This window comes from Myodes glareolus, chromosome 9 (genome assembly GCF_982192425.1).
Source record: "Myodes glareolus chromosome 9, mMyoGla1.1, whole genome shotgun sequence".
NCBI lineage: Eukaryota > Metazoa > Chordata > Mammalia > Rodentia > Cricetidae > Myodes > Myodes glareolus.
In genome coordinates, this window is record NC_142034.1 from 65,802,812 (window position 1) to 65,873,535 (window position 70,724).

General features: G+C 43.7%; 4 protein-coding genes across 6 annotated transcripts; 2 read left to right on the top strand and 2 right to left on the bottom strand.

Annotated features, from left to right (window-relative positions):
- Positions 1 to 10,892: 10,892 nt before the first annotated feature.
- Or2w3 (olfactory receptor family 2 subfamily W member 3) lies at positions 10,893 to 11,852 on the bottom strand. Its single transcript, XM_048437592.3, has one exon. The coding sequence runs from the start codon at positions 11,850 to 11,852 to the stop codon at positions 10,893 to 10,895; it is 960 nt and encodes a 319-aa protein (XP_048293549.3).
- Positions 11,853 to 22,822: 10,970 nt separating this feature from the next.
- Trim58 (tripartite motif containing 58) lies at positions 22,823 to 37,813 on the bottom strand. Its single transcript, XM_048437795.3, has 6 exons — positions 37,331 to 37,813; positions 35,343 to 35,438; positions 32,844 to 33,074; positions 32,030 to 32,052; positions 31,833 to 31,933; positions 22,823 to 25,099 (listed from the first exon to the last, which is right to left on the bottom strand). The coding sequence occupies exons 1-6, from the start codon at positions 37,748 to 37,750 to the stop codon at positions 24,510 to 24,512; spliced, it is 1,461 nt and encodes a 486-aa protein (XP_048293752.3). The 5' UTR covers positions 37,751 to 37,813; the 3' UTR covers positions 22,823 to 24,509.
- A 9,316-nt stretch (positions 37,814 to 47,129) lies between these two features.
- On the top strand, positions 47,130 to 53,252 carry Or11l1 (olfactory receptor family 11 subfamily L member 1). Of its 2 annotated transcripts, none has more exons than XM_087910600.1 (2): positions 47,130 to 47,503; positions 49,457 to 53,252. In XM_087910600.1, exon 2 carries the CDS (start codon positions 49,460 to 49,462, stop codon positions 50,429 to 50,431), a length of 972 nt encoding a protein of 323 aa, XP_087766726.1. In that variant the 5' UTR covers positions 47,130 to 47,503; positions 49,457 to 49,459; the 3' UTR covers positions 50,432 to 53,252. The 2 variants fall into 2 exon arrangements, with proteins under 2 accessions (XP_087766726.1, XP_048293751.1); XM_048437794.3 differs by lacking the exon at positions 47,130 to 47,503 and adding an exon at positions 47,598 to 48,079.
- A 9,112-nt stretch (positions 53,253 to 62,364) lies between these two features.
- LOC125402815 (protein RoBo-1-like) lies at positions 62,365 to 68,276 on the top strand. 2 transcript variants are annotated; one of them, XM_048437792.3, is made up of 7 exons: positions 62,371 to 62,522; positions 63,558 to 63,692; positions 64,224 to 64,313; positions 64,505 to 64,618; positions 65,013 to 65,171; positions 65,995 to 66,129; positions 67,722 to 68,276. In XM_048437792.3, the coding sequence occupies exons 3-7, from the start codon at positions 64,241 to 64,243 to the stop codon at positions 67,916 to 67,918; spliced, it is 678 nt and encodes a 225-aa protein (XP_048293749.2). In that variant the 5' UTR covers positions 62,371 to 62,522; positions 63,558 to 63,692; positions 64,224 to 64,240; the 3' UTR covers positions 67,919 to 68,276. The 2 variants fall into 2 exon arrangements, with proteins under 2 accessions (XP_048293750.2, XP_048293749.2); XM_048437793.3 differs by lacking the exon at positions 63,558 to 63,692 and having other exon boundaries at positions 62,365 to 62,522.
- Positions 68,277 to 70,724: the final 2,448 nt, after the last annotated feature.

Sequence of the window (70,724 nt, forward strand, 5' to 3'; positions counted from 1 at the left end):
GTGGGACCAAAGAACTTCCTTATTTTTAATATTACAGGAAGATATTTAAAAAATCTTAATTTTTAAGGCTGTGAGACATCTGTGCTATAAAATGTTTTATATTGCTAATATTTAAGCTTAAAATAAAGGCTCTTTGCTTTTACAAACAGTACACGGTCTCCTTGTTGGCTTTTGTGGGAACTTCGCAGATTTGGGCATAACATTTTGATTTGGCTTGATTGGAATTTTTGCATCGGCAGAGAGCTAGTGTTAGAAAATATTCTTAACAGTGGTGGAGATGTACATTATGTCGATGATGGAGAGCTGGCTGAGGAGGAAGTACATGGGGGTGTGGAGTCTTCGGTCCAGCCTGATGAGGAGGACCAGTGTGATGTTGCCTATCAGAGCTACTGCAAAGAGGATGGTGATGACTGTGAAGAGGAGAGCGTCCATCTGGCTGTACTGGAAAAGACCCACCAAGATGAAGTCTGTCTCCCAGCTGTGGTTTCCCATTTCCATGGCTCAGACTGAACCAGCAGAGCAGACACAATCTGGAAGGGACATGGTCTGATGAGGACTGCCCTTGGGGAGAAAGGAAATGACAGTTAACGTATGAGATAGATTGCTCTGGAATAGCTCTAGCTTTCATCCTGTGCTTTAGCTACTGAAAAAGTCCTTTTTAGTTCTTTTTAATGTTTTTTATTTTGCTTAATCTGTTGCAATCATATGTGTTGATAAAAGACTTTGGTGTTTCAATGCATGACTGGAGGCATGCTGTTTTTAAAGACTGGATTCCTGATTCTCTGTCCTTATGACTTCTACACAGATGGAGTCTTCAGCCCCACTCTCAATTCAAGGTTTTTATAAGTTGTAACTGAAGTAGTCAGAGAAAACATTTTAAGATCACAGAAGGAAATCAAATGATCTTAAAATAAGCAGTTGCATCATTCTCAGCAAAATTTCCATTCCTCTTTGCAAATTCTTCGTGATAAGAGAGGGGAGCTCAGGTCTCTTTTCGTGAAGGCATTAACTCACTTAGTTCTCTAACTGTGTAAACAAAGATATTGGTAGGAGAGTCTTAGAAAATAGAAACAGAATTTATATAAGAAATGAATGAAATACTCAGACTACTACTGTGCAATGTAAAAATAAAGATGTAGTATGGCTACAAGAGGATTATGTAAGGCCAGAGAACATGCAAAACCACATTAAGAGTTTTGTTATGTTATATTATACATCTATTGCATAAAACAAGGAGACTTCTAAAGTAACAAAGCTAGCAATCTTTTTCAAATTCTCAAAAGATGAATTGTGAAAGAAAATTAAGCAGAAATTAATAGAGCAATTCAGAAAATGGTTGTTACTTTTTATATAAAGACTTCAGCTAACCCACACCTCCTGAGTATTCCCCAAGCAAGTAAAATGCTAGACTGCCCACAGTTTTGTTTTGATCCTAAATTTCCCCCGGGTGACAGACGTTATCCAGACCCTGGCACTGGTCACTACTGAAAATTTGGAGTTCCATGCTGATTTATTTCTTTAATGTGTGTGTGTGTGTGTGTGTGTGTGTGTGTGTGTGTGTGTGTGTGTGTATTTTGTTGGGATCAAACACCTGGCCTAGGCAAGCACTGAACCCCTGAGTTACCTCTTTAGTTATTGGTTTTTGAGGCTAGGTCGCACTATGTAGTCAGGTCTATCACCCAGGTCCCAAATAAAAATTAAAATATGTATACCATGCCATAGACATATATTCAATGAGTGACTGCATTAAGTTCTGGCAAGTCTGATTCTGTAATTACACATTTGTTAGATGTTATGGTCATTACGGGGATGCCTGTGCAAATTAAGACTGACAAAGCTCCAGCATATGTCTCTAGTAAAATGAAATAGTTTTTTTGATATTATAACATAAAGCATTTTAGAGGTATGCAAGCAATCCTACAGGACAAGCACTTATAGAAAGGTCTAACTGAACTTTAAAAGAAATGCTTAAAAAACAGAAGAGTAATGATGATACCCAGAGATAGATTACACGATACATTATTGACTTTATATTTCTCTCCTTCTTTCTTTCTTTCTTTCTTTCTTTCTTTCTTTCTTTCTTTCTTTCTTTCTTTCTTTCTCTCTCTCTCTCTCTCTCTCTCTCTCTCCCTCCTTCCTTCCCTCCCTCCCTCCCTCCCTCCCTCCCTCTCTCTCTCTCTCTCTCTCTCTCTCTTTCTTTCTTTCTTTTTTTCTTTGTTTTATTTTTTTTGAGACAAGGTTTCTTTGTAGCTTTGGTGCCTGTCATGGAACTAGCTCTTGTAGCCTAGGCTGGCCTCGAACTCACAGAGATTCACCTGCCTCCTGAGTGCTGGTATTAAAGGTGTGTGCCACCACTGCCCAGCAACTTTATATTTCTTAAATGCTAATGAAAAAGGAGCAACAGTTGCAGAGGGACACTGGATAATAGAAAAAGCTGATGAATTAAATCAACCTACATATTTTAAAGATGTATTAAACTTAGAATGGAAACCAGGATATGTGTTATTTTGGGGAAGAGATTTTGTCTTTGTTTCCACAGAAGAACAAAAGCAGTGGATACCATCAAGATTGATAAAGAATAGATTTAAACAGGAGAGCCTTCCTGATGAGGTCAAAAGATAGTTGAAGAGTCAGATTGGCCTAGAGGTATAGTACATTTTCAACAGCATAAAATTTCAAAAGTCTCCTAAATTTTTGTTTCTGATGTCCTTTATAAATATAAAAGGCAAATGGTCTTTTTGTAGTTCCAGTACAATTATAATTTAAAGCTGGCTTTGGAGTTGGAGTGTAACTCTCTCATTCTCTAAACCCAAGTACATTTGTTAATGGAAAATCCAAAATCACTGTCTCATGTCAGAAGAGCTCCCTGAAGTGTGACAGAAGAAAACCAAAACTAAGGGACTTTTCTATTCCTTTGATTTTATATCAACTATTTGAAATTTTTCATAGGCATAAATATTAGCACTAAATTTATAAGGCTATTCTGCATATGACATTTAAAATGTTTAAGCTTTCAGCAGTGAACCATAACCATTTATAACAGTGAACTTTGAAGTCTATAGTTGATGGAGCCCCACAGTGACAATTCTATCAGGATTGTGGTAATGTCATTAAGGGAACAAGCACCACCCAAAGATTAGCATTGGACTATAAACTGCTCAGAACAACTTCAAAGCTGCTAACTGAGAGAGCCCAGCCTCATAGACTACTTTAGCCAGGATTTTAGATAAACTCTGCATTTTGCCAGCACACAGAAACAGACAGCAAATGTTACAGCTGGTTTTCTCAAAGACTTAGCCAATATCTCAGTTTTCTCAGGATTCCATAAAGATATCATTACCCCAAAGGGCAGGAAATAATCTTAAGAATATAGTGTCCATAATTACAAGAGCTAGGGTAAATGGTATTTGATCATTTGGTGGGTTATGAACGCTTGTCATAATTTAAGGGGGTTGTTTATTAATTGCTACTGGAATTAGTAAGGGGAAAAACTAAACAAAGGAAATTAGATTCAGGGATCTCATTTAAAAAAAGAGTAGGGATGTAAGAATGATAAGATAAAAGAAGAAATTATTGAATCTATTTTAAACTACAGGATAAATTATCAATCTACCTTAAACTAAAAAACAACTATTAACCCCAAAATATTTTGATTGGACTTTTGTATATTTTATAAATTTAAGGTAATTTTTGTTACAGTGTTCTGTATATATGTTTCTACTCTTGTTTAAAGACTTTTTCCCTCCCATCTCCCCTGACACCTTCCCCCCACACCCCATGCTCCCAATTTACTCACAAGATCTTATCTTTTTCTCCTTTCTAGGTGGATCCATGTATGTCTCTCTTAAGTTCTTCTTTGTTGTCTAAGTTCTCTAGGGTTGTGCACTATTGGCTGGTTATTCTTTGCTTTATGCCTAAAAGTCACATATTATATTTGTCTTTCTGGTTCTAGGTTATCTCACTCACTATATTTTTTTCTAGTTCTGTCCATTTGCCTGCACATTTCAAGATGACACTTTTTTTAATGCTGAGTAGTACTCCGTTGTATAAATGTACTATGTTTTCCTTATCCATTCTTCAGTTGAGGGGCATTTGGGTTGTTTCCAGTTTCTGGCTATTACGAATAATGCTACTACGAACAGAGTTGAGCAAATGCCCTTGTGGTATGATTGAGCATCCTTTGGGTATATGCCCAAGAGTAGTATTGCTGGGTCTTGAGGTATATTGATTCCTAATTTTCTGAGAAATTGCCATACTGATTTCCAAAGTGGCTGTACAAGTTTGCACTCCCACCAGAAATGGGAGACTGTTCCCCTTATTCCGCATCCTCTCCAGCATAAGTTGTCATCAGTGGTTTTTTTTTTCTGTCTTGGCCATTATGACAGGTATCTCAGAGTTGTTTTGATTTGCATTTCTATAATGGCTAAGGATGTTGAGCATTTCCTTAAGTGTCTTTTGGCCATTTGAGATTATTCTATTGAGAGTACTATGTTTAGATCTGTGTCATATTTTTTTATTGGTTTATTTGTTCTTTTGATATCTAGTTTCTTGAGTTATTTGTATATTTTGAAAATCAGTCCTCTGTCAGATGTAGGGTTGGTTAAAATCTTTTCCCATTCTGTAGATGGCTGTTTTTGTCTTGTTGATTGTGTCCTTTGTTTTATAGAAGCTCTTCAGTTTCAGGAGGTCCCATTTATTAATTGTTGCTCTGAGTGTCTCAGTGCTACTGGAATTATATTTAAAAAATGGACACCTGTGCCAATGTGTTCAAGGCTACTTCCCACTTTCTCTTCTGTGAGGTTCATTGTGGTTGGCTTTAGGTTGAGATCTTTGATCCATTTGGACTTGAGTTTTATGCATGGCAATAGATAAGGATCTATTTTCATTCTTCTACACGTCAACATCCAGTTATGCCAGCACCGTTTGTTGAAGATGCTTTCTTTTTTATATTTTATAATTTTAGCTTCTTTGTCAAAAATCAGGTGTTCATAGGTGTGTGGGTTGATATCCAGGTCTTCAATTTGATTTCATTGGTCCTCCTGTCTGTTCTTATGCTACTATCAAGTTGTTCTCATTCCTGTAGCTCAGTAGTACAGTTGGAAGTCTGGGATGGTGACACCTGTAGAAGTTCCTTTATTGTACAGGATTGTTTTGGCTATCCTGGATTTTTTGTTTTTTCTATATGAAGTTGAATATTGTGGGGTTTTTTTCTTTTTCTTTTTTGAGGTCCATGAAGAATTTTGCTGGTGTGGCATTGAATCTATAGACTGCTTTTGGTAAGATCACCATTTTTACTATATAAATCCTACATATCAAAGAGCATCGAAGATCTTTCCTTTTTCTGATATCTTCGTTAATATCTTTCTTCAGAGATTTAAAGTTCTTGTCATACAGGTCTTTCACTTGTTTGGTTAGAGTTACCCCGAGATATTTTATGCTATTTGTGACCAATGTAAATGGTGATGTTTTTCTGATTTCTTTTTTTATCCCATTTATTATCTGTGTATAGGAGGGCTATTTTTTTTAGTTAATCTTGTATCTTGCTACATTACTGAAGGTGTTCATCAGTTGTAGGAGTTTCCTGGTAGAATTTTTGGGGTCACTTATGTATACCATCATATCAGTAGCAACAAATAGTGAAAGCTTGACTTCTTTGTTTCTGATTTTTAACCCCTTGATCTCCTTTTTGTTGTCTTATTGCTGTAGCTAGAATTTATAGTACTATATTGAATAGATATGGAAAGAATGGACCGCCTTGTCTTCTTCCTGATTCCAGGGAGATCACTTTTATTTTCTCTCTATTTAGTTTGATGTTGGCTGTTGGTTTACTGTATATTGCCTTTATTATGTCTAGGTATGTTCCTTGTAGCCCTGAGCTATCCAAGGCTTTTATCATGAAGGGATATTAAATTTTGTCAAAGGTATTTTCAGCATCTAATGAGATAATCATATGTTTTTTTATATGATGGATTACATTGACATATATTAATATGTTGAACCGTCCCCTACTTCTCTGGGATGAAGCCTACTTGATCATGTTAGATGATTTTTCTAATGTGTTCTTGGATTCAGTTTGCCAGTATTTTATTGTATATCTCTATATCAGTATTCATGAGTGAGATTGGTCAGTAATTCTATTTCTTAGTAATGTCTTTGTGTGGTTTGGGTATTGGGATAATTGTAGCCTCATAAAAAGAGTTTGACAATGTTATTTCTATTTCTATTGTGTGGAACAATTTGAAAAGTATTGGTATTAGTTCTCTGAAAATCTGATAGAATTCTGCGCTGAAACCATCTGGTCCTGAACTTTTTTTTTTTTTTTTTGGTTGGAAGGCTTTTGATGACTGTTTCCTTAGTGGTTATAGTTCATTTAATTTGCTTACCTGGTCTTGTCTAGGAAATTACCCATTTCCTTTAAGTTTTACAGTTTTGTGGAGTACTGGTTTTTGAAGTATGACTTGATGATTTTCTGGATTTCCTCCATGTCTGTTGTTATGTCCCCTTTTTCATTTCTGATTTTGTTAATTTGGGTATTCTCTCTCTGCCTTTGGTTAGTTTGGATAAAGGTTTGTCTATTTGATTGATTTTCTCAAAAAACCAATTCTTTGTCTTATTGGTTATTTGTACTGTTTTTTGTTTGTTTGTTTCTATTTTGTTGATTTCAGCTCTCAGTTTGATTATTTCCTATCTTCTAGTCCTTCTGGGGGAGTATTTTTTTTTTGTTCTAGAACTTTCAGTTGTTCTTTAATTTTCTAGTGTAGGATTTTCTAGCTTCTTTATGTAGGCCTTTAGTGCTATGAACTTTCTTTTTAGCACTGCTTTCGTTGTGTCCCATATGCTTGTGCAATAATTTATATTGAATTTTAGGAAGTCTTTAATTTCTTTCTTTAATTTTTCCTTGACCCAGTGGTGATTCAGTTGAGCATTTTTCAGTTTTTATGTGTTTGTAGGCTTTCTGCAATTACAGTTGTTATTGAATTCTAACTTTAATCTATGATGATCTGAGAAGACACAGGGGTTATTCCAATTTTTTTCTATCTGTTCAGATTTGCTTTGTTACCGAGTATATGGTTGATTTTGGAGAAGGATCCATAAGGTGTTGAGAAGAAGGTATATTTTTGTGTTTGGGTGAAATGTTCTATAGATGTTTATTAAGCCCATTTGGGTCATAACATCTGTCAGATCCTTTATTTCTCTGTTAAGTTTCTGTCTGGCAGTCCTGTCTAGTGATGAGAGTGGGGTATTGAAGTCTCTCACTATTAGGGGCTTGGTGTATGATTTAACGTTTAGTAATGTTTCTCTTACAAATGAGAGTGTCCTTGTATTTAGGGCATAGATGTTCAGAATTGATATTTCATCTTGATGGATTTTACCTGTGATGAATATGAAATGACCTTTTTTGTCTCTTTTAACTAATTTTAGTTTGAAGTCTGTTTATTAGATAGTATGATAGCTATTCTAGCTTGTTTCTTAGGTCCATTTTATTGGAAAATCTTTTCCCAATCTTTTAATCTGAGGTAATGTCTATCTTTGTAGTGAGATGTGTTTCTTGCATGCAGCATAAGGATGAATTCTGGTTTTGCATCCAATCTGTTAGCCTGTATCTTTTTATAGGCTAGTTGGGACCATTGATATTAAGGGATATTAAAGACCAGTGATTATTAGTTTCTAAATATTTGTTGTTGTTGGTGGTGTTGTTGGTGGTGGTGTGTTTGTGTGTGTGTGTGTGTTTTTCTTCTTAGGGAATTCCTGGTGTGGGATTATCTATTGCCTGGCTTTTATGGGTGTAACTAACTTCCTTGGGTTGGAGTTTTTCTTCTAGTACTTTCTGCAAAGCTGGATTTGTAGATAGGTATTGATTAAATATGGTTTTGTCACAGAATATTTTGTTTTCTCCATATATTTTAATTGAAAGCTTTGCTAAATATAGTAGTCTGAGCTGGCATCCATGGTCTCTTAGTGTCTGCATAATGCCTGACCAGGACCTTCTGGCTTTCATTGTTTCCATTGAGAAGTCAGGTGTAATTCTGATAGGTCTGCATTTATATGTTACTTGGCTTTTTTTCCTTTGCAGCTCTTAATATTATTTCTTTATTCTGTGTGTTTAGTGTTTTGATTATTATGTGGTGAATGAACTTCCTTTTTTGGTAAAGTCTATTTGGTGTTTTGCAAGTTTTTTGTGTTTTCATAAACACGTCCCTCTTTAGGTTGGAAAAGTTTTCTTCTATGATTTTGTTGAATGTATTTTCTGTTCTTTTGAGTTGGACTTCTTCTTCTATCCCTATTATTCTTAGGTTGACTTGGGGGTTTTCATGACTATGAGGCACATATGTTCCTGGCAGCACCAATTTACTTCATAAAAGGATGGTAGGCATTGAAGAAACTCCATAGGAGTTTGCCTTCATTGTGGCAAAATTAGCTATTTGGGCAAAAAACTGCTTTTGTCTTGACTGCTTGACTCTGTGCTATGCAGAATGAATATGCAGGACCCAAAGGAAAGTGACTGCTGAACTTTGCTGAAACAAGGTGAGACAGTCCTTCAAGATTCCTGCTTTACAGAAGAGTCTGCCAGATATTCTGCAGGACACATAGGAAGTGACTGATGGACTTTGTCAATATAAGGCTGGACAGTTCTTCAAATTTCCTGATTCATTGAAAAGTCTGCCAGATACTCTGGGGCTTTAGGCTGAAGGTGGATGACCCAACATTGCAAAGAAACTTTATATGACTTTCTAGACAGCAATATGTCTCCATTGTTAGGTAATACTATATCCTTCTGGGTCTTTGATGGAGTTGAAGACCTAACAACTAGAGTTTCAGTTTTCCTTAGTTATCATAGAAAGTAAAATAGGTATGAAACTTTAGATTCAGTAAGATAGTATAAATAATGGAAGATTTTCTTTAAATTTACCAGACACAAATAAATTGGACATTGTGAACATAATTCTTACTTTATAATTGTTATTGTAGATAGTCTTACTATGTTTAAGTTAAAACCTTTTCTTTTAATTAAGACAAAAAGGGGGAAATGTTGTGGAATATTAATTTAAGATGTGATACTTTTTTCCCATTTTTCTCTGCTGAATTTTGTTATATTCAGGAGTAGTACAGGTTTGGAGAGTGAAGGGATGGGGAATGAATAGGATCAAGAAACATGATGTGAAAAGCACATGGAATAAATAAAATAATTTTGAAAAAAGATTCTCCTCTGTTTCCCTCCTAGAGTTTTGACAATAGAATCACAGATATCTGCAATAAGGTGAGCCTTGAGACATCTTGGATTGGGAGCAGATTTTGCTGGGGATTGTCTTTAGTTCTGAGTCTATTGTGGGAGTCACAGTAGCTAGGCCAGCCACAAGCAAACACTGAGCTTACACAATAGGAGTGCCAGGCAAGGACTTAACACAAGAGGAATTTTTCTTACAAACAAAATGAAAACAAACCCGAGACATAATAAAGCTTTTCATCTAATGCCCCCTATGTTGTTATCATAGGTCACCTTTTCTGTTATTCCAGAATGACAGATATGGGGAGGGGAATGTCAAATCAGAGCAAAGACTCAACACAACTCCACCACGGGCTTTAGATGAGAACTTGGGAAATATAAAACATCAAACTATGCTGACATCAATGCTGAATGGTGGTCATTGAGAGGCACTTTGTTCCTGTGAACAAAGGAACAATTTTGTGATTAAGGAAAATACAGGTTTGGCAAAATGTCTTAGCAGGTAAAGGTGCTTGCTGCCAAGGCTCTTGACTTGACTTGGATCTCCAGGACCTGTGTTGTTAAAGGAGAGAGCTGATTCCTGCAAGTTATCCTCTGACCTCCACACATACACTGTGAATCATACAGGCTTACACACGCGTGTACACACACACACACAAATAAATAAAGGTGGTTGTGTCTGTCCATCCTATCAAGAAGGCTTAATTGAGCAGTTTCCCTTACCTCCTAACAGCCGGGAAAGGGTAGGGAGTTGTGACATCCTGTTTGTTTCCTCTTTCTTAGTCCTGTTGGTCTGTCTGGGGCTTTGAGCCATCAGACAGTGCTACTTACACTCAGGGTGGGTCATCCCCCATAAGTCAGGCTTCTGCAAACCCCCTCACTGACCCACCCTGAGGTGTCTCGGTCTCCTGGGTGATTCTAAACCTAGCTGTGTCAACAAGGGAGATGTGTGAGCATACTCTGATTTATTGATTAATAGCTCTTCATAGGACAGCGTGGAAGGGCTGGGTGACAGGCAACATTTGGTTCATTCATAAAGCAGAAGATCTGGGAGCTTACACAGGCTTATGGAAGCCCAGAAGAGATGCAAATCAGTGGAGATTTGCAGACAAGAGTTGATCAGACCCAGTACTGCCAATGTTACCCAAGACCTTGCATGGAGTGACATCCAAACCAGGGCTGCCTGACCCTCCCATATCCCTGAAACTGAAGTAGGAACGCAGGTGGGGACAGGTCAGCATAGATGCTTATGCCCTAAGCCTTAAGGTGTGCTACCCACAGTAGCTCTCCCCAGCTGTTGACAGTACCTCGAAGGCACCTGTTGTCTCCCTACCTTACCCTGAGAACACATTTCACCACAGATAACACCAAGACATTATAGTGACAAATGGCCAAAACTGCATCTTACATGGGAAAGTCCTCTTTAACCACAAAAAGAAATGCAAAACACATCCCATCATCATGACTACCAACCAAATCCCAGAACTCTTCAAGAATTCAATAACACGCCTGCTTTCTCTCTGCCACAGGGCAGCCTGAATTTTCCCCAAATCACTGTGGAACGTTTTTCTCAGTCCCTTTCTGTCTCATTAAAATGTTTACCTAAGAGCTTGTCTTCCGTCTCATTTTTTCATTGCCATCCTCACTAGGACAGCTTCCCTCTGTTCTATCTAGAACCAGCTGGTATTTCCTTTGTCTCTCTGCTACCCAGCAGCAACCTCCTGAGCGCCCCCTTCACCTCCTTGTTCCTGAGCGTGTAAATCAGCGGATTGAGGAGAGGGGTGACAATGTTGTAGAAGAGGGTGAGGAACTTGCCCTGGTCCTGGGAGGAGCTGTTCCCCGGTTGCATGTACATGTAGATGATATTTCCATAGAAAAGCGAGACCACGGTGAGGTGAGAGCCACACGTATTGAAGGCCTTTTGCCGGCCTGCAGCGGAACGGATTTGCAGCACGGCCCTCACGATGTAGCCGTAGGAGATCAAGATGAACACCAGGGGGGACAGCACAATGCCTACGGCCAGGACGAAGACCGTGCCTTCCACTGCAGCGGTGTTGACACAGGCCGTCCTGATAAGAGCTGGCATCTCGCAGAGGAAGTGGTCCACCCTGCGGCGCCCACAGCGGGGCAAGCTGAGGGTCACTGGAGACATGGCCAAAGAGTTGGCTACCCCGCAACCCCAGGCCAGTGAGACCAGGCCCACACAGAGCTTGGGGCTCATAATCACCATGTAGTGCAGGGGCTTGCAGACGGCCACAAAGCGGTCATAGGCCATGACGGCCAGCAACAAGCACTCCACACCCCCCAGGCCCAGGAACAGGACCAGCTGCAGAGCGCAGCCCACATAGCTGATGGTCTTGTCCTGCCCACTGAGGTTGTAGAGCAGCTGCGGGATGGAGCTGCTGGTAAAGCTGAGGTCCAGGAAGGACAGGTGGGTGAGGAAGAAGTACATGGGAGTGTGCAGGTGTGGGTCCAGCCTCGACACCAGAATGATGGTGCTGTTGCCCAGCAGGGTCAGGAGATAGGCAGGCAGGATGACCGCAAAGAGGACCTTCTCCAGCTGGGGCCGGTCAGAGAAGCCTACAAGGATGAAATGACTGAAGATGCTGTCATTAGCTGTGCCCATTTCTGTGCACCTGGGGAAGACATCAGTGGTTCTGTCATGTATTGCTCGTTTAGCTACAGCAATGGTATAGATAGTATTGACAGACTAGGAAACTGAGTCGTGCATGTAGCAAGCCAGTTGTCGTGAGGAGAAAGAGGATGGAGTTAGTTTTGAACCCAACAACTGCAGCTTAGTGTGTCAGCCTTAGTCCCTCTAGTCCTGCCTCTAATTCCATGAAGTGAGAGAAGACTTGTGCTGTGGCTCTACTTTTGGTTCTGTAGAGACACGCAATCCCAAGCTCCTGTACAGTCACAGGGAGCACAAAATACAGCCCCAAATAATCAACCAATAGAATTTGAAGATGCCCAGAGCAGCTGACTAGACACTTGGAAATCATTCATCTGAACCCCTGTGGATTCACTGACACAGAGAGGTTTTTTTAAAGGCACATGTTGGATTTTTTCTGGATATTTTCAATAATTTGGCAATTCAAGAACAAAATGGTGTTCCCTAGGAATATCTTTAAATTTTTTAAGTTTGGAATGCTACAAATGTATAACCATATGTAGACATTATGCACTTTATAATTTACTGTAAACATAAAGAAATCTATTACAAACACGTTTGTCAAAATTGATGGGAATAAAGACCCTCTAGAATATTATTCCCTGCAGAGAGGAGCGTAACCAAATGTGGCAGGAAGCACTCTGCCATATCTGGGCCAAATGAGCTGTGGTCTGTGACTCTGCCTCTAGATTTCAGCCTTTCTTGTTGCTATTGCTGTGAACTGAAGGGTTCAGAATCCACCCCAAACACCACCCACCTAGAACTCAGCAGCTAACCTTCGCCGAGCATTGTGTGGCATCACGAAGTGCCTCCGGCCCTCACACAGTTTCCACTCTACAATACAGAAACTCTCGAAATACCCTCTAACCAACTGCCACTGTTATTCGCATGTCTCTGGACAGCCGCAGGCTGCCAGTAGTTATTTTAGAGTGTAGTCAAATGTTTTACCCAGATGTTCAACAGCGAAGGTGGTAGACACCCTTAACAGCTGGGTCCAGTTATTTATTTGGGATGCTTCTGGTTTCAAAGACTCATTCTGTCTTTCTGATTATTACTTTTGGGTAATTTTAGATATCTGAGTAGAAAAAATGGTGGAGGTGACAATAGGCAAGGACAATGGACAACGGCAATAGATGACAATAGAAGACAATAGGTGATCAGCGAAAGCTTGTGCTCAGGAAACCTCTTTCTGGGCCTGCGACATAAGCGGCACGCGGCTTGTTTATCCTCTGAAGTGCACCGGAAATGTTGCTTAAAGAAAAGCCGTATCCAAGTTTAAAATTTTGCTTTTTTTTTTTTTTTAAAAAAAATGCTATTAGTGTGTGTGTGTGTGCATGTGTGCTCACCTTTCGAGGTCCGAGAAAAACTTTCAGCAATCAATTCTTCCCTGCCCCCATGTGAACTTAGGGGATCAGATTTAGGCCATCAGGCTTGGCAACAGGTTCCTTTGCCCACTGAGTCTTCTTGCCGGCCAGAACAAGAAATGGAAAAGGTCCAGCGCCCAGGTTTGCATCCTGCCGGGAGAAGACCGGCTGACCCATCTCACAAATAAACAGCACATGCGTATACTCTGGTCTCTGTTTCATCTTTTCTCTGAAACTCTAACACCTTACAGGACAAAGAGAGAGAAAGGAAGACTCTTTCTCAGGTTTGTAAAAGTGTAAGTAAATCCAATTTCTCTACCAGTTTCCGTTCCCTAATGTCTTTAACACACAGGGAAGCTGAGGTGGCCTGCACACTCTGCACCATGAGGCTCAGAAAGGCATAGGACATGAGGCCAGTCGTGCGTTCTTAATGGGAGTTTAAGCTGAAGTCACAGTCCTTAAGAGACCACTACTTCTGTGTACATATATCTCAATATTGGGCATGCTGCTTTAATAAAAGAAATATGTTTCTCTTACAGAATTGAGAATTTAGTGTTTTCACTTTGTCCAATTAATCTCCCAGGGAGGAATCTGCTCTGCATATACTGACCCTCCACACATCTCCACGGCATCAAAGCAGGCAGGTGATCCGCGGAAACAGGATTTGTGGTTAACAGCATTTTATTTCACAGACCATGCTGTTACAAATGAGAAGCAAGCAACTGCCAAATTCAAATAAGCATAGGCATGTGACATCAGCTGAAACTTTGTCCACCCAGATATATTAAGTTCAAATATGTAGAAAACAAGATACAGGGCTGAGGCTCACTTTTGAAGATGTTTGCCTAGTATCCACGAAGTCCGAGTTTTCTCCCCAACAACGTGTAAACTAGATGTGGTGATGTATTCCTGCAATCCCAGGACCTGGGAAACAGGCATGGAGGATCAGGAGTTCAAGGCCATCTTTGACTACAGACAAGGTCAAGGCTGTCCTGAGCTACACAACAAAACAAAATGTATGGTGAGAGCACACTTAACTAAATAATAAATTAAATGATAATACTATTTTTCTTTCTTTGTTTGTTTCTTCTTTTTTTGAAACAGAGTCTCACTATGTAGCCCTGGCTGGCCTAGAACTCACTATGTAGACCAGACTGTCCTCAAACTCACAGAAATCTTTCTGCCTCTGCCTCCCAACTACTAGAATTAAAGGTGTGTACCACAAAGGCTGGCAATAAATACTTTTGAAATTATTCACTGGCATATTTTCTAAGTATCATATTCCATTTGCATACTTCATTGCATATTTCCCTTAAATAACTAACTATGCTTATTGGTGATTACACATCAGTGTCTTCGTGGTTTAAATTTCTGGTCCTTAGCCATCAATGAGAACATTTCTTAGGTTTAAAAGTCACTTGTTTGTAAACTGTTTATTTTTCTATAAGCTTCTTCTTCATTTTTTATTTTGCTTATCAGTGTTTTGGGGGAAAGGTGTAAAGGCGGATCTCTCTTAGTTTATAACTGTTACTGTATTACTGTATCATTCCAAATATTTGTTCTAGTTTAAGAAAAGTACACATATAAACCTCTCTCTCTCTGTGTGTGTGTGTGTGTGTGTGTGTCTGTCTGTCTGTCTGTCTCTCTCTCTCTCTGTGTGTGTGTGTGTGTGTGTGTGTCTGTCTGTCTGTCTGTCTGTCTGTCTGTCTGTCTGTCTCTGTGCTCCTGCCTGCAGAGGCCAGCAAGGGGCAACAGATCCATGAGCCTCCTGATGTGGGTGCTAGAAACCCAACCCAGGTTCACTGCAAGAGCAGCAGTTCTCTTAACCACTGAGTCATCTCTCCTAGCTGTGAGTGATAAAATGCTAACCTATCTCTTTCCCTTTGTCATTGTCTTCTCGGTCATTGTCATGACCTCAACTCTCCTTGGTTTTCTCCTAAGCACTAACAATGAGAAGGGAGACTGGGAAGGACCCTGCAGAGGCCACAGCACAGACAGCTGAAATGGCTCTCCAGGCACTGTACCAGCAACCCTGAGCTTAGGAGCGCTGCAGGATTCCGTCGTGTTTGGCTCAGTCATCTGGAGAAGTTGGGGGTTGGGACCTGAGAAACAAATCCTAGCACATGAAGGGCTTGGGTCTGATTTTCAGGACAGTCCGAGTTCGGATGTCCTACCTAATATTCATTCTCTTGACGGAAATAGTCCAGAACAACTTCCCCTGGGAAGGTTTGGTGTCTTTTTATGTTCATGTCTAAAGGGGATGTTTATACTTGTGGCTCCCATAGCATCAGCTCTCACAATGTTGTCTCACTCACCCCTTTTAAAAAATTCAGCAGACTCTCATGCTCGCTTGGGGTTCCTGCCTCTGCAAGGCTTGAAGCCATTACTGGAATTCCCCTGATCTTGCCTAAAATGCTGTTGCAAATTTGATTCTACTGAACTGTTTTCTAATATGAGATTTTTCTAATATGAGTGTTTTATCTCTCTTCCTAAAGCAAACAAATGTAATAGCTGAACGGGAGACAGGAGTGCCATCTCCTGACAGCAGCTTCACAGGATTTCCCACTCCCATAGGCCTCTCTGAGAAAGGTGTTCTTATGGACCACACGGCACCTTTGCTGTCTGAAAGGCTCTGGGAAGGGTCTCACCCTTTGCTCTTTCTGAAGGGACATCCTTTCTCCTGCTGTGCCCAAGACATTGCCATTTGGTCCAGGATTTCAGTTCTCTGTACAAGTGCCTATTGTCTAGAACCAGTGTAACAGTTATCATGTTGATAACTAGACAGAAAGAGAAAATTAAAAGGGTCATTTAAGGCCAGCTCTTCCCAGACCAATTGGAAGTTTAATGCTTGTCGATGCCAGTTTCATGGTAAAAGCCTTATGACCCATGACTTTCTGATGCTGACATGGGTAGCTCTAACATCTGGAGACCCCTCTGAGACATATGACCTCTGACCCGATGATCTCTTCTGAGACAACTAGCAAGCTCAGGCAGCAAACCACTTTATAAATGGCTTAGTTAGTGATTGTTGACACCTTTGATGTAGAAACCAGGGCTTCCCCTGTCCCAGCAAAATTGAGACCTCCCTAAGATGAGGGGAAAAGAATCTTGTTTCACCCTCAGGGAGACAAGCCTGAAGCCAAAGTCAAAAGGACACACAACACTCCCAAGAAACAAAGATGGGGCCAGTCATCCCCTCAATGAGAGATGTGCTTCCAGACCCTAGAAGACCCTATCCCAGGACAGATGCTTACAGGCCCTTACAGCTAAGCTTAACTTTTCAGAATGAGTACTTATTTTTTTCTTTTCCTTCTGTCTCCCCTTTCCTACTTGGTACTCAGCAAAATCCATTATTTCTCTTTCAACACACCCTCAACCCCTGCTCATGCAACTGCTCAGACTGCATTGCTGAGACTTCTGCCTCCTTTACCTCTAATTCAAAAGCCTTGTTTGTCCTTTCTTCCTTCTCCCCCATTTCTTTCCCTTTTTCCTTCCTTCTTCTTCTTCTTCTTCTTCTTCTTCTTCTTCTTCTTCTTCTTCTTCTTCTTCTTCTTCTTCTTCTTCTTCTTCTTCTTCTCTCCTTCTCCTCCTTCTCCTTCTTCTTCTTCTTCCTCTCTCTCGCTTTCTCTCTTCTTCTCTCCTTTCTTTCCTTCTTGCCTCCCTCCCTCTCTCCTTCCTTCCCTTTCTTCCTTGGTCTCTCTCCTTCCCTTCTTCCTTCCATCCCATCCCTCCCTCCTTCATTCCTTCTTTTATCTCTCTTTCTCTCTCTCCCTTCCTCCCTTCTTCCCTCCTTCCTTTCCTCCTTGCCTCCCTCCCTCCCTCCCTCCTTCCTTCCTTCTGTCCCTTCCCAGCAGCTGCTAAGATCTCCAGCTTTACTGCCCCTTGGCTTCTTGAACTCTAATAAAGCAAAATTGTCCTTGAGTTTTCTTCTGGGTCCATTTTTAAATTCTTTTATTTATAAGGCTAATGATCTGCAAAAGGAACCCTATGTGTTCCAGTGACATTGAACTAAATAGATACTTTTTCATGCACCGAGCAGAGTGCAGTCCTATGCTGGTGTAGTCAGAGCCAGGAGCATACTTCCGTCTTTCACATCTGGACACCGCAGGCAGGTGCTCATGGGTTACTAGCTCAGTGGCACAACAGGGCATGTTTTCTTGTCTTGGAGTAACACATCCTCTTTCCCTTTCTGACTCAGAGAGAAACACCACAGGTAGGACCAGACACTAAGTTGGAGTCCTAAGTTCTCCTCACACGGGTGAGGTGACAGGCAGAAAGGCCAAGAGGAAACTGAGGATGGTTGCTCAGAGACGGTGTTTCAGGACACCGAAGCCTGCGAAGCTGTTTCTCCTGCACGGAGGGGCCCTTTCCCTGCGAAACATCTCTACAGCCTGTGTGTTTGGGAGCATAAGCAGACCATGTGTCACACTGGTGTTGCCTATGGGTATTGATGGGTCAGACAATCTGATGTCCTCACATAAACCAGTCAGTTTCAGAAGTGAATACCCTTAATAGGAGGCAAGAAAGGGCGCTTTTGCCAGATACTAGAGAACTGGCAGCATTCAGAGAAAATATTTTAGTTTATTTGAAACTTATTAAAACTTTTAATACAAATTTATTTTTATCATTTAGAAGACTAAAGATCCCCCCCTCCAGTTAGACTATAATTACAGTGTGACAGGTACTAGATTATGCTCTCAGAGCTGGGGCCTGGGTCATCATAAGCCCCCAGAGAGGAGTCAACATGCATTTGATTGCTGTTTGGGGGTTGGGAGACCCAAGTAAAACTCAAATCTCAGATCTTATTTTTATCTGACAAAAATCAGTTTTCTTTTTCTCAATAAAATAGTTCCAATACTAAGACAGCAAAAAGCTCATGTATTCTGTGTCCACTCGGTGCTTTTATAACTAAATCTATAAAAAATGGTCTATCACTCTTAGAGTTAAGCAAAGCAATGCAATGCAGCAGCCCTGTGCTGCTGTCGTCCTCAGGGTGAGCCTGAGATTCTCACTTTCCCCATGTCCCAGGACCTGGCACAAGCCAGGTGAGCACTCTTCCACTGAGCTAAGCCTAACTGTGCTTCAGCTGAGCAGTGCAGATCTCTGAGATCAGCTCCCAGATTCAGAACCTACTCACCATGCTACTTGGATGCCGCTGATGCCCCTGTGCACCCCAGTCAGAAGGTGTGGCCCCACGGAGGTGATCAAGGACAGAATACAGTGTCTTCTCCAATTAGAGGCACATAACTGTTGCGGATGAGTCGCAGTGGAGAAAATCCACATGCCTATCCCTGATTGGCATCTTTCTCTGTCTGGTGGGTCCTGATGCTTGCAGAGGGGAATGCTGAAGCTGCAAACGCGCTGTTCTCCAGAGGAGATGGAGAGAGTCTTCTGTGGGGGGTGTGGGCTCATCAGCATCCCCAAGGGAGACAGGGACGACATTCCCTCAGCACCTCTGAGCTCTGGGCAATCTTCTGAACCCACCAGGGACATTAGCACATACAGTTTGTGCCACCCAGTGTTCCAGTCCCCACAGGTCCAACCAGAAAATGAGGGCCGTGAGAATTTGTCTCCTGATAGAAAAATAATTTAATATAGCATGCAAGCAAAATTTGGGCACAGCCTGTTGTTCTAAAGACAGGAATATACAATATACAGGGGCAGATTTTCTTATTTCCCTTGTCCACAAGAATTGCTATGTGGCTTTAAAAAAATCAGTTGAGGGACAACTAGTCCAATTCCACTTAAAGCAGGCTGGCATATTTTTTCTTTTTCTTTTCTTTTGTTTTCTTTGCTTTGTTTCTTTTCTCTTCTTTTTTTTTGATTTTTAGCAACTACATTTATTTGCTCTTTTTTTCTTTTTTTTTCTTTTTTTTTCTTATTTTTTTTAAAGATTTATTTATTTATTATATGTACAGTATTCTCAGTATTCTGTCTGCATGTATGCCTGCAGGCCAGAAGAGGGCACCAGATCTCATTACAGATAGTTGTGAGCCACCACGTGGTTGCTGGGAATTGAACTCAGGACCTTTGGAAGAGCAGGCAGTGCTCTTAACCGCTGAGCCATCTCTCCAGCTCCTTTTCTTTTCTTTTTTGGTTTTTCGAGACAGGGTTTCTCTGCCTATTCTGGAACTCTCTTTGTAGACCAGGCTGGCTTCAAACTCACAGAGATCATCCTTCCTCTGCTCCCTGAGTGCCAAGATTAAAGGCGTGCACCACCATTACCCGACTAACCATACACTTTTTAAAACCTAACAGCCATTTTAAAAAACCATCAAATGATTTTTGTTTGTTTTTAATATCTATAAGCCAAAAGAGCCTGCTTTTCTAGATAGCAGAAAGATTTAGTTAAGGAGGTGGCAGGTAATCTTGTATTATTTCTTTATTTTTACTATTGAATATGGAAAAATATTGTCATAGATATGTCTGTATTTTAATTTTAGAAACTGAACTAATATCTTGAGCTCCCCGATTTCTTTAGCTGTGACTATGCACGTATTTATTGTTTCTCTGTGCTACTGTCAACAGAGTCAAGGACATCATATAGGCAGTGTTGGCTACTGAATGCCCTCCACAGACTTTTTGTTCTTGTTCCTAATGCTACTGTGTAGGGAAAAGTGATGTCACATAATAAAAACGTACAGGAAAATAAACAAAATAACAAAAAAAGGAGCCAAGTTCCTGAAATCAACAAGGCAATCCCAGAGACCAGCAGATTGAATTAGAGCCATTGGCCAAGGATTTATCAAAATGGCTGTGCAGGCACTTTTGACTGAATGTAATTACAGCTGCAGAAAATATCCCCTGCCAACAACTGTGGACACTGTGGGTCCACAATGTCCCTGGGTGAGTAGCTTCACATGTGCTGGCTGCCTACATCTTTTCCTCTTCCATGTACAGTAGAATAGAGGGAAGAAGGCCCCAGAAACAAACACCAGCCACAAAGGAGACAGGACACATTTAACAAGTTATCCAGTGCCTCCATCTTCTCTGCCCCAATGGGATGCAGGGAGTAGGAGCTGCCACTCCAAGTTGGGCTAGTGAGCAGGGCCAATGCTGCATACTTTTTTCCCCTGGTATTCCAGATTTTCAGCATGCTGAGAAAACTTGTCTATTTAGATAATTCATGTATCAAACTAGTGACTTGATTCAGGAGAGTGAGACTGGAGAAGACGATACTCATGAAATTAGTTCTGTAAAGAACTCATCTAGTCTGCTGGAAATATACGTCTCGCTCTCCACAGACACAACTCAAGTTTATAGCTTAGGACAAGTGAATCTAACGTGGGGTTGACTTTGTAATGATTCTTTATAGAGAAGAGAGTTTCCTAATTGTCAGAGCAATGTGAAGGAAACAAGAAACAGTGGAAAATGATAATATTGCAGACTAGAAAACAGTCCAGTCTGTGCTGAGAGGAATGCACAAGAGGACAGAGATGATGGGGCCTATGGATCCCAAGGCAGTGCACAACTTAACAGTGCCGTGTGGCATTGCAAGGACCCCAAACTCCAGCAGGCTTGGGGAAGCAATGTTTGAAAATGTAGCATCATCCCATCACTGGAATCTGGATTTCTCCAAAGTTGGTTCTATACTTAGATTTTTTCCCCCTGTATCTAAAATAGACTTGATATGTTTAGCACTGGGCATTAACCTTTTATTGGATAGTGACTGACTGGTTACAAATAGTATCTATATATTGCATTTTGTAAAACATTTCTGGTTGCATCATTTATTTCTCTTTCCAGGTTAATCATTTACTCATTCAACAAATATGTATTTGGTCATAACCACACACCCAACCAGTGTTTGAGATTGTAGGATTATACTGTTAATAAATATTCTGTTCCCTTCATGATGCTTACATCACACCACAAAAACAAACAAATAAATTAGTAATTAAATAAAACTTCCAAAATAAGAGTTAACTATGATGTACTGGGAGCTGATACATACCGATAAATACTATGTGGGCTAAGCAAACTCATGAGCGGGTAAAGGGGAACTGGGAAGGTGTGCTCTGGGGGTATGGAGAGAAAAGGTCTTTAGTGAGAAGCCTTTGAATGGTCTTATCAGAGAGAAGGAAATAGATGAAGAGGCACTGGGAAAGGAGAGTTGCAGGCCTAAATCACAGCTGGGGAGAAGTCTTGTGCTGGGAAGCACTTGCTTTGCTGTAGATCCACCACCGAGACAAGGTAGCTAGAGAAGAAGATAGAATTGGAGCAGAGATTGAACCTAGATCTCTGAGGGCCCAAGATCTCACCACGAAGGGTGAAGTTTTCACCAGACTCTAACCCTATTGAGAGGGTCAGTGCAGTGGTACCACTGTCTGGGGCCTGAGAGATGTTGAAGGTGAACGTGAGCAAGTAAGGGCCAGGTGGGAAACCGCAGAGAGAAGGGTGGGGGTGAAAGTGCAGGCTCAGACTGCAGCAGCTAAAGATGAAGACTGACTGGACTCTTCGCCCTTTAGAAAGCAGAGCCGCACTGTCACTGCTGAGGGACTAGAGGTGGACAGTGGGGTCAAGAACACCGTAAAGGGGTCGCTCGGTCTGAGAACTGAAGGAAAGACATTGCCGTGCACAAGATATGGGACATTTTTTTCTGATTTTAATTAGAGGAAGACTGTCCCATGGTAGGATCTGGGGCTAAGTTTTAGACAGGCTGGGCTTTAACTGCCTGTAGACTTCAAGCCAATGGTTAAATATAAGAGAGTATTGTTTGGGAGAAAGTGTGAGGATGGCGGGGAGATGGATACCCATTTAGAGGGTCTTACAGTCAATGGAGTAGAATTCCAGAGAGGATGTTGAGATCATTTCAAGGACTGGAAAGATAAGGAGACAGATCAAAGCAGGAGAGGCAAGATCTTAGAACACAGAGGATGAGGTCTTCAATGACTCATGTTAGGTTGGTGACTGACATCTTGCTAAAGGGCACTGTGAGATGGTAGAACTTAGGGACACCCCAGAGACATGAATTATGATCTCCATGGCAGAAAGGTTGGTCCTGGAACTCAGATGCACCAATTGCCTCAGTCCCAGAAAGATGGTTTCCATGACCCTGTGAGTGGTTGGCAATCCCTGGGAGACAATCATTGGTCCATTGGTCCAGGCTCTATTGTGTGGTCTGTGAACTACACACAGGGACATGTGAAGACATGTCATTTCTGTCTGTAAATGAGAGATGAAGCAGAGAATTATCTGCACATGATTTTTTTAAAATTCTAAAAAGACATGTCAATAACATGATTAGAAGTAATAATGTGGATTATAAAAATATCTATGGAAAAGGAAAACATCTTGAGTTTTTAAGTAAAATTGAAGAGAAAAATAAAAATTTTGGTAGACTATTAAAGATAACTGAATTTGCCAATAATTCCTATAGGGCTGGCATTTCAGAACATGACACTTTGTAATGTTTGTTTAACACTTATTTATCAGATACAGATACAGAGAGGAGTGGTAGCAAGGGAGCCTTCAATGACCTTTAAGGGTTTTGTTAGAAAGATATAGCATTTACTTGGAAAATAAGACGAACATTATTATCACTTCATTGCCATCCTTAAATAGTATTTAAGTAAGAGTTTAATTCTGGATACTCATCAATGGTAACTTCAGAAGTCTTTGTTACACTACAAGGGTGTCATTTGGGTTTCCTGCATAGGACCCATTTCCAGAAGCTGAATCTGAGTGAGAAAGAATATTGTTTGACTGGAGTCTTAAGAACCAGTAACAGGTAAAGGGGAAGGAAGCAAGCACATGCCATTTCCATCCTGCAGAGAAGGACCTTGAATGGGAAGTCAGCTTTCAAGCCAGTTACCTAGTCATTATTAGATCCTAAAAGAAAAAAATCTAAATTCCTGAGAAATTCCTGCCTGTTTGGATACTAAGGATTGAGTTCAGGATGTTGAACAAGACAGCCAAGTACTTTACAACTAAATTACATTCTCTGACTTTGAGGTAGGATCTTGCTATGGGGCCCACATGACAGGCATGCACCACCACCAATGCTAGAGCACAGGCTTCCTTTAAAAAGCATTATTCCATGGGCTAAGCACTTGTTAGGAGCACTTGTTACTCTTACAGAGGACCAGGGTTGGTTCCCAGAAGCCACATGAGGTCTTATCATTGTTTATAACTCCAACTCAAGAAGATCTGACTCCCTCTTCTGACCTCCTTGAGCACTGCACACACACAGTGCACAAGCATTTGTAGGAACAACACCCATACACATAAAATAAGTAAATCTTTTTAAAAAACATTTAAAATATTTTAAAATAAGCAATGAATCAAAAGACAAAATGAGAAGATCTAGGAATCAGTGATGTCGGATTTAGAGTAATGAGCTTCAAAATAATTGATAACTGGTTCTAAAATACAGGAGACAGGGACTGGAAAGATGACTCAGTGGTTAAAACTGTTCGCTGCTCCAGAGAACTGGAGTCCCATTCCCAGTTCCCAGCATCCATGTTGGGCAGTCCACATCTGCCTGTAATTCCAGCTGCAGGAATCTGATGCCCTCTTCTGGCTGCGGCCAGCACTTGCATTAATGTAGCATACACATGCACAGACATATACACATGAAAAAAACTTTAAACAGAAAAGATAGAAAGTAATTGTCTGTAGTGCTAGGAAATGCAAGTGTATAAAGGAAAGACTCCGAATATATTCACCTAGAAGGAACTTTAAGACTAAGTAGGATGAGACATAAAGCAAAAGAAAGCTAGAGAATGAAATCAAGAAAGGAAAATTTAAAAAGATTCAGAATGTGGGTCTCACTAGAATAATATCAGATTATTTTGAAGTCATCTTGTTTCTCAGCAAAGCATTGTGGCACACACCTGCTCCCAGGACACTGAGGCAAGAGTTTGGGGACAGCCTAGGCTATACAGCAAGACTGCGTCTCACAAACAAAATGAACAGAAACGAGTAGAACTGATCCTCCTAAATCCCATTACAGGAAATGTTGAGGCTGAAAGGACAATACATTTAATTCTAGCTTATTACTGTGAGCATGTACCAAGGAAGAACGAGACATCTGGTAAGGGAGTTTGATGAGCCTGCTGCCATCTCTGCCATTTGCTCCACATTCGTTCCTCAGTGTGTGAACCACTTTGGATCCACTCCCTAGTCCCCACAGGAGAATTTCCACAGAACCTGCAGAGCTGGCGCGGCTGTGGTTTGTTGAAGCAGAGCACAACCATGATGGTCATCCACCCATGGCCCCTGTGAAGCACAGCACGTCTGGGTGGTTTTAGCAGTCCTCGCTTCTAACAGTAGCAGCAAGATCAAGGAGACCTCTGGGGGTCCAGTTTCCAGGCCCTGCTTCTGTCATGGGTGGCAAGATAAGAGGAGTCGCGTCACAGACAAAAAAGTAGGGCCTGAGAATGCCGGAGAAGAGATGGCTGAACGTGTAGATGTAAGACCCATTCGTGATGTTGTAGAAGGAGACTTCACCTGCTTCGTAGTCCAGAAAGATACCAATGCGGCGAGGTCGCTCATCTTGTAGGGTAGGCACCGAGGGAGAGGACAGGACCATGTACTCGCTTCCCCTCAGCAGCCACATGGCCCAGAAGCCGTTCTCTGGAGATGGTGTGGTTTCCCCCTTTCTCGGCACTGAGTCTTGGCAAACCCCCAGGCCCCACTCTGCTCCTTCTCCTACGATGACTTCCCAGTAGTGCCTCCCAGAGGAGAAGCCCTGCAGGCCCAGGATGCAGGGCCAGGTGTCAAAGCGCTCAGGATTGTTTGGGACATCCCTCCAGACCTCCGCATCCTGCACACTGCGCAGGTCGGCTGTCAAGAGCAGGCTTGGGTGGGCAGTGGCGGGATCCAGCTTCACGTCCACTGTGGAGTTTTACCAAACATGAGAATGAGCAGAAAGGCCTAGTAAAACCTTATGCTTCCCTCCTTCCCTCCTTCCATCCCTCCCTACTGTGCTTAGGTTGGACCCCAGGGCCTTGCATAGCATCACCAAACTTCAGTTCCAGCTGGGGAAAACTCAGGCACCACTAAGAACCCTCAAACAGTTTCTCATTTCTCTCACCCAGAAAAGCTGACCCTAGCAAAAGCCTTGATTTGGGCCTCACAGAATTCTGCTGTACACAATGGAACTTGCATTGTTTAGTAATACAGTGAAATCCATTGCTTTATGTGCAAAGGAGAAATAAATAAACAGGAAAGTACAGAATGTGTGACCTTCAGACTGCTAACCATATAGAGCTTCCTGGAAGGAGGAGTCTGGCGTAGGAAGGGGTAGGGATGGGGCAGAAAAAGTTGAGCCTCTTCTCCTTGCTTCTTACTCATCTTTTCTGTCTGCCTGTTCCTCTGCTTCCTCTGTAACTCTTTCACAATAAATGACAAGTGGTACTTCCCTGTGTTCTGTCAGCAGGCCTCACGAATTAACTGGATTAATTGACCCTGAGGAGGGGAGTCCTAAGAAACTCTACTGACCACTGATCAGTCACAAGTACAGGCCAGGACCGGTCAACAGCAATGCTGTTCTTGCAGCCATTTAAAGATGAGTTAACACAATACTCAAACAGTTCTATAAATAGAAAGGGAAAGTATGCTACCAAACTCATTCCATGGAACCAGGATCACCCTAATATCAAGTCCAGAGAGGGGCACAGTGGAAAACTACAAACTTCCCTGATGAAAATGATGCAGGCAATTTCACTCAAATACTTTCAAACCAAATTTAAGAAAACATTAATAATGCCACACTCCATTGCCATGTTGGTTTCATTATAGCTATGAAAAGATAGTTCAATAAACAGTACAAGTAACCCAGCTGTGTTGGCTAGTCTTATGGCAACTTGACACAAACTAGAGTTATTTAAAAGGAGGGAACTTCAGTTGAGAAAAATGGCTCCAAAAATTCGGTTGTAAGGCATTTTCTTAATTAGTGGTTGATGGGGAAGGGCCAAGCCCACTGTGGCAGGTACCATCTGTGCATTGGTGGTTCTTAGTTCTATAAGAAAGCAGGCTGGACAAGCCAGTAAGCAGCAACCCTCTATGGCCTCTGCATCAGCAGCTGCTTTCAGGTTTCTGTTCTGCTTGAGTTTCTGTCCTGATTTCCTTTGATAGTGAACTGTGATATGGAAGCACAAGCAGAATAAACCCTCTCCTCCCCAACTTGCTTTTGGTCATGAAATTTGATCACAGCAACAGTAATCCCAACTATGACACCAATACATAAATTAACCTAAGGTCAGAACTCACATGGTCATCTCAACAGATACAGGAAAGACCTTCAATGATACTGATTGCCCATTCATGATGCTAAAGTCAGGAACTAACTAGCAGCCTCCTTATAACAAATTGGTGCGTCAACATGATCAGCTAAAACCCACATAAAACCTGAGAAATCTTGGAAAGGAACTCTAGACACACAAAGAAGTTAAGCTTCATTTTTTTTTCAGCTGGTAGCATGCCACAGTTCCCTTAAGAGAGGTTTTCTTGATTCAGCGGTAGCAGAAAAAAGCCACATAGTTTTGAAATGGCAACTTCCTGGGCTGAGCTGCCAGCATGAACTCTGGCTCTTTCAGGAGGCTGAGCATTTAAATGGGGTGTATGAGCAGTATGCTGTAAGTTACTTGGCAGCATGGCAAGTTACATGGGTCAACTGGTTATCAGAGTTGAGGTGGTGGGGAAGGCTCCCACCCGACAGTCTCAGAGGCAATGAATGAACTTCTGCCATGTCAGACTGTGTAGAGCAAGAAGGAAGAGCCATATTTTCCCTAGAAATGCTGCCACTAAGTTCATAAGAAGGGCTTAGCATTTTAAGAAGCACTTCTGGTCAGAAAAGGATTACAGATACACAATAAAGACATATTCAGACATAAAAGACCTCTAAACGAGACACAATGTGTTTAAAAAAATGTACACAGGCTTGGGAGAGAGAAGAAAAACAGTAAAGAGACAGTAAATGTAGTATAAAAGAGTACAGAGTATGAATTAAAGGAGTAAGGATAATAAAATAAAATAAAATAAATATTAAAAAGTAATAGAGTAAAAACAAATAACCCATGTAAAGATGAAATATACAGAGATTCTGGACTATATATAATATTGTATTTTCTTTGAATTTTTTGACTGTTAAAGAGCTACTTAATGAATGGCATTTTATTGTATGGATTGCTAAGTTAAACCAACATAAAGGTATCATGACTTCAGAATTTGAGTCTAATGATATGTTGCTTTGGAAAAGAGGTTCTTCTTTTGATTTCACAGAGGGTGAGAACCTGTGGAATCCTTCCAGACTAATATGGTTTGATGAACCAAGACCCCCAAAGGGTTGCTGTAAACACCCCCAAAAACTACTTCACCCAACAAAAAACAGGAGGCAGTTTGGAGAAGAACTACACTCATATTCCCAAATATTGTTTATAAATGTTTCTTTACATTTAAAGAGGGATATGCTATAGAGATTAATAATTTGCATTTGTTTGGATCTTGATTTATTGATACAAATTTAAGGTCAATTTTGTAATATGTATATATCTGCTCTTGATTATTGTGTTTGTTCAGCTCATTTAAAGATGTATAATTAAGAAATATAGGTAAATAGGTAATCATCTATAATAGTCAAGCTTGTAGTCATGTTAGTTAGGTTTCCTAGATATATAGAGACATATTTCAGTTAGACAGGCATTCTTCAACTCTTTCAGAGACCTTCAGAATATGGCATTTCAAATGTTTTAAGAACTTATGACTTTTCATGACAGTGAGACAGTGAGATGTTCCTGGCAGCATCAATTACTTCAAGAGGAAGATGGGCATCAAAGAGGCTCCTTATGGAGTTGGATAGCCATTTGAGCAAGAAACTGCTCTTGCCTGGACTGCTTGATGATATGCTGTATCAACTGGACATTCAGGACCCACAGAAAAATGACTGATGAACTTGCCTAAAGGTGAGACTGTCTTTCAGAGTTCCTGCTTCATGAAAGAGTCTGCTAGATATTCTGTAGGATACAGAAGAAAGTGACGGATAAGCTGCCAATAAAGGAAAACCTCTCTTTGAAATTTTCTGCTTCATGGAAAAGTCTACTGGATACTATGGGTTAGTAGGCTGAAGATGGGTACCTGCAATGTTGCAGAATTTTGGATGTCCATCCAGGCAGTGAGATGTCTCTGTCAATTCTAGAGTTTTGGAAGTTGTTTACAATATACTTCCTGTTTACTTAGGTAATATTATAACCTTCTGGAGTCTTTGATGGAGTTGAAGAATCTGTAGCTATAATATAGTTTTTCTTAGTTATGATAAAAGATAAAGTAGATATAAATATTGTAACTGCAATTCTTGCTTGATACCTGTTTTGCTATATGTATTTTTTTTTCTGTGTTAATGTTAAAATCTTTCTTTTTATTTAGACAGAAAAGTGGAGGTGGTGTGAGATTTTCCTCTGTATGCTGTGAATACCATTGGTTAATAAAAAAAACTGTCTTGGCCTGTGATCTTGGTCTCTTTTGTCTTGGCAAAACAGTAGAGAAAGTTGAGGAAAACTTAATTGAATGTTGGAAAGAAGGAGGCAGAGTCAGGGAGAAGCCATAGAGCTGCTGCCAGAGACAGACATGCTGAAACTTTGCCAGTAAGCCACTGCCACTTGACCATACACAGATTAATGGTGATGAGTTAAATTAATATGTAAGAGTTAGCAAAAAATAAGCTAAAGCTAATGGATCAAGCAGTGATTTAATTAATAGAGTTTCTGTTTGGTTATTTAGGGAGTCTGGGCAACTGGGAAACAAACAAGTGGCCTCCTTACTATAGTTAAAGAAGATAAACACAGAATTTCCTTTAAAGTCAGGGATGAGACAAGAATACACACAGTTCTCACTGTGTGGTGCTTGAAGTCTTAGCCAGAACAATAATGGCAAGGTAAAGAAATAAGAGAACAAATTTGAAGAAAGTAATTAAATTATTTCTACTTACAAATGATTAAATCATATACATAAAAGCCCCTCAGGACTTTTGCAGGAAACTTTAGACATAAATACTTTCAGAAAAGCAGTGGGATACAAAACCCACATCAAATATCAGTATATTTTCTATCTACAAACAATGATCTTGATGATAAAGAAAGAAAAATACCATCCATGACAGCCTCTACAAAGCTGAAATAAGAAAAAAAATAACAATAAAAGTCTTCCCAAACTCCAGGAATGAACCTATCCAAGGAGGGGAAGAAGTTCTACAAACAAAACTTTAAATCAACAAGGGAGGAAATTAAAAGGCACTATCAGAAGATGAGAAGACCTCTCTGCCCACAGATTGGCAGAATTACTATTATGAAAATGGTTATGTTACTTAAAACAGTCTGAAGATTACAATGATCCCCAATCAAAACTCCAATGGAAATCATAGAAAGAGGAAAAGCATTCTAAAATTCATATGTAAGCACACAGGACACAGAACCCAAGCAATGCTGAGCAAAAAGAACAAGGCCGAAAGTATCCTAATGCCTGACCTCAAATTATACCACAGAGCCATAGTGACAAAATAAGCATAGTGTTGATACAAAACCACTCATGTATGTGGGGGCCCGCAGAAGTGGGTCTGCTCCACCTTGACTGAAAGTCAGAGAGCTTAAGTTGACTCTTGTTCTTTCAAGGTTATTGACAAGAAGTCAGATTTATGGGGTGGCTATAAACAAGAGATCCTGACCTAGGATGTGGTTACTTGATATTTTGGATATTAAGACGGCCCACGGAGGTAAATCTGCTCCACCTTCACCAAAGGTCAGAGAATTCAAGCCTGTTCCTACACCTTCATTTTTAAGACAGGAGGTTTGACCCAGGGAATAGTAGCCTACAGAATGTTTGGTCTAAGGTGTGGTCGTTTCATTCCTGCCTAAACAGAATACTTAACTAAAGGATACAATTGCTTGATATTTCAAGTATTGAAACAGGTAATTGTTCTGTCTGTCCTTTGTGTCGTGTTAAAGCAGTCTTTTGCCTTCTTCCCCCCTTTTTGGATTGGGGTCTATAAGCATATAGAAAATAAACACAGGAATATTCAGTATTCACTGGATTCGCTCCCAGCTCTACCCTAAGTCTCTGTATTTCTTTGGTATCTCTATTCTTCCTACCTAATTTTTCTAATCCACATGCCTCTACCCTGAAATCTGCAAATGCCGTTGAGGTAGGACCCTGACAGATGTCACCCCAGCGTGTGGCCACAGCACATGTAAAGCAGGGAAATAGAAGAGAGAAACCAGGTGTAAACTCACATAGCTACAACCAAATGAATCTCGACAAAAATGTCAGAATCAGGCATGGGAAAAATAAAAAGAGTCTCTTCAGCAAGTGGTGCTCGGGATCTGGACGCCCACATGCCAAAGAATGAAGCTAGACCTATATCATTGAGCTGACACAAAAAAAATCAACTCAAAGCAAATCAAAGGCCTTCATCGAAGATGTAGGACTCTGAAATTGGTAATGGGAAATATCTATCATCTGCTCAGATTCGGATCTGAAAACAAAAAAGGGGGAGGATATTTGAGTGAGGGACAGAGACAGACAGGAGGTAAGGGGGCCCTAGAGGCTCAGCATGAACAATGTATAATGACGCTCATATATAATAAGGTCATAAAGAACCCACTGCCGGGGATAGAAGGATCCCCAGTGGTTAAGAGCACAGGGTCGTCTTGTAGAGAATCTGGGTTTTTTTTCCCCCAGCAACTACATTGTGTCGCATAATCATTTATAACTCTAGAGATCTGATGTCCTTGTCTGGTCTCTAAGGACACTGTACACACATGGTACAGGCAAAGCGACTCATATGGGAAAATAAAAATAAAGAAATCACTTTTAAAAAGAAAGAAATCCATTACTTTGCATGCTTACTTAAAAAAATCAAAACAAAACAAAAGCAAATACAATCCCTCCCCCCAATAAAACTGTTAAAAATATAGGCCACAACCTACTTGCTATTGATGGGGTAGGGGTAAATGTCAGTCCTGAGGGGTGTACTGCCTGCCTGATTCCATCTTGCCCGAAAGGGAACTGGGTTAGATTCCTAGCTGGGGAACCCACTGGGGCATTGTTGGAGGGAAGAATCTAACACATTTTGGTGACCAAAGGTGCTAGGGTCATTGAGAGAAGGGGGAGAGGGGGAGATAATCTTTGCTTCATTTGTTCTTATCTCTGATGACAAGCCCTAGGGCAGAGGTTAAGCTCCGGGTCTCACAGTCCCCTCATGAAGCATGCTCTCAAATAAGTCTTCCCTCTAGTAACTGGGGCTCCTACTGTTACTACTGAGTGACATCCACAGAGTCAGCTGCATTGAGAGGCTGGCCCAGGCATCAGGGTTCTATCTACAAATGCTTCGGTTAAGAATAGGCAGCCTTGGGAGCTGAGAGGGAAAGGCATAGCTAACAGCTGAGACTGCACATGCGCACATCCTAGTCTTAGTTTATCTTTCCTACACATTGTGAGACTTTTACAGGCGACATGGAGAGAGAGATTGGGAGTTTTTCTTTCCCCAGTACTGGCCCAGACTCTTTCTGGGCCTCTTCCTGTCTCTTACTCTTTTTGTAACGGGGAGCGCGGTGGATCTGAGGTCCTGGACCCTTACCTTGGAATTTCTTCAGCATCTCCCTCATCCCAGGGATGCGACACACTGTCTTCAGCTCCAAGGGGACCGCCTCTGGTTCCAACCGTGTGACAGCTTTGCTTCTGGAAGTATGCAGGGCCCACGGGAGTCAGTGTGGTCACCAGGGGCCTGCCTCCCCATCACCAGCCACCCCACACTGATTCAGAAATGAAGCATACCTGGTCAAGACTCCTCTCACTCCCTGGAAATGAAAGACACACAGGGATGAGTCAGGCCTCTGACCTCTTCCTGAAGTCAGCCTGGGTGCACAGTAAAGCGGACAGTAGAAATATTTAAGAGTTGCTAACACCTAAGATGAAGCTTCAGGGAGCAGTGAATCCCTAATCTTTACAGGAAGAAAGGGTGGCAAAATCAGTCACAATCAGAACAGGATCATGCTGCACACAGCTTACATCCATTCCCCCAAAATCCTTCTGGTTAGCTATTTTCTGAACTGATAATTCTGCCAATTGGTTCTTTTGGTAGAGTTACAAGTTACACTCTGTACTTAATGAAGACAGAATTGGGGGGGGGCATCAAAATATCTGAAGGATTTATTTGAGGTAAATGTGCACGCAAATGTTACCCTTAATGCCTTTGTAAGTGAATACTAAATGTCTGATTCTTTGATCCATCACACCAAAGCTGATCACTTGATCTGCATTGATAAAAAAGGAAGCCATTGATATTTGGTAACACTTTATCTTTTAAAAGTTTTGTGTCTGTGTGTGTGTGTGTGTGAATTACCTGAAATCTAAAGACAATCAACATAAAACTTCTTGTGAACACTAAATTATTTAACGTGTGTCATTTAAGCTTGTTGCTAGGGTGAGCTACCTGGCTCTCTAAGGCTCCCCTCAGATTCTCACGTCTTCTGCCTCAGCTCCACATTCTTTCAAGAGCAAGAATATCTAGGTGCTGGTATCCAGATGACAAGATCTCACCTCTGTCCCTTAGCCTCACATCTGGCTACACCCCAGAAGCTAGCCTCACCTCCAGCAGCCCCAGGGCTGGCCTCTGGCTCCTCTCCTCCAGCTCTTCAGCCAGTTCCTTCAGGGCCTTGTTCTGCTGGATCAGCCTGTTCCTGCTGTCCCGCAGTCTCTGCAGGGTCGCTCGCTCTTCCTCTTCTAGCCGCCTCAGTTGCAGCTGCTCCTCCTGGGCCAGAAACCCCCGGTGTTTCTCAAACTCCAGCCTGAAACGCTGTCTCTGCATCTCCACTTTCTCCTGTGGAGACATAGCAACCTGGGTCATGGAGGATGTGGAGAGGTGCCACTGGGGGGAGCGGGGCTCCTGCTTTCAAGTGTGGGGCAGTAGAGCTAGGGAGGCATGCCCAGAGTCAGGTCTGCTTTTCTCTCAAACTGACTGTTGGCTGTGTTCTAACAGCATGCAAACGCCATTTGTTTGTATGGAGGATGGGGGCCTGGCACAGCAACAGTTTGAGAAAGGCTACCTCAATTAGACAGAGATCTGAAGGCAAGCATTCCTGGATACAAGCTTCAGTATCATGGGTAAAAGAGAAGAGAAGTATGGGGGTGGGAGGTCAGTGCCATCCGCCCATCTGTGAACAGTGTCCAGCCCCCACACAATGCTAGTTACTGTTCATTCTACCAGCTACTGTATCTACTAGAAACAGCAACGGAGAGATTAAAGAAACCTGGATTTGTAACTGTGAAAAGCTTGAGATGAAGAACAGATGTTCTTTTTAGTGCTCGTGTGTGTGTGTGTGTGTGTGTGTGTGTGTGTGTGTGTGCGCGCGCGCGTGCACATACACACGTATGCGCGTGTGCATGCGTGTTCTCTTGTGTATGTGTGTATAGCGGTATATTCATCTGTGAGTACATATGTAGAGGCCAGAGATTTACTTTAGGTATCTCCCTCTATTGTTCTCCCCCTTCCCCTCATTTCTATGACTGTTTTCTACCCAAATTCTGCGATCCTTGTTTAGGCGAAGCTGGTCAGCAACTCCCAGGAATCTGCCTGTCTCTGCTCCCCAAACCCTGGCACCAAAGTTACAGGCATGTACTGCCACCCAAAATTTTGATGTGAGTGCTAGGGATTCAAATTCAGGTCCTCATGGTTGCATGACAAGCACGTTAGCCCCTGAGTCATCTCCCTGACTCTAAATGTCCTTTACTATGTGGTAATGGTGGCTCACATTTTCTGCACAGCCAAGAAAGAGTTGAGTGATGGTGAGGAGAGAGTTCTGCAACCAATCCTCCTTCATTCCATCCTTCTGCCTGTGAAAGTTACCGAGACAGGAAGAAAGACCCTGTATTTATCAAACGTCCTTTGTTGCCCATGTCTCCTGTGGACACATGGCTGACTCTAAACCATGTAGGAGCATTTGTCTTAATAGGAATCTTAGCATTGCAACTATGTTAGCATAGCCATTAGGGGATCTAGATATGAAGACTGGGGTCTTCGATGTGGGACTCTGACTTCCTAGGTCCATGGACAGGCTACAATCAAGAGAAAGTGACTTGGTTCATAAGCCTGGATATTATTAATTTGAGAATCAATGTTTAACTTCACCCATATTGGACAGTGTGATTGGAAAGGAATAAGACTTATCCCAGAAGGAAAATGTAGGGAAAAAAACAGTTCTTATAGGGGAAATAATTTGTCTATAAAGGACAACAAAAGCAAGAAGGAAATATCTAGAAAAATACAAAAAAAATATAGACAGTTATTTGTAGAAAGAGAAAAATAAGTATATCAGATATCACACAACACAATGTATACATGATATGCCTATGATTTCTAAGTTTCATATTCTGACACCACTGAGAATCTGACCTGACATCTCTGTGACACTGGTGTGGGGAGAATCTTATACACGGTAGCAGGTGTGTCCAACCCACAGCCCATGGGCAGTCTGCGTGTGTGCTGGGGGACAGCTGTGAAGGCAGCCCAACACAGTGTTAGGTCTCAGTGTCAAAAGGTTGAACCGCTGCAGCCGTGTTCAGCAGCACTCCTGACTCTGACCACTAGGTGGCGGCAGCATGCTCCAATTTGTGTCACACTTTGGAGATAACCCAGGTTCAGAAACACTGCATCCACAGGTATAAAGATTAGATGTATAAGAAAGAAAAGGGGCTGAGGTGCAGAAGAGGAATGTGTGGTTGCGTGACTGCAGACGACTGATTGTCCTTCTGTGTATAGGATGGTTGCTACTGTCTGTACTCTTGTTACATGTGTTGTGTAGCACTGGTTTTCATTCATCTCACAGATCTGTCTAGGAATCACGGATTGAGGTGACTGGCTTTTAGCAGTGAGTTTGCTGGTAAGATTTAGAAAGCAAAGCTACTTATAAGTCAGGTCATATCAACAGGACCCAAAAGGGGTAGGTTGACCTAGGAGGACACTGAGATGCTTTCTGGAGGAGATAGAGATTCAGGAATTGGAGCATTAGTGTGAGAGAGTTAAAGGTGACCGAATGATGTCTCACATCCTCAGCCTGAAAGCTCCCTCAAGCCACAGCTGTGTCCTCACCTTCCAAATGACAGTCTTCTTCCCCACGTTGGTCTCCTGCATCAGAGCCTCCTCCATGTCCTTCCTCACAAGTTCCAAAGCCGCTCGGAGCATCCTCTGTTTGGGAAGACAACAGGAGACCATTACAGGTGCGCTCTCTCAGGCCTCCAGTTCGCTTCGATGCACAGGACAAAGAGCAGCTCGGGAGTCCCGAACTGACCTAACTCAGGACTCACCAAATTCAGCAGATAGGGCCCTAAAAGTGTCTAATTATGTCACTCTTTCCAATAGTAATACAAAATGTCACAGTGTGAAGTGAAATGATACAGTAACAATAGAATACAGGTAAGGGATATACAAAATTGTAGAAGTACAATTTTGATGATAAGTAGTTGTATTTTATAAAATATAATGCCAAATTTGAAAGAATGTTTACAGTGAATTTATAAAAACTGTGATGCCATAGAGGAATTGCCATCTGTTATTGACAGACTGAAGTATGATGACATTTCTTATTACTTAAGAGCTTGTTATTCTTTTTTACACTTTCCAGTGTGTGTGTGTGTGTGTGTGTGTGTGTGCCCACAAGAGTGCCAGAGACACATATGGAGGTCAGAGACAACCTGCAGGAGCCAGCTATCCTTCGATCATGTGAGTTTAGGTATCAAACTCAGATTATCAAGTTGCCAGCAAGTGCCCCTACCCAAGGAGTGGAGAGGATGCACCAAAGGCTACATCTTCTTTGGGCAAGAAGGACCCTGCAGGAGGCATGTGTGTATATCTGGTTACAGAGGACACACAAAAATATGCTTTGAGAAGAAAAATATATGAATCCCACCGTGAAAGTTACCCAATAAATTCTACATGCACACACACACACACACACGACTTACACCTGAAAGGAGGCCACCATAGCGCTCTGTAAAATGTGCTTTTAAAGCCTTGGAACTTGTAGGGGTGCCTGACAAGACTGCATTGGGATTTGTTTTGCTGTTGGGACATTTTGCTCTGTCAGCCCCAAGAAACAGTGAGCCAGGCCAAGGAGGCGACAAACAGCATGGCAGGCCTGGGGACAACAGTGACAGGGCGGTTTCTGCTGGGTCTGTGTTTGGTTAGGATAAGGGCTGTGCACACTTAGCTTTAGACAGCTTTAACTGATTGGCTGAGAGGTCTAGATGGTGTTTATTTGGCATTTAACTGAAAAAGAAACTACAGAATTGTTATAGAAAACAGTATCAGAACAATATCAGAAATGTCTCCCTAGCCAAGTTCTGTGCAACATTTTCGGAACTTAAACCGGTAGGATCATAATTTTTAAATCTGATTTAAAAAATACCTCATGCCTGAATTTTTTCAAAATCAAGAGGAAGCAAGCAATAAAATCAAGAGAGATATTTCCAATGCGTTGAGGAAAATACCCCAATTAATTTTAATTTAATTTTAATTAATTAATTAATTTTAATTTTAGAAAAAATAAACCAGCAAACATTTTAAGAACGTCGGTGCTCCTTCCAACACGGTGGTTAAGCTTGCCAATGGCAGGAAAACCACACTGGCTTCCCTGGTAAGGGTTGTTCAGGAAGTTGAAAACTTAAATGTACTTAAAACGTGTCCAGCAAATTTGGAGGAAGATGAGCGAGCAGGCTGCTGCTGTTGGAGATAATTATTACACACAGAGGCTGGAAGCATAAGGGAGCCCCCTCTTTACAGAAAGTAATAACTTTGCTCTCAGCAGGGAGCGAGCCACCGGCAGCAGGAGGCCCATTGTCACCAGAGGCTGTGCTTAGCAGTTGCCCAGCCCCCGGGTTTCCCAGGGGCAAAAGCCACCGCAGCTCCGGGAAGTGTGAGCTAGTAAGGGTGGAGAGACCAGGGAAGAAAGGAGCTTGGGAGCTACTTAGGAGATTCGGTCGCACCTTTTGGATCTGTATGAATACGGCCCTTCACGTTCCCAGATCAGCCTGCCCCAGGGTCTTCCAATTTTCCACACGGGAACCTGAGCAGCGTCTCACCTGGTAGCGGCTGGCAGCCTCCTGCAGCGGTTCAGTGCGGTGGCTCTGGTGCTCAGGGCTAGTGTCACAGACCCAGCACAGCAACGAATGGTCCTCCTCGCAGAAGCGGCTCAGGTCCTCGCCGTGCCTCGCGCACTGGCGCGTCCCTGGGTGTCCTGTACCCAATCCCAGTTGCCGCACGCTGTCCACCAGACTGGCCAGCTGCCGATTGGGCCTAAAGCTGGCGGGCCTGAAGGGACTCCTGCACTGGGGACAGGCATAGACGCCGCCCTGAGCGCTGTCCGACTTCTCGCAAAACTCGGAGATGCACCGCAGGCAGAAGCTGTGGCCACAATCCACACTTATGGGCTCCTGCAGAAAGTCCAGGCACACGGAACACCGAGCCTCCTCCCGCAGTCGCTCCCCGGGTGCAGTGGCCATAGCCCTGGCCAGTGGCAGCAGCTCCTGCTGCCCTAGCGGTCTGCACAGAAGGAAGAAAACCCACAAGGAGGGGTGCAAGCCTTTGGGGTGTTATCTCCTGGGCTGGGCCGGATCCAGCAGCCAAAAAGAACCACTCGTGGTGACAGCAACAAGTTTAGTGACTGTCACCTCCTAAGAGACCCAGCATCTCTTTTTCTATTTTTTTCTATTCCTTCTTCCACTAGGGCTGTTTGAGTTCTTTAACACAATGCAGCATTTATACCTTCCTGACTCACTTTAGAGGTGATTGAAACCGCAGACAGGCAAGTCCTACCACTGAGGACCATCCCTAGTACTCATTTCACCTTTTATTTTGAGACAGGGCTCTATTAAATTTGCCTAGGCTGGCCTTGAATTCACTCTGTAGTCTAGGCTGGTTTTGAACTCACTCTGCCACCCAGTCTGACTTTGAATGCTCTCTTCCTGACTCAGCTTCCCAAATAGTCAATGATAGAAGTACACCAAGGCCAACTAAGTTGCCCTGCTGTTGGTTGCTTTATTTACTCTTTTGCTCTTTGCCCCCCACCCCTGCTACCCAGATCCCAAATAAATACACACATGGAGGCTTAATTCTTACTTATAAATGCCCTGTCTTAGCTTGGCTTATTTCTCACCAATTTTTCTTAACCTAAATTATCCCATCTACCTTTGGCCTCTGGGCCTTTTCCTTTTCTTACTTCTGCAATCTGACTTTCACTTTTACTTGGTGGATAGCTGGAGGGCTGATTACCTGAGTTTGAGCCCCCAGACACACAGTACAAAGAAGTTTACAAATTGGAGAGATGGCTCAGCAGTTAAGAGTATTGCCTGCTCTTCCAAAGGTCCTGAGTTCAATTCCCAGCAACCACATGATGGCTCACAACCATCTGAGATGAGATCTAATGCCCTCTTCTGGCCTGCAGGCAGACACACAGACAGAATATTGTAATCATAAAAAATAAATATTTAAAAAAAGTTTACTGACTCATAAAAGTTATCTTCTGGCCTCCATGGGTGTGCTGAGGCAGTGCCGCCCCTTACACACACACACACACAAATGAACTCTAAATTTAAAATGAACAAAGCTCATACTTTCCTGAAGCATGTGGACTCAGGGTTAGCTCTCAAGTCTGGCAGTACATGACATTACACATAAAGTTGACTTAGGGTAGTCAGCCTCATATTAGAGCAAACTGAGAAATGCCCTGTCTCATGCCACAGCCAGCCAGGGTGGAGCACACCTATCCTCCTTCTTCCCACAACTTATTGAATGGCACCATGAACTTTTTCTGTTGTAACTGCTATTTAAATATCCTACACAAAATACTTATATTTCTTTCCTTAATCTTTTTTCCTCCAAACTTGAGATTTGCTACTTTCAGAAATAAACGACCACTTGAAGGGAAGACATGTATGATAATGACAGCAATGTGGTCCAGCATGGATGAGAACAGTATAATGGGTACCCTCCTGCTCAAGGAGGACAGAGGGGGGCATAGGATCCCCTGAAGCTAGAGTTACAGGTGCTTGTGAGCCACCTGACATGGGTGCCAGGAATGGAACTGATGCCCTTGGCAAGACCTCTTAACCACTGAGTCCTCTCTTCAGCCTCTGGGATGAGCAAATCCAGCCCATGGAAGCTGCCTCCTCTTGGAACCAAGTCACATACATCCCCTATGTAACCACTTTACCCCAAGCCTCAGTCTCCCCCATTCAACAGGTGCAGGTGGTGGTTGGCATGCTTCTGCCATGTCCATCCATATGTCCCATCCCCAGCATGCACGTATTTGTTGGGAGTCTAGAGTCTCAGAGGCAGTGCTGGGGACTAAGGCACAAGGAGAAGACTGGAAATTGAACCCCATCCCTCCAGAAACCCTGTGCTCAGTTGGTGGAGACCTACTCAGAATCAGAAAACAAGGACATGTCCTGATCCTGTAGGAGCACAGCACAGGACTCCACCATGAAGCTCCGGGGGTTGGACCTCAAAGTTCTCTGAACTAACAGGGAAAAAGTGAGGGCAAGCTGGCAACAGAAAATTCCTGTTCCAGACTGTGTGGCCCCAAAGTGTCCCAGGCAGAAGGGCTGACCATTTCCAAATAATTAAGAAGTTTCCAGTAGCAGACAAGCTTGCAGGGAGCAGCCAGGCTGGTGACTCAGGACCTGGCAGAGCTTTATCATGAGATGAATCTTGGCGTGGAGCTTTGGTGGGGTAAAGGGTCAAAGTGCTCTTGGGGCCATCTGCCTCGGGGTTGAGTGGATAATTGAAACGGATTCTTCAGAGCCAACTGCAGAAAGCATTTAAGATGTGACATCAGGGAAGAAAGGGGCAAAAGGCTTAGGGAGAGCAAAGTAGATTTTGATTACAGAACGAGTGACTTGGGGCAGACTGTGCCTGTGTCTTATGCTGTATTTCACCCCACAGCCAGGGATGATGGTGCTTAAGTCTCTCTCTCTCTCTCTCTCTCTCTCTCTCTCTCTCTCTCTCTCTCTCTCTCTCTGTATTAAATAGGTACCACTATGCTTTAAAGAGGTTACCATATAGTAATTATATGTGATTGAAGAAAAATAATAGAAGTTGGAATACAAAGAGAAGGACAGATCATAATATAGCTGTATTAGTACTGGGAGGTTTCTTGCCAACTTCTTTAACCCCTGGAACATTACCAAATGATGGAAACTTATAGCTACTCTTCCAATACCAGCAGACTAAATAAGAAAGTGGACCAACAGAATTAAGAGTCTATCACAGATACTCTACCAGGGAGAGTTCAATCTGTGCCTTTCTATAGGGCTCACAGATGTTCTTGTGTCTCCATTGCTCAGACAGATGCTGCACATCGTCCTAATCGGCCAAATAGGGTACCAGTTGCTCTGGGGCTTCACCTGAAGCCAGGCTTCCATACCTAGTAGGCTAAGGGACGATATGCTTTGGGTGGCGGTGAGGGTGGGCATTGGGGCAGGTGAACTCTGCTGTTTTACAGTTACTACACGTAAACTGGTTTCCCTCCATCATTTGTAGCTAGGACCGAGGACTATAGCATTACATTATTCTTTTAAAAACAAAATGTAAGCTATATTGTGCGTGTGTGCGTGTGTGTGTGTGTGTGTGTGTGTGTGTGTGTGTGTGTGTGTGTAGACATATGTGTACCACGGCACACATATCATACAGAGGTCAGAGGACAACTTGTAAGAGTCTTTCCACCATGTGCGTTTAGGGGCTCAAACCCAGGTTATCGGGCTTGACAGCAAGCACCTTTAGCTACTGAGCCACCTCACTGGCCCAGTGTTCCCGAAACGACACCAAATTCCATTATGGATACAGAAATGAGATGAATTGTAACATAGGAGCGATGTGTGAGAACGCTTCCCCGGCGCTTTCTAGCTCTCTGGGGAAGAGAGGATCTACTTGGAATTTGCACTTTCTCGGGGTCTTTTCTTTCTGAGGGAGTACCTGCTCCCATGCAGCCCAGCTGTGCCTAGAGAGCCACTCTGCCCTCCTTGCAGCCCACAAGCTGAATCATAGTCAGGCTGCCTGGGTGGATCCAAGTCTTAATTCAGCCTGCCTTTCTCTTGACTCCTCTTCTCCACCTGGGTTCTGTCTTCTCTGATGTTGAATCAGTTCAGTGATATCTGTACCCCAAGTATCTTCTTCACTCTTTGGGTCCTTGGTCTGGTTTCCACTGCTTCAGAACATTGGGTTCTTTGCAATGTGCCATGTCCCCAGTGCGCCTTGGTTTCAACTTTGTACCACTAGAGGGAGCCACAGCCCAGGGCTCAACCCAGTCCCCTAGTCTGTGTGCCTTTCTCCCTCTGCCTCTCCCTCCTCCTCCCTCTCTTTCTCCACCTCCATCTCCCCCTCTTTTCCTCCCTCCCTTGCTCCTGCCTCTCTCTCCCCCCTCTCCCTTTTTCTTCCTCTCCCTCTTCTCCCATCTCTCAACCACAGAACTCTGCAACAGCCACTGACTCAGCAAATTCTTTCCTGCGTGTTCTATTTTTAGGACTTCAGTTTGTTTGCATTTAAGCAATTGTGTCCTACATTTTTCTCCTAATTTTAAAAATTGTGACAGACATATGTTACAAAATTTATAACTTTAAATGTACTTAAATTTTAATGTTTAAAAAATTTGAATTTTAAGTGTACAGTTTAAAATGTAAGTGTATATAGTTCAATGCCATGGAAGATATTTATAACGTATTGGTTTTCTCTAAAGCTTCTCCCCTCTTATCCAACAGAAGGTAGCTCCATGCCCACTAAATAATAAACTCCTCTCCCCACCCTACCATTCTTCCGGTGCTTATGATGACTACAGATTACTTTGCAAAAGGGGACTCAGATATTTGTCATTTTTGTGACTGAATAATCTCACTTAACTCACACCCTCAGCCCTCATTCACAAAGTGACCTCCTGTGGTCTGTCCCCGCCCCCTCCACCAACTAGTCCAAATAAGGAGCCCTTCATCATCCTTTCTGTTTTATAGAAACGGGGCGGGGGGGGGGTCCTTCCATCTAAAACACCTCCCCAACTTGGGCTAGGAGAGTGAAATCGGGAGAAACCTTGGAGGATGTTTGAATGTGGTGTCTCTGACAAGACGCAACATTCTCCAAAGAAACAAGACAAAAATCAGCCCACAAACGATCACAGAGTACAATGTAAATTTATTTTTTGGCTTTTAGAAATGAAATTTCTTCAGAATTTTTTGGTTGTGAAATTTGTCTGGAAAGCAGATCTTCAGAGAACAACGCGATGACAGGGAGCACCAACCCAAAGAGTCGTGCCCCCAAACTCCCCAGCTCCCTGTGAAGAAGGAGGCTCTCTCCATACACCTGATCCACCACTCTGATTTGGGGACTGATGTCTGGTCTCTGAGTGTTTCTTACTGGCTCCAGACCGCTTGGCAGTCCCGGTATCTCCTGAAGAGCTGACATGCATTTGTGTTCTTGGTGGAGTGAGTTTGATTGCACTACTGCAGCCTCTGAGATTCCCAGAATGTTCCTCAGAGTTCCATAGTGAAAGACAGCTTCAAAGCTGAGGTAAACCTGGGTTGGCACCCAGTGCTCTGCTAAGCCCTGCAAGGACCCTGGTGAGTCACCCAACCTTCCTGTCTCCTCCTTCTGCGGCTTGCACACAGGTATTGTGGATAGAGATGGGGATTCTAACCTGTACCAGCAGCTGCTCCCCAGACCTGGCTCCTCATGGGAGAAGAAAAGGAAACCAGACCTTTGGGGAACACATCCAATTGTCTGCAGGGTCTAATTGTTCTGAAGTTCTCTCTTCTATATTGTGAATTCAACCTGGGGTATTCAAAAGTTAGACTTTCTAATTATGTACCAATTGGCTCATGAAAACAATAGCAAATTATCTGTTAATTTCAAGACGTGACTGTCTTGAAGGGAGTAACTGTTGACTCCTAGGTTAGGCATTTTTCTTCTACAGCTCTTTGGTTTTAATTTAGTCGGTGGTTTAATTCATTTTTTTGATTTCAGTGAACAGGTCTAAATTGATAGCAGAGCTTTTGCCCTAGCCTGCCCCTGGAATACAAACAAATACTGATAAAATTCCAGTGTCGTCTATTACTCTGGAAGATGCAAGGCAGTGTTGGAGACAGAAATACACCCACAGTGCAGCAACAAGATCGGGCTGCCCCTGAATTCCTTAGAGAAAAGACAAAACAGGCAAATACACTGGAAGATAATTCTCCCAACAATCAATCTGATTCTGGACTTCCCAGACCAAGTCAGAAATAACAATGTTGGTATGGGTTCTGAGACAGTCAGGGCTTTTAGGAAATTAATCTGACTTTTAGAAATATCTCCTCCTCCGTCCTCAAACTGGCAAAGCTGTATTAATATTTGGTTAACAGTACTCATCTAATTTGTAAAACAAGCAAGCACCTTTTTGTCTGTGAGATCATAGAATTACATTCTAGAAAACAACTGGCTATATCTCCCATCTGCCAAATCATTATTCCTTATATGGTTGCTTATGTAGTGTAGTCTTCTGAACAACTGAAAGGCTGAGTTTTAGAACATCCCTCCCTTTAAACCCAAACATATTTACCCAACGTCATCAACTGCTGATGCCATTTATAAATTTAAATATATAGCTGGGTGTGGTGGCATACAACTGTAATCCCAGCAGGTGGGAGTAGAAGGAGGCAGATCTCCTTCTGTGGGTGTGAGGGCAGCTTGGTCTGCATAGCAAGTTCCCTGTCAGTCTGGGATGCATAGTTAGACTCTGTTTAAAAAAGATAGAAAGAGAGAGAGAGGGAGAGAGGGGGGGGAGGGAGAGAGAGGGTAATCTCCAGCCTTCACAGCTGTTTTCCCACACACATAACCATCCTTTTCCTTCTTAGGTGTGACTGTGTGTCTTATCTCAGGAAAGAAAAGCTCTGTAGTGGCCTGGCTGAACCTTGGCCATCAGCTCCTTGACATTCTCACTCTCTGTCACATCTCTGCCTGGGAGGCCTGATACCTGGAACTGGTCATTGTCATGTCCTAGGTGTATTGGCTGACTCTGGCTCATGACTGGGCTGGGGCTTTGGAAACCCCAGGACCCTCCAGCCTCTGCTTAAACTGGCGTTGAACTGAACCAAAGCTCTGTCGGCTTGTTTCTGCAGCTAGCAGGGAAAATGAGGACATGACCAGCTTTTCAGGCAGGGTCCTTGATCTTAGATCTGGATGGTATTTATCCCAAACTATGAACAACTACGTGAGCCCCAGTTGCTTCTAGGCCAGTCATCATGATTCCCACAATACTGTGGGAATTAATAATTACAAGAGTTTAACATTTTTCCGTCAAAAAAATTGTTAAGGCCCCTAGGATAAACATTAACTGTGAAAGTAGAAAAAGAACCCAGATGGAGGTTATACTATAACCCAACTGTCAACCGCGTTTGTGGAGACACACAGGCAATCTCAAGGACCAAGTCTGCATGGCTTTGGAGCACAGAACCATGGGTATTCCAAAAGATGCAGATTTGTCTACATTTGATTTCCTCCCCTTGTCTACATTCCACTTCCTCCTCTCGATTTTTGTGAAAGCTATACACACAGGTCACACTATTTTGAAAATATTTGTTAAATGAAGCCCTAATCAAGTAATGGCAGCCCACACAACACAGTGCTGATGTACCGAATGCTTGAAAGGACCCCACAGAGTCAGTAATGCATATTTGTTAGTTGAATGAATGAGTGATTTTTAAAATCTTAGAAAGTAGCTGGGGATGGTGGCACAAGCCTGTCATCTCAACTCTAGGGTCATGGAGGCAGGAGGAACAGGAGCTCAGGACCAGCCTGAGACCTTGACTCAATAAAACTTTTTTTTTTTAAGATTTATTTATTTATTATGTATACAGTGTTCTGCTGTCTGTATGCTTGCTGGCCAGAAGAGGGCACCAGATCTCATTATAGATGGCTGTGAGCCACCATGTGGTTGCTGGGAATTGAACTCAGGACCTCTGGAAGAGCAGTCAGTGCTCTTAACCTCTGAGCCATCTCTCCAGCCCCCTCAATAAAACCTTTTAATACTTTCTTTTAAATTAAAATGTATATGTTTATTTTAACTAAAAATATTAGAAAATAAATATATGAGACAGCTCTTCATCCGTGATTTTTGTTTCAAGCCCTGCCTGCTAGGTTACAGATGAGTTTAAGATCGTCCCTTGTCCAATTCATCTTTGAAAATGTCAGCGAATGTCACCTCCTGGGCCAAGTCCTACAACATTAGCCTAGATAAACTGAGTATTCACAGACACAGAGATGTCTGGCACAAATTTGTGTGGCTGATGAGCTAATTTGCTTGCAGGTGCATAAACATTTAATCTCATTTGTAATTATAATAGAACAACAAGATCCCACTCAACAAAAACAAGAATTGCACAGCCTATAGAAGGTTCATCAAGGTTGCGTGACCACTGGGCTTACATGAAACATTAGGTCAAAATTATAGGAACCTACCCTAATTTAAAATTTTGAAAAAATTTTGAAAAAGCTCATTCCACAGAGAATGTGACAGTGGTGTCTTTCCCATGAGTTTTGTCACTGAAGACTTGGAACTGAGCTGGAACTCAGCAGGAGCTTCTCCTTGTTTATCCACTTGACTGGGAAATTACACAAGGCTGTCTAGGGAGCAAGGGTCTCAGAAGGGCCATGTCCCCAGGAAACCCAGGGCTAGTGAAAGAAGAAGCCTGCTTCCCTCAGCATCCAGCATCAGCTGCAGGAGATGGCAGGTCCCAGATCTCACCGTACAAGCACAGCTCTTATCTGGGCAAGGGGAACCTTGCTCCGCAGACCTCTGGGCACCGCTCAGAGGGACAGGCATGGGGGCAGCTTGGACATGTAGGTGAAATTGCATCCTGGAGACAACATGGTATGTCCTCTCATGTCTGTCCGGTGTCACACACTTTCTGTTATATTTGTGGTTTTGAGTGTTAGATTTTAAAGTGATACTCACCCCAGCGTGTAATACCTAATGATCACAGCAATTTCAGCAGGGACCCGTGATCTGTTTATATGAAAGAGCAGGTAATTGTACCTCAGTGTGCCAGCAAATAAAGCCATCATAGTCGGAAAGTAATGCCAAGAGGCCTCTTACTTGGCTCTACGCAGGGCTGCAGATATCAGTGACAGTCTTGATTGTGACGACTTTATATAATTTAAAGGGGATTGATACATTAAGAGCTGAGGTCACACACATGCCCCCAGGGATTCAGAATATAACCTTTGGGAGGCAGAAGCTTTTCTCCAGCCCAGTAGAAGTGAAGACATTTGGAAGCAGCCACCATTCAAGGAGCCTGTATTTTAAGAAGTGATTAGCAGATCATTTCTGAAGCATGCTGTGCACTAGGGTGTGTATATTGCAGAAGGACTTCACTTGGATGGGAACCTGAACTGACTTTCCAGCGGTCTCAGGGGATTTTAGTGCAAGGCTGCTTTGTATTCACTACGGTCTCCCTGGCCAGCAGACCACTCCTCCTTTAGTCTAAATTAAGTTTAATGAAGGAGTCAGTGGTGACATACTTATCGCAAAGCAAGAGAAAGCTAAGGTAGGAAAGGAAACTGCTGTGATCATTAGGTATAACACGCTGGGGTGAGTGTCACTTTAAAATCTAACCCTCATTGTTACTGTACCAAGAGAATTTGTGAGCATAACCAGGCCTCGGCCGTTCTTCTCTCATTCTCCCTGTTTGAGGACCCTCTCGTCTGTGTGGCTCGAAGGTCTTGGTTCATACACATGCAACACCAGGGAGATGCAGGGCCACATGAATGTAATGTGTCCAAAGATTTAACTCAAACACGTGAGGAGAAAACAGAAGTAACTAAATATAAGCTACAACAGAGATGAGGAACCAATGTGGCCAGTGAGAGTGACTAAGTCCTGCCCAGGGGTGACTAAGTGGAGTAGTGGCCATGTTTATGCTCTCAGCATGATCTGCCTGTGGCTTGAAATTTTAGCTTCGCTGCCTTTTTGGGTGCTGTGGATTGGACATGGAGGGCTGCAGAAGAAGCCTTGCAGAGATGTACGAGGGAGACGGTAGCACTTTCTTTATAGGACAAGCGTTGTAGAACAATGGGTTGCGAGAAAGGGGAATATTTGCATCTGGAGCTGACTGATCTAGTACTGAGTCTGAGACACACCAAGTCACAAATCCTGCCCTGAATGAGAGGACAGAGGGAGGTGAGATACTCCTCGGTGAGGTGGAAGACAATGCGCACTGAGGGAGCCATGTGCACAGGTGAGTCAGGTCATGTGGAGACTCCACTGGGATGCTAACTCTGACCAGACATGTGAGCATATGTTCCAAACACAGCTATGGTCAAAGGTAACCTTGCGTTTAGCTTCATGCATGGACCTGAGAGTGAAGAGCCAAGACAGGATTTAGAGTGAAGAAGAAGAAGGGGCCTCTGGCTTCTATCCCCAGAACCCACAAATTAGTAGATAGAAGGAGGCAAGAAACAGAGAGACAAGCTGACTGAGAGGCTATGTAAATGTCAGTGTGGAGGCTGGTCTGGGAGCAGCAGTTAGGTGCTGAGTGGCCAGCGGGCAGGAAGAGGGAGAGGTCACCAAGCTGTGAGATGCTAATGCCAGATGAAGAGGATTAGGAATGAGGACAGATTGGGGAGGGCAGGAGAGACATGGCAGGGCCCTAGAGGAGCAGAGATGGCAGAAAAGCCCTGTGGATAAAGGAAGCTGAGGAGTAAGTTCAGCCAGAAGAGGCCACTTCTTCCAGAAGAAAACAAAGGAACATAAGCAGTGTTTGGAAAACATAAATTCAAGACCCTTCTCTGTGGTGGGCTGTGTTACCTAATAGGTAAGAAGGGTCTTTGTGGGAGTGGGAAAGAGATTAATTGATCACTGAGCTACTTATACACTCACACACGTACATCCACTCATACATTTACACACTCACACACACCCACATGCTCACACATACACACATGCACACATCGTCAAGCACACATGCATTCACAGAAGACTGTCAGTAAAATGTTGTTTAAGGAAAGTTGAATAAACTTTCCCAGAGCTCAGAGAGTGTGTCCTCTTTCCTCTTCAGACAAGAAAAGCATTTTCTTCCACGTGTTCATGATTTTAATAAAGTTTTGCTGTTTTGTCAGTTTCTGAGATTTTTTCAACGTTATTGATGTCAGACACAAATGTGTGCATTCAAGGGATGAGAATTTGTTTTTGATGTGCTGTCACAAACCAGAACTCTGATCCTGCTCACCTCCCCTATCGACTCGGGCAGCTTGCCTCTTTCTGTCCATGTGTGAGTGTGAGTGTGTGTGTGTGTGTGTGTGTGTGTGTGTGTGTGTGTCCTACTACGCATGCCATTCCCTTGTGCCTTTGGATCTGAGCCTTCAGGATTTCACAAACTGCAAAGAAACAGAACTTGATCTCTTCCTAGGATTTGACATCTATTTTCAGCTTGTTACTGTAAACGTGGGTACAAGTTGGGTGTGGCGGTGAGCATCTGTGATCTCAGTGCTTGACTGGCTGAGGCAGGCAGATGATGAATTTCAGGGCAGCCTGTACTACCTAGTGAGACCCTGTACCAAATTAAAAAAAAAACAAAACACCAAATAAACAAAGCGTTTATGTAGAGGAAAGTTGGAATTAACATATTTGTCCCTCTGAAAACCTACATGTGATATTGTCAACTTGATATCTAGATCAGCAAACAGACAAGCCTATGGGTGTGTCTAGGCGGGAGCGTCTAGATTAGGTCATTTAGATGAGAGGACCCCCCCCCCCGATCTGGAGTCTTGGATAAATGAAAAGGAGAAAGCTTAACAGTAAGCTTGGTGCCTACTCGCCTCTCCTTACTCACTGTGGATACAATGCTGCCTCATGCTCCTACTGCCATGCCCTCCCCACCCTGCTCTCCCCACCCTGCCCTCCCCACCCTGCCCTCTCCACCCTGCTCTTCCCACCATGCCTTCCCCACCACTTCCTCCCCACCCTGCTCTCCCTACCATGCCCTCCTGACTCTACCCTCCTACTTGCAAACTGTGAGCCCACATAAACCCTTTCTCCCAGAAGTTGCATTTTGTCTGACAAGCAACCAACACACCATACGATAGCTTCAAACTACTAAAAGACTAACCTCTGGCATTCTAGATACCAAAAGCTGAAAATGCTTTATGCCTTGTGTAGTCTATATATTTCAACATGTGTTCTGCCTTCACAGGAAATGGAACACCAAAACCTGTCCAAGGTCACTGAATTTCAGCTCTTAGGATTCCAGAACCTTCTTGAGTGGCAGTCCCTCCTCTTCGCCATTTTTTTGTGCTTCTATCTCCTCACCATCACAGGCAACATGGTGATCATCGCAGTGGTGAGCGAAGACCCGCGCCTGCGCTCTCCCATGTACACGTTCCTCCAACATCTGTCCTTCCTGGAGATCTGGTACACGTCCACCACGGTGCCCCTGCTGCTGGCCAACCTGGCGTCCTGGGGCCACACGCTGTCCTTCCCTGCCTGCATGGCGCAGCTCTACTTCTTCGTGTTTTTCGGTGCAACTGAGTGTTTCCTCCTTGCCGCCATGGCTTATGACCGGTACCTGGCCATCTGCAGCCCGCTCCACTACTCCGCGCTCATGAGTCCTGACAACTGCGCTGCCCTGGTCACAGTCTCCTGGGTGACAGGGGTGGGCACGGGATTCCTGCCTTCGCTGATGATTTCTAAACTGGACTTCTGTGGGCCCAACCGCATCAACCATTTCTTCTGCGACCTCCCTCCGTTGATGCAGCTGTCGTGCTCCAGTGTCTATGTGACGGAGATGGCCATCTTTGTCCTGTCTATCGCTGTGCTGTGCATCTGTTTCCTTCTAACCCTCATGTCCTACGTTTTCATAGTGTCCTCCATTCTGAGAATCCCTTCCACTTCCGGCAGGCTGAAGACGTTTTCTACTTGCGGCTCGCACCTGGCCGTGGTCACCATCTACTACGGGACCATGATCTCCATGTACGTGCGCCCAAACGCACATTTGTCACCAGAGACCAACAAGGTCATTTCCGTCTTCTACACCGTGATCACTCCGCTGCTGAACCCAGTTATCTACAGCCTGAGGAACAAGGACTTCAAAGAGGCAGTTAGAAAAGTCATGAGACTCAGGTGTGGGGTCTACAGAGCGAAAGTGAAAGGCGGTGTCCTCACCCAGTAGGGAACCCTGCACATACCCGGTGCTTCTAGGCTCTGCATTAGGATTTGTTTCTCACTCGTGTAACTTGGGTACAGAAGTTTCTCTAAGGCCCTATTAGACGGGCCTTTTAGACACAAAGTCTGGTGTTAATCAAACGTTGTCCAAAGAACAAATGAAAAGAGACAAAAGTTTGAAATCTCCTCATGGTGAGAAAGAACAAGCAAGATCGCCTGCAGTGCCAAGCATTTCTTTTTTATATGACTTAAAATTTTAAGGTGTTAATTTAATTAATGACAACCTAGAAAGGAAAGAAACAAAGAAAAAGATGGGTGAATGGAAGATTTATGAAACTTCATGTCTTGGGGTTCACAACTTTGCCTACTTTCTTAGTTTCTTAATTCAGATTATACTTAGGAGATCTCCATTAGTCTTGCCCAGTACTCTATTCATTTACCCTGCATATATTTTTAATCCTTTAAACCAGGTCTGAGTTACAGTCTGACACATACAAGAAAGACCAGGGGAGGAAGACAGTTCCCTGATGGATGCTCCGGACTGGAAGAGGAGAGAAATGCATTAACAACAACAACAAAAGCACAAAGAAACTTTTGACTTGATTTTGTGGAAACAATCAAGCAAGCTGGTGCTGGGTCATAGAAAAGCAGTCAGTACGTGGTCTTAGAACAGTGAGGTTCACACTGGGTTTCAATTTCCACTGCGGACTGAGAAGACTGGGAGGAGCCCCAGGCAGAGGACAGACACTGAGGACAGAAGAAGGCATGGGGGAACGGGGCAAGCCCACAGAACAGTTTGGAGAAGGACCAAGTTGGATCGTACAGGTTCAAAGTCCACAGAATTTTTAAATCTGTCTAAATGATCACCAAAGGATAGCAGACAGACAACAGAATGATAAACTTTACATTAAAAAAAAATCTCAGTGATAATTGGAAAAAGAGACATTGCTTCTCTTTCACACCTGGGGTGGGGGACACTGTTAGGGTCTCTGCAGCAGCTCATGTTGGGGAGGAAACTGGCTTGATTTTAGGTTTGATGATATAACTCACCAAAGGAAGCATGCTGGTGGAGCATGTAAACCAGAGAACCAAGTGAAGAACAGGTCAGGAAAGAGCTTCAAAGCATGAGGCATGAAGGAAAAGGAAACCCAGCCTGGAAACCCAGAAGTAAAGCTTCACGGTGAGGGGTGGGGAGACTCCTGCCACAACTGTACAGGTCCTGGAAGGGATGGGAGTGTCTGTCCGCCAGCAGCCAGCGGGAGAAGGAGGGAGACGCTTTCATGAAGCATCTCAGAACAGATACTGCTGCTATCCCTGTGCAGGGTGGTGGCCTCTTTGTGGCAAGGGTGACTGTGCAGGAGGGAGTGACTGGTAGGAACCACAGGCAGGGGCATAGGTGAACAGCTGTCCTGAGAAACGAGCTTCTGAAGGGAGAAGTGAAAGTGTCTCACTGGAGGGACAGTTGTGTTTCTGTAGATAGTCAGGTTTTGAGCATCGGGGTACATTTCAACACTTGTGCGGAAGGTCTGTTAGTACATAAAAATAGAAGTGATTACTGAAAGTGCTGACCAGAGCTCAAGATACAGCGAAAGAGACTGTGGGCAAATGTGGACAGGCCAACACGCCACAGGAAATGCTTTATTAGCTGTAGGATGTGGGGGAGGTCATTTCAATGCCATTTTCTAGAAATGGAGAGGGGATTTGCTTATTTTTCTGAAAAGAGGTCAGTAAAATCTAGTAGATCTGAATTTGAAGACCATGGGGACAGCATGTAAGAGGAAGGGGGCTAGAAGATGGGCATTTATCCCTCCTGAGGGGAGAATGAGCTACGTGCCAAGACAGAAGCAGGTTAAACAAAATGTTTTCCAGGGAACTGAGATTAGTGGAGGAGAGTATCCTAAGTAAAGCATTAAACAGCATAGCCTATAATATGAGGTGACCACAGAGGACACAGACATTAATGGTTTCACAAGCACAGTTGATACTCAGCTTCCACTAGGCAGGGTGGGTGGGTGATCGGGAAGACAGGACCCTGAGTAGGAAGCCTGAGCTGCAGCGGTTCTGAACAATTGGAGTCATCTTCCAACACCAGCCCACTAATGAGACTGCCTCTCTTCCCTGACAGGGGACCACACCAAGGAAAATACTAGTGTCCCCAGATTGTGACTGAAAGTTAGCGCAATTCTCGGTTCCCTTCATTGGATGACTTTAAATGTTCTTTTAGATTACTTTATTTTGTGCATGTGAATATTTTGCTTGTGCATGTGTATGTGTGCCATATGGTAGCCGTGGAGGTCAGAAGAGGGCATCAGATCCCGTAGGACTGGAGATGCTTGTGAGCACTCATGTGAATGCTGGGAACCAAACGTAGGCCCTTTGTAAGAACAGCAAATGCTCTTATGTACTGAGCCATCTCTCCAGCACTCCATGATCACATTAAAAAGTACTATTTGTTTTCATTCTACCTGGATTGTCGTTTTTTAGATGTTTTGTTTTTTGAGACAGTGTCTCACTGTGCAGCCTTGGCTGGCCTGGAACTTGCTTTGTAGACCAGGCTAGCCTTCAGCTCGCAGAGATCTGCCTTCCTCTGTCTCCGAGTGCTGGGATTAAAGGTGTTCCCTGCCTGTATTATCCTTTTAAAGGAACAGTTTCAGACATCTGATGGTTTTCCAGTCATGGAAATGTTTGGAAGACTAGTTCAGAACCTTGGACAAAGCCCATCCACTGCTATGAAGGATATTTTTGTGCCCCAACATGCTTCTACTGTCTAAACTTAACCATGTTAACTAGCTATTGTGTTATAAAATAAAACAGTTCATTTATTAATATGTGATTGGCAGTGATTTTTGGTCAATATTCTATCTTCCAACAGTTGAAAGATAAATGGCGACACTGGCTTTGAACTGCCAACCAATCAACCTTTCTACTCTCATGAGAACCACCGAGAATAGGCCCGAACAACATCATTTCCCCACGTATTGATTGGCTGATTGAGTGATTGATTGATTTCTTTTTGCATAGGCAAGGCCTCATGCTGTATTTCAAGGTCTGGAACTAACTATGTATCCTAGGCTGGCCTTAAATACTGACCACTTCTATGAAGATGTCAACCTGGGAATGGGGAATCAGCTCTTTTTATAGTTAAAAGAAAAAAATTGTAATAATAGAAATTATGAAAGTCCTCAACCTTAAATCCTATCAGAAAAAAAACATCTTTGTATTTACTAAAGATGGATTTAAAAGCCGTGGAGAATTTCTCATTTCCTTGCTTTTTGTTCCTTTGTGTAAAGTCTGTATGTATGCTAGACATGTCTGTGGGTCTGTGTTGACATGCATTTCCATGCAGGCTCCACGAGGCTTAGCCTCAGCAGATGAGGGTGAGTCTCACTGTTTACACTCTCTGCACAAGGCAGCAACACAGAGCTCTCTGATGTAGGTTTGTATTTGTTATTGAAACACCTTAATTGATGTATTTATTACACTGCCCAAATCATCATACCTGAAGTTACAGCACTTTGCTTGTGTGTGTGTGTGTGTGTGTGTGCATTTGTATGTGTACATGTGTGTATGTGTGCATGTATGTGGAGGCCAGAAAGAAATCTCAAGTATCATTCCTTAGGCTCCATCTACCTGTTCTCTTCCTTCTTCCTTTCTTCTTTTATATCTAGTTAGTTCTTCAAGGATTTGGTCCAATGTATTTTGATCATATTCAGCTTCCTTCTCCAACTCTTCCCAGACCCACCTCTTTCTGCCCCACCCAATACTGAGTCCTTCCCACCCACATCAAAGCCAATTTGTACTTTCCCAACATTCTTGCATGTGTGGTCTTCCACTGGAGTATGGCTGACTTACCAAGGGCTACAGTGTTAGAGAAAACTGACCCTTCATCTCCCAGCAGCTAAAAATTGCCAGTAGCTCCTCAGCTAGGGGTGGAACTTCTTGCCCACCTCCCTCCTCTGTGTTGGGATTCTACCTGGTTCAGGCTCGCGCAGGCCTGGTGAACAGTGCCGCGGGCACTGTGAGTTCATTATGTGTAGCTGTCCTGCTGTGGAGGATAGGCTGCTTCCTGTGGTCATCTGTCTCCTTTGACTCTCACACCTACCCACCTCTCTTCTGCAGAGATCCCTGAATAGCTGCCATCTCACAGGTCTGGAATTCATCAAGTCATGTAGGCTGTCTCGTCGGTAATCCTCAGTGATCCCCTGAGGTGTGCCTTCTAGTGCTGAGATTTCAGGCTCACACCACCAGGCTTTTTATATGTGGTTCTGGGGATCAAACTCAGATACTCATCCCCTTTACTAACTGGCCATCACATTCCGTCCCTTAATGAAAAAGAAACATGGTGAATTTTTCAATTTTAGGCATAGAGGTAACTAGCAAGTTATCTGATTGCACAACTTCTCAGACTTTTACAGTCTTTCCAACTGTTCATATGGTCCCAAATTCTTTATAGCTTGGGCAATATATTAAGAGAGGCTGGAGATAGGACCCAGTAGTTAACAAGCTTGTTGCTCTCCCAGAGGACTGGGGTTAGATTCTCAGCGATCATACGGTGGCTCACAACTAGCTGGAACTGCAGTTCCGAGGGACAAATGCCTTCTTCTGACCTCCGAGAGACCAGGTATACATGTGGTGCACAGATATGCACACATGCAAAACATCCATGTACACACTTGAAAGCAAGCAAGAAAACAAACAAAAAACCAGAGCAAAGGAGAGTGAGAGCTCCAACTCAGATCAGTGAAGGTGCCTAAGGTAGGAACCACGGCCCTCGCTCGGTCATTACTGGTATTTAATACACCCAGTTCTCACGACCTTCCTCATGAGATGCCAAGTATGCATCAGAGCCTGGCCTGCGTGGTGAGTTCTAGGTCAACCAGGACTACCCAGTGAGACCATGAGTCAAAAGAAAAGCTTTGAATGTCCCTTTCCCCATGGAGCTCTTATAGGGCCCCATCATTTCACTTTTGCTTCATAGCAATCTCTTACTACCACTAACGAACATTTCCTGTCCACATAACGTCCTGTCTCTTGCAGCTGTCCCTGCTGTTTGTTACTCGTCTGGACCCACATGAGGAAAGAATTTCTACAGTCATCTCTGTTGAAATCTCTGGGAAGCAGCCCGGCTTTGAATACAATATCCACTTGCTTCAGTAACAATCAACTCGCACTTGACTCTTAAGTAAAAATCCAGCCCCACATCAAGGGCACAATTTGTACTGACCATGGACAGCACGTGGATACGGAAAATGTGGCCATTTAATAACCACTGTTACTGGAACCATAAAAACATAACTGTAAAATTACACACAGCAATTATGCAAGAGGTGGAGGGGAGCCAACACCTGAGGTGTACTCAGGAGTAACATTCTGGACCGAGTAGGAATTACGTGATCCTCTCAGAAACCAGTGAGATCATGACATGGAAGCTTCTTTATTTTTGGCTCTCTGTTCTTATGTATAAATTAAGACCTTTTATAAAGATTTATACAATCAGTTTGAATGGTTGGCATGAACTGACTGATCAAATAAGAAATTAGAAGTCTACTAAGTATTTTTCTCTCTAGCTTAAAAAGAAGACAGGCTATGATGTATGTATGTGTGTGTTGCATGTGTATGTGTGTGTGTATGTGTGTGTGTGTGTGTGTGTGTGTGTGTGTGTGTGTGCCTTGTGATCCTTTGTACTTTACAGGGTGAAAAGCAAGAGCACGAGGGAGGCTCCTCCAAGCATTGGACAGAATAGAGAACCAGCAGGATTTGTTGTGTGCTTGTTAGAGAGATTTTAACCAGAAAAGACTGTCTGCAAACCACATAATGAACAGGATAAGTAAGTGATGCCTTCGTACTGAAGAAATAGATGTTTCCATAGCTTTGTAGACAGAGAGCTCATACTTGTGATTCAGATGCACGACTGGCATGAATTGCTAGCAAAAACGTCAAACTGTTCATCTGCAAGTGATCAAATGCTTGAGCTAATGTTTCATGATTTTAGTCCCCAAGGTTTCTTAAGGCATTCATGAAACAGCAGGCTCTGTCCTTTGTGTCTCTACCTCTCACCCCTGCCGCTCCCATTAGTCCTCTTTGCTCCTCAAAGCTTTCACTTTCTTGCCATTTGTACATTTATCATTTCGTGTGTCTATAAAGATTAGGACCAATAAATGAGAGAAAAGGTGAGACCTGTCTGATACGGACTTAATTTGCTGAGTCTGGTGATCTCCACTTGTGTCTGCTTTCCTGCAGACAGCATTCCCAGTTGGTCTATACGGCTGAAAACATTGCATGCACATGGATGGCATTTTCTTTATCCTTATTCAAGTCCCCCCCCCCCAGAGGATCTGCCGTTAATGAGCAAAACTAACACCTTCTAGAGTATAATTGCTCCAAGCCTTGCCTGCCTTTCAGTTTCTGAGAGTCAAGGGTGGTTCAGAAAGAATGTGTAGATAAGCGTCCCGTGTCTGCGTCAGTGCTGATAAGAAGATGTCTGGAAGACAGACAGATAGGTGGCTACTGCGGGTGGCCTTTACCCCAGGGCTCCCACTTGGCCTGCTCTCCTGTGCCCAGCTGGCCAACTCTGGATCTGCCCCCATGGCCTCCTCCCACAGTGTACGTAACCACTTCATGCCCAGGTACAGAAGCCACCTCCCTCACCTGTGATGGTGAAAGGCCACCCTCCCTCTCCTTTTGCTTATCTCGGTATATGACTATCCTCACTCTGCCTGGCACAGGGACTACTTGCGGGGAGGCAGTAGGCATGATTTCCTTCTTGGGAAGGACTGTGTTGTGTCTCCTGTACTTTGGAGCGCTCTATTGGATCCCCCCCATACGTGGAGGTTTCAGTCCAGAGGCCGCGTGTCTTAGCCCTCTCTGTACTTTCTAGCAGTCTTTCCCCTGGAAAGTTCCAGACTTCCCACCTGGCCTCCAAGGGCTTGAATTGGCTGGTGTAGTAGGATCCTTCTTAGTTTTGAGCTTAGTCAATGATGGACAGTGGCAGGGACTCCTGGGTTCCCTCTCCTGTCCCTGGATGTCTGTCTGTCCAGGGTGAGGTATGACTCTTCCTCATGCCTCTTGGTATCAATGCTCAGCAGGAGACTCCCTACACTGCACTCTCACTTTCTTTGTTTGAAAAGAAGCTGTATTCCCATCCATTGTTGCCTAGCAGGAAAGAAACACAGTAGGTGCTAAATAAATTATCTTAAAGACTCTGAGGACTTCTCCAAGTCCGACCTTCAGCTGCTGTGTTTCACCTATAACTTGCATAAGCCACACAGCCGCCCATGGGAGACTCGAAGCTTTTGAGGACACTGAGGCATAGATCACCCGAATCACTGTGTGATGGTCACACAACAGAACTAGGATGTAAACCCAGATTGTCTGAGTCAAGAGGTCCTCATGCTGGGGAGCCAAATGTTCTTCTGAACCCTTACACGGTGTAATCAGAGAGTTGTTGGCAAGACTCTCTCTTAGACTTCCTTTCCATCAGTCAGGAGCAGATGCGGGACTTCTAAGAACAAACCCCTATGCCTCCAAGGCATCCCAGGTGATTTCAGAAAAGGGCAAAGCCAAACATGGCCCCCTGAAGTGGCTCCAGTCCTATTCTTGTCTTATCACACGAGCCAGCTTGAACTTCCATGTTGCAAACCTGGCAGGGCCTGTTGCTCCACACTGCTGGGTCCTCCCTGCTTCCCCTAATGATTCATTGGAGCCTATCCTCACCGAAGTAACAGGGGGACCATCATTGAGGGTGACTAGAGAGCAGAAGTCAGGAAATAAAGGGAAAGAGTGGGGGCTGAAGCAAAAAAGAGGAATAGGGAGGCTCCATCCCAGGGCCTAAACCCTAATTTCATCTTGCTTGATAGCAGCCATGGCCTCCCAGGGATGGAATACCAGCATGTCTAATATCATGGGGAACAGAGAGCTAAGTTTCCAAGATCAGAGGAACCTTCCAGAGCCCCTCACTTCCGTTGTGTGCAACCAATGATTGCCAGATATGGAGGTGATCAGACAGGACCCGGGGTGCTTCTCCTTTGCCCACTGTGGCCAGTGCCTCTCCAAGACACCAGATAAAAATGTCACCAAGTGTAGTATGACGGGCCGGCTTGTTGGGGTTTCTGTCCCGCCCAGTACCCCACGTCCGGCAAGCCCAAAGAGAAATCACACACAGGACTCCATAAGATTATAAACTGATTGGCTCATTTGGTCAGGCTTCTTGTTAACTCTTATAACATATATTACCCCATTATCCTTATCTATGTTAGCCACATGGGCTCAGTACCTTTCTCAGTGTGACAGCTTACATGTTGCCTCTTCGGTGGTCTGCGCAGGAGTGCTGAGGAACTTCTCTGCTTCCCAGAATTCTCCTGTTCTCATTGCATCACTTCTACTTCCTGTCTGGTTTTCCCGCCTATACTGCCTGCCTGGCCAATCAGCATTTTATTAAAATATGATTGACAGAATACAGACAATTCTCCCACATCATTTCCCTCTTTTTTTTTTAAACAAAGAAAAATACCCATAGTCCATTTGTTGGGAATGTGGGTGTAGTATTTTAGGCTACTTTTTGCTGGTTGGGGGCGCTGATGATCTTATGGGGACCTAAAGAAAATTTAAAGTTATAATCAAGTCCTGACTGGAGTATCCTGTGAGTCTTGATCATCTCAGGCAGCAGTCTTGAATCTGTTCTGGATGTAGAACTCTGTCATCTGGGCCATCTCTTTTTACCGGAGATTGCTCAGGAGGTCTCCCTTGGCCAAAGATGATTTTTCTTAACTCTGAATAAATCCAGAGCCTCTCATTTTTTGTGGAAACAAAAGCAAAATCTCTTCTCCAAAGTAACATACCTTTTGACTTCAATTTTGAAGCCAAGGTATTTTCAAAATACCTATCTTGGATTAGTTTAGCAGCATTTATAAACAAAAGTCCTTTAGCAGCTGTTGTTTTTGCCTCAGCATTTAAACAATTTAAAGAGAGCATAATAGCATACAGTATGAAGATTCTTTGTGCATTTTTTATCTTTATGTGGCTTTATTTTAACCTCTATTTCTTTTATTTTTACTTTTACTTTTTGAGACAGGATCTTTGTATATCTTTGTCCTGGAATAACACTGTAGACCAGGCTGTCCTTGAACTCACAGAGATCCACTTGTCTCTGCCTCCCAAGTGCTGGGCTCAAAGGTGTATGCTACCACACCTTGAACTCATAGAGATCTGTCTGTCTCTGCCTCCTAGGCACTGGATTAAAGGTGTGTACTACCACACCTTGAGGTCACAGAGGTCAGTCTACCTCTGCCTCCCTTGTGTTGGGATTAAAGGTGTATACCACCACACCCAACTACTAAAGGGAAAGAGTGGGGGCTGAAGCAAAAAAGAGGAATAGGGAGGCTCCATCCCAGGGCCTAAACCCTAATTTCATCTTGCTTGATAGCAGCCATGGCCTCCCAGGGATGGAATACCAGCATGTCTAATATCATGGGGAACAGAGAGCTAAGTTTCCAAGATCAGAGGAACCTTCCAGAGCCCCTCACTTCCGTTGTGTGCAACCAATGATTGCCAGATATGGAGGTGATCAGACAGGACCCGGGGTGCTTCTCCTTTGCCCACTGTGGCCAGTGCCTCTCCAAGACACCAGATAAAAATGTCACCAAGAAGGAAGGGAAGTAAGAAAGCAATGAGGTCTCAGCTAGGGACTTCCTCTGGCTTAGCAGTACTTAGTGACCATTTGGACAACAGGTAACTAGGTGGGATGTTTACACCAATGTAACTCTGTCATCAGTGACTCCCTCCACCTGCCAGAAGCCACACCTTTATGTTAGGTTCGTTCTGCCTGCCCTGGAGGATCTGGGCTCCTACCTATGTCAAAGGATTGGGTCAGGTCAAGACCCTGAATGGAGTACTATTCTACTGTCTTTGCAGTTTGCTCTGGCTGGGCTGGGTCACCAATACTCTGCCCTCTTTTTCTTTCCCCACTCCATCCCTCAGAACCCCCTGCGCCTGAGGTCTCGAGCATTCCAGGGTCTCATCAGGAAGCAAATGCTGTACACGAAGTGCTGCCTGGTCTCTCAGAGGGAAGAACCCCTCACAGACAGCGTCCCTCACAGATGACAGCACCCCCACAGGACAGCGCCTCTCGTGGACACACCCAGAGCCCCATCTGATATTGATAATTCCTCCTTAAAACTCTCTTCCCAGGAGATTCTAGGTTGTGCTGTTTTGGTAATTAAAACTAGCCGCACAACTGGGCTCCGTGCAGTGCAACTGCGAGGCTCAGGGAGAAGAGAGTTCTGGGGAGCCGGAGTTGTATAACCAAGAACAGCACACTCACCTGAAGAACAGGCTGCTTGGGTCCCTCTCAGGACTGCTCCCAGGAGCCAGACCATAGTTACTGTCTCCTGAGAAGTGTCTTTATCTGGGATGTCAGGGAGAATGTCATTTCTGGTCCCAAGAGTGACAATGAACTGAGATCCCTTGGTGGAGCAGGTGGGAACCTATCTGACACACATCAAAGAGAGTGAAGTCTCTAGGTCGGGTTTTTTTCTTTTTTTAGTTTTTTCGAGACAGCGTTTCTCTGTGTAGCTTTGCAACCTGTCCTAGGATTTACTCTATAGACCAGGCAGACATTGAACTCATCAAGATTCGCCTGCCTCTGCCTCCTGAGATTAAGGGCATGTGCCACTACCACACAGATATGCCTCTTGGTTTTTTCTGTGTGTCATCTCTACTGTTCTTTGAGCCAAGAGGGTATCTATGAGTGTTACAGCTCTGAGAGGAAGGCATTCTGCCAGTCTGGAGCCAAAGAACACCACAAAGTCACACCTCACAACAAACCTCACACAAGGGATTTATTCGGAAAGACTCCAAAGGGTGGCTTCCTCTGCTGGGGCAAGAAGCAGGGGTGAGCTGAACAGGTTTTATATAGGGTTTCTGAGGAGGTAGAGCTTTCCTACCTGGTGGCCTGGGATTAATAGGATTCTGTGGCCTGATCCTGGGGCAAGCTGAGGGATTGGTGGGGTTTTGTTCTCAAGGAATGATAGTATTCTTTTCCTTGGCCCTGGTCTTGGGCTCTAGTCAGCGTCAGGGTGTTCTTTCCTTGGCCCCTTCACCCTATGATGTACATCCAAGAAGCTCTGCTATATGCAAGCCTTCTCTCCGAGACACTGCCTTGGGGACAGGAAGTCAGAGTTGTGGTGTTTGGTAGATAGAGGCCATGCTCCATTCTCCGTGGATGAATGACAGTGGCCTCAGTTTGCTGCCGTTCTGTTTAGCAGCGTCCAGACCAGCATGTAACACAGGCCATAACTTCGAAGTCTGGCCTCTTGGCTCATAACCTATTGCAGTTAGCCATCCTTATCTCCTCAGCTAATTAGAAACACACTGTTTCCATAAAGTGGGGCTTATTAAGCTGAATCAATCAGGAACCATAAAATACAGTCTTTATCTATGACTTTGCCCCTCGGAGAGGACGTGAGCGTGTGATAGGATGGGAGTATGTGGGGGCAGGGGCCACATTACGAAATGCCACAAGGCATGGGTACTGGATTCCTTCTTAGGAAGGCAAGATTCAAACTATTTGAAAAGGCCTGAGCTAGATTTGGGGTAGGGGTAGAATGTGCAGCATGTCTTGGCTGCCACCTCATAATCTTGAGCCATGGTTCACTCTCTAACCAGAAAATTGTGAGGGACCAAGAGACCCCCAGGCCAGAGGAGCTGGCCAACTTTTCACACCTCCTTCATATTTTCACACCTCTGTTACATAAACAGTCCGCTGCAGAGAAGCACAGACAGCTGTGGCATAGTTTTCACAGCAGTTTGACCACAAGATGTACCATATAGATTATAGAAGCAAAACAGTTACTTCCTCTTTGACCTGGGCGCCTGGGGCTTGGTAGTTTTCCATTCCGCTCTGCCCTCACCCCCTCCCTGCAAAAACTGCCTTATAAAAATGAAACTGTGCCAGCAATAAACGGAGCCTTGACGCATCTCAGACTGACTTTGTCTTTCTTTACGCGCTTGGTTCCCTTTCCCTTTCGCCCCCCATTATTTTCAGGTGATACCTCCTCAAGACCCATAAATAACCTGGCCTGCTGGACGGTTCAGAAAATGAGGTAGGCTTCATCACTAGGGACCCACGATCTTCATTCAGCTTGCCTTGAGAGCATGGCAAGTCTCTCCCATTTCACGCCTCTGTGGCCCCTGAAATGTTTGGTCAACTTACTTTGAACACTAGTAACACCACACACACATATACACACACCACACACCACACACACACACACACACACACACACACACACACACCAACACCACCACACACACATACACACACACCACACCACACACACACACACACACACCACCACCACCACACACACATACACACACACCACACCACACACACACACACACACACACACACACACACACACACCATTTCAGGCTTGTGTAGAAATTCCAGGAAAGTCTCTGCTAATCTCTGTGACTATTGAGGTGTCTTTCCTTCCACACTCCAACCCCCGAGGCACACACACATCCCCATTCCTTCTCTGTAACCCACACCTTCTTCAACACTCTGCACACTGGTTCCCCAAGGAGGCTTTCCCCTCTCCTTGGCACCTGAAGTCTGAGAGAACATGCCCAAGGTGTAGGTGATTAGTGGAGGCTAGAGGAACAATAATCCCTCTAGCTTAGCCTTTCTCTCCACTGCAAATAAGAAGGCTGGTGAGCAATGCTCTAACCAGAGGCTGGCATAAACACAGACAGGGAAGGTAAAATTGCAGAGGAAGCCACCCAATTCCTTGTAGAGCAGAGAACTAAATGGATCCCAGGGTCTGACCCTAAGAAGAAATAAAGGATTGGAAGAGAGGCTACTAGGAATTTGCCCCAAGAAAAGGTGGAAGAGGGTCGCTACATGCTGTGGGCCAGCCTCGTATCTGCTTTAACTTTCTAGTGTTCCAAACTTCTCTGTAGCTCACCTTGGGCACAGAGCCATTATACTTCTTTACTCCCCTCCTCCATCCCTTTCCAACTGGAAGTCCAAGAAGAGCTGTTCTCACGTTATCTCTTTCTCTCTCTAGAAGATCAGGAAGTTTGGTACTCTTGGTTTCACTCCAAGATACTATTTACTGTGCTTTAATCACCAGGCGATAGTTCTCCGCCCTATAAAAGTCAGTGACAGTGCAGGCAGAGAGAGTGTTCCTTTCCTCCCCTCTCTGGTGAGATCACCGCCTTCCTCTCCATCTCAAGGCAGTCCTTTCAGAAGAGCAGGCTACTTCTTGGTGAGCATTTCCAGCGTGGGCTGTGATGCCTGGTGAGGGAGGCCAGCTGGTTGGGGAAGGGTGACTTTGGAGGTGGTGAATCCATGTCCTTAGCTGAGGGGCTGATGGCTCTTGAGCACCATGGCCCAGAACCTTCTACCACATAGAGAGCCTGCGCCTGCTCCCCAACAGAGCCGTTCTTGACTCAGCCAAGTCAACTGTGGAGGGAGATCTAGTGCCCTCCAAACCAATGCAAGAAGAATCCTTTTTGGGTAAAATTCCTTGCCTGGGAAGGAAGCCCCTTTCCCACCCCCATGCCTTGATAAAGGATATGAAATGTTTTACAGTTTTGCATCCTTCCAAATGGTCACATCTAGCATGAAACCAGTGTTTGATAAATTTTGGCTTCCAGAAAGAATGAGTGGATGAACAAAGAAATGACTGAATGAATGGATATATAGATAAACAACACAGTCGGGTGTGCGGGTTGCTGGATGACAGGTCTGAGCCCCATAGCTCTGACCCCATTGTCCTCTCTTGCATCTCATTCAGTGTTCACAGGAGTCACCATGGCCTGGTCCTGCAGCCTGAAGAGCCTCCTCGCAGTCTTTGTCTTTACCAGCTTAGTTGTCAGCTCTGAGGGTAAGAATAAACCTGGCATTCCTTTCTCCTAAAAATGGGAAGAGGGAGGTGAGTAGTCAAGAGCCTTGTGGAGGAACCAACGACATGAGACTCTAGTGGTCTGTCTAGCCCCTCATGGTTCTTGACTCCTAAGAAATGTTAACTGCATGGCTCTGGTTACCTTTTAAGTGATGTGTATTTCTTTCTTGCAGAGAGTTACCAATGTGCAGTACAACAATGTAAAGGTACAACGTGTCCTGAAAGTGCAAGAGTTTGTGAAACCACTAAAGGCTGCTTCACTAAAATACAGAGATTTGACACACCGTGTAAGCCAACCCTCACACCTCGAGTGTCCTCCAGTTTATCCTTGCTTCCTTTCCAGGATGAGATTGGGGGTCTGGGGTTCTGAAAGGTGGTGGAGACGGAGCATGTGCTTGTTGTAGGACCTGGGTTCTACATAATGAGGACCATTCGGGTGTGACTCCCTTCTTACTTTCACACTATCGGGGATCAAACTCAGGGCATCACACATTCTAAGCATGTGCTCAGTCACTCCCTTAGTAACAAATGGTCCCTCGGTTGGTTCGTTCTCTGAAACAGATCATTGTGGATTGACTGACTCTTGGAAAAGAGTAGTACTCAAGGCAGAGGGCATGAAGGGACAGGTTTTTTATCAGTAACTCAGGAGGAAATTTTACTTGGTGGCTCAATTTTCTACAGCTTCCCTGACAGATGGAATATTTAAAGAAAAAGGATGTATTGCGGACTCAGACACATGCAGTAGCCTGACAATCTCGGCAACCTTGGGGGATCAACGGGCATTTACATATACAAACAGCTGCTGCACAACTGATAAGTGCAACCAGCGTGACTTAACACGTGAGTACAGCTCCAGCCTGTGCCCCACCACCTGCTCAGGGCTCCTCTGCCTTTCCCTGGATGCATCTCTCCTGGTGGGCTGCAGCCATGACACTTGCTTTCCCTTTTTGCTTGAATCTTTCCTTTGTAAAGGGTCTGGGTTGGATACACGCCCCTGTCTTGGGTATGTGTGCACACAGTTGCATACACAGACTGGGTAACAGCCGGGCAACAGTAACTGGTCCTGGGTCTATTCTCTAAGTAGGTTCCATGAGTCTCTAGGTTTAAATGCTTTGCTCTACTCCTCCAGTTCAGAGTTCCTCACCTTTTCTATTTCTCATCTTAAATTTTTGTATTGTTGAGATGTAGCCTTGCATGTACCCAGACTTGTATTGTATTACTGAGATCAAGTAAATCTCCCACTTCAGCCTGCAATGGAGTAGCTGGAAGTACAGTGTGCATGACCACACCTGGCTCATTCCTCAACCTATGATCAGTAACTTTTTAGAAAACAGATGATCTCTTATCTCATTATCTAGGACTCCTTTTGTTCAGGGCAGAGAACAGTGTAACTAATAAAGGTGAGGACAGCACAGGATTCCTGTGAGAGATCCTTCACTGTATCATACAGCAAGGCCTTTCTCCTGGGCCTCCTTCTGCGCATCTTTCTCCTGGGCCTCCTTTCAGATCATCTTTCTCCTGTTGTTCATTCTGGCTGCAATGCTTTTTGCAACCTGTCCTGGGGGGAGGGGAGAAGCTATATTATATGAGTAATGGATAGATATGTCCTCAACTATTTCTATTGCCTATTCCCCAAGATGAAAACTTTTCTCTCTCCATTCAGCGTCTGCACCATCTTCCACACTCAATGGTGTTGAATGTACTGCCTGCTACAATGAGAAAGCAAAGTCATGCTCCTCAGTTACCACCCTAAAGTGCACAGGGGAAGAGAAAAAGTGCATTGAGGTTACCGGTACAGGTATGAGTATTTCTTCAGACATTTTCATGTACATACATTTGCTTATTTTTTCTTATTCTTTGTCTAAGATTTGCATGTTCTTCAAGGGTATAGTGAACACAGCATTTAGTTCTGTGAGTCTGAGCTGAGCAGCTAAAAATAGTCAATGTTCATTGCATCCCAGTTTCTGCAGGTCTGCCTAGAACCTGAGTCCAGCACTGTAGCTTGTTCTGGCTCAGAGTGTCTCCCAGGACTGTGTGACTTGTTAGCAGGCTGTAGTCCTTCAGATGGAGGCTCTGCTTTCTAGTTCACTCATAATTCTGGTGGTGACAATTCCTCTTCATGCAGTGGTCTCACGGCATACCAATTGGCTTCTCTCCAAGCAAATGATGAGACAGAGAGACACAGACTGATAAGGGGAGCTATAGATTTTAATAGTCTAATCTCAGAAGTGTCATATCATTTTTAAGCTAAAACTTTATTGTAAAGAACTTACAAATAAAAAAAACTCATGTAATGAGATTAGCTGGATCCAAAAATTACACATGTCAATGAACATCTATACAGTTAGAGCAGCCATTCCGAAGCTGTGGGGATTTAGATTGACTTTTACACTTTCCCTATCAACTATAGGTGTAGGTATTTATCCATCATATGCACACGTACACACACACACACACACACACACACACACACACACACACACAAACACACACCAAGAAAACAAATGAAAACAGCATCAACAACAAATCCAGGACAGAATCAAAACTAGAAAAGCAATCTAATGTATATCCTGTCATGACTCTTGTGTCCATTACCTGTATCCAGTCCTTTCCTGTCATTCAATGCTTGAGACCCCTCTCAAGAGTCTTATCTCATCCCTCTTAGCCATTTGTATCTTGCTGACCCCACAGGCCAGTCCTGATACAACATGAGTGAGTCTTACAGAAGTCCAGTCTGCCAGTAGTTGGAGTGAGTTGGGGGAGGGGATCATCTTAGAAGGCTCTGTGTTTTCCACACAGAGCAAAGCCTAACACGAGGCCAAGCATTTGGTTATCTCTCCCAGGTCTGGAGGGAATCATTTGTTGGCAGTTGAAGAGAATATGTAAGTAGGGGAAGGAACCTTTGTCTAGATAAGTTGAGATGAGTGATGATAACGGGATGTCCCACAGAATACAGGGGTGAGATGAAGCCATCCAATGAGACATATCAGTCCTCCATGGAACTCAGAGGTCTTGACAGGAGGGTTTTAGCTTGTGAGGAGCTATGACATTTCCCATTATTTAGCTATTTTTTCCATCTCTAAGTTAGGATGGAGCATAGATGCAATTTAGAATTTAGACAAACATGTGAGGTCATTCAGGTGGTATCCTTCCTGCATATATTAAGCCCATCTCTTGTAAAGAAGGCGTGCTGACCCCCGCTGCTATTACTTGTGCCTTAACCCGGGGCTCCGCTGATGTTGAAGGGAGCTTTTCTCGTGTTTATCATCCAGAACAGAGGTTCCTTATTTAAGATCATTCTGGGCACATTTCTTTCCCCAGGGGATCTGGGTGATAAGAAGAAATAAGAGGAGAACAAGAATCCTGCTAACTCCTGGATATTTCTTTTAGGTGTGGGAACTTCAAACTTAATGATGTATGGGAAAGGTTGTGCAACTGAAAATTCCTGCGGACTGGATATGACCGTCCTCGGTAGAATACAGATCAAAACCTCATGCAGCTCACCTGCTTCAAACCACGGGCACCCTACCGCCAAATTCGTCTCATCATTTCTCATTTTCCTGCTCCCACTGAAATTCTTGCTTTGATATTCTATGAACTGGCAATCTCACACCCCTATGCACACGGACCCATTGGCATGCCTGGATGGCTACTTCCAAAACATGGAACAAATAAAACCGGGTGACCACTCCTCTGTTCTTTCTGAAAAAACCTGTGTCCACTTTGTAACATCATGAGATACACAGAGATGTCTATTTCAATATTTCCCCTCTTCTCCTGCATATATAGGATGAGAAGTCCTAGTCAGAAAAATAAGGGAAACCAAATCAGTAACTAAATAAATTTAACACTGGGAAAAAAAAAGAATAAATAAATAAAGGCAAAAAAAGGAAGGGAAGGAAATGTATTCATGTTGGAAATAAATTTGTGAAACTACTAGAAAAACATTTGTGTGTATGTATGTGTATGCATGTTCACATCTATACATGTATATGTGTGATGCTAGAGAGAATCCCGGACTTCATGCTTCCTAGGAAGTATGGTACCACGGAGACACATCTCTAGACCAAGGGAAGAACTTTTCGGCATTAGCCTAAGTGTTGGCTCTGTCTCAGTCAGGGTTTCTAACAATTTGTGGAGCAAAGGGTTCACTTCAGCTTGGAACCCTCAGATCTCACTTTTCACTGCTCTTTCATATTCTAAATGAAAAGAGTGAAACCAAATGTGCTGATTGTTTCTGTTGTTGTTGTTGTTGTTGTTGTTGTTAATTTGACAGAAACTTAAGACATCCCTGGAGAAAGGGAAATTTCCGTGAGGAACTGTCTCCATCATAGTAGCCTGTAGGCAAGTCTGTGGGATCATTTTCTTGAATAACGATTGATGCAGGAAAGCCCAGCTAACTGAGCACAGCGCCGCCCCTGGGCAGGTGATCATGTGTGCTAAAAGGAAAAAGGCTGAGCAAACCTCAAAGAGAAAGACAGCAAGTGATGCTCTTCTGCTTAAGTTCCTGCCTCTAAGTTCCTGCTTGTGTTTTGCTCTGATGACATTGAGGAGTCAAGTGCTCTATGAACTCTTAACACTATGCACTGGGGTTACCCTCCCAGCTGGCTCAGCATCATCCTCAAGCAGTAGGAACCAATATCACAGTCAGGAGGCAGACATGAACCTTCCAGAAACAAGTTTCTATGCCTCAAAGGCATCTAGATTATTCCAGGATGGGTCAAGCCAAACTGACCCTCGATGGTCATCTTTGGTTCTCTGGCTATGCTCATGGCCTTTTCATACGAGCTCCTCTGTAATCTAAAGGCCTCGTGGTCCCCTCTTCTGCTTATAATGACTCTCAGCCTTTTTCATCAAAGGAGCAGAAGGGACCTTTGATCAAGGTGACTAGACAACAAAAGCCAGAGAACAAGAGCCAAAGATGGGGCTAGAGCAGTCAGGAGGCACTACCCTAGGGCCTGAGTCTGCATTTCACCCTGCTTGATGGCAGCCATGGATGCCCAGACATAGAATAACACCATATCTGGTGCCATGTACCTGGAGGTCCCATGGGGGATGAGGCAGATGAGCTTCTAAGGGTAGGAAATCCTGCCATAGCCCCTCACTTTCACACTGTGTGACTGATGATAGCCAGGAGTGGAGGAGATCAGGCAGGGCTCAGGGCTGAGTCCCCTAAGCAGTTGACCAGCTGTTCAAGTGTCCAGGTGAGGTACCCAATGCCAAATGTGAGCAGAAGGAAGAAGGTGAGAAGATCATTTACTATAGAGTCCTTATCTGTGGACCCGACACCAGTTTTCAGTGTACAGTGACCGTCTGGATGGCAGGTGTTGGGTGGGGATGTTACTCCACTATAAACCTGTCATCACTAATCTCTTGACCTGCCTATACTTGCTCTTGCTGGAGCCCCACCTTTTTGTTGAACTTGTTCCCTATGCCATGTGCGATTCCCTCAGGATCTCGTTACTGTCTTCTTAAAGCCTAAAGAATGGGTTCAGTGAGTGCAGTCTACTGTTTTTGCTGTACTTTCTGAGTGGGAAGGGTGTCTATCAGTCTGTTTTCTCCTGTGCTTTCACCCCATCCTCCAGATGGTCATCTGGTAGAGCCCCAGGTTCGAATCCTAGGCAGCATTGATATCTGCAGTTTTCATCCTGTGAGTCTGACAGAGCTCAGCCCTCCCCTCTTCCTGTTGAGTTTGCTCCAGACTCATGGTACAGGCAACATAGGAGAAGGTCCTAGCCCAGGACAGGATCCTTGGGGCTTCCACTAGCTCGAGCCTTCTCTGCTGCCTGAGACTTCCAGTCACAGGATGACACCATAGCATGTCTAGAGGGGACTGTCATTTCTACACAGCTGGGTGTCCTCAGCTGGCCTGCCATTACCCGTTCATCTGAAGAACAACCTGCATCTGACCCCTGGAACATCCCAGGACCTTCTCGGGAAACAAGCATTTTATATGAAGCACTGTCTGGCCTCTCAGAAAAGAACAGAGGGCAGCCAGAGAAAACTGTGAGCTATCCTTATAGGTGTGATCCTCACCGTGCCCTAAGAGCAGGGTCAGATCTTATCTGCACATTACAGTTGGGCTGAGAGGTGGAGCAGTAGATAGGTGTTGTTAAAAAAAAAAGATTATTCAGCTCTGCTTGAGATGGCAGATGACTTCACTCATGACCTAGAGAGACAGGACAAACTCGGAAGACAGCACAGGCAAGTGACGAATAAGGGAATCTCAACTCAACAGGACTGCTGCCTTGCCAAACAAACTGATGTGGTTGAGGAAGAAGAGCCAATCAATGATGGAGAGCTATGAGGTCCATCTGTGAAGGGACTGAGACAGGTCACTCATAACATGGGGAAATGTACAAATAAACATGGCAGAGAAGTGGTCCTCCCTGA

Coding starts and splice junctions, on each gene's coding strand:
- Trim58 (XM_048437795.3), bottom strand. CDS start 37,750: ATGGCCACTGCACCCGGGGAGCGACTGCGGGAGGAGGCTCGGTGTTCC. Junction 35,439..37,330: donor AGGCTGCCAGCCGCTACCAG/GTGAGACGCTGC, acceptor CTTCCCAAACAG/AGGATGCTCCGAGCGGCTTT. Junction 31,934..32,029: donor GTGAGAGGAGTCTTGACCAG/GTATGCTTCATT, acceptor GCATACTTCCAG/AAGCAAAGCTGTCACACGGT.
- LOC125402815 (XM_048437793.3), top strand. CDS start 64,241: ATGGCCTGGTCCTGCAGCCTGAAGAGCCTCCTCGCAGTCTTTGTCTTT. Junction 65,172..65,994: donor CAACCAGCGTGACTTAACAC/GTGAGTACAGCT, acceptor CTCTCCATTCAG/CGTCTGCACCATCTTCCACA. Junction 66,130..67,721: donor CATTGAGGTTACCGGTACAG/GTATGAGTATTT, acceptor TATTTCTTTTAG/GTGTGGGAACTTCAAACTTA.
- Or11l1 (XM_087910600.1), top strand. CDS start 49,460: ATGGAACACCAAAACCTGTCCAAGGTCACTGAATTTCAGCTCTTAGGA.
- Or2w3 (XM_048437592.3), bottom strand. CDS start 11,852: ATGGGCACAGCTAATGACAGCATCTTCAGTCATTTCATCCTTGTAGGC.